This window comes from Carassius gibelio, chromosome B8 (genome assembly GCF_023724105.1).
Source record: "Carassius gibelio isolate Cgi1373 ecotype wild population from Czech Republic chromosome B8, carGib1.2-hapl.c, whole genome shotgun sequence".
NCBI classification, from domain to species: Eukaryota; Metazoa; Chordata; class Actinopteri; order Cypriniformes; family Cyprinidae; genus Carassius; species Carassius gibelio.
The window spans coordinates 23,487,683-23,559,771 of record NC_068403.1 but is presented as its reverse complement, the minus strand read 5'-3'; the positions used below and the strand labels follow the sequence as shown (position 1 = coordinate 23,559,771).

The 72,089-nt window shown below is 36.3% G+C and overlaps 3 protein-coding genes across 4 annotated transcripts in view; 1 reads left to right on the top strand and 2 right to left on the bottom strand.

The window, feature by feature from the left end:
• Positions 1 to 22,475: 22,475 nt before the first annotated feature.
• On the top strand, positions 22,476 to 39,639 carry adgrd2 (adhesion G protein-coupled receptor D2). Its single transcript, XM_052564078.1, has 26 exons — positions 22,476 to 22,719; positions 23,473 to 23,522; positions 23,619 to 23,667; positions 24,232 to 24,477; positions 24,742 to 25,371; positions 26,398 to 26,526; positions 26,949 to 27,034; positions 27,167 to 27,445; positions 28,113 to 28,224; positions 28,310 to 28,435; positions 28,529 to 28,637; positions 28,937 to 29,042; positions 29,546 to 29,598; positions 29,697 to 29,820; positions 30,117 to 30,220; positions 30,334 to 30,436; positions 31,276 to 31,429; positions 31,528 to 31,661; positions 33,546 to 33,661; positions 34,070 to 34,190; positions 37,741 to 37,782; positions 37,906 to 37,959; positions 38,045 to 38,195; positions 38,316 to 38,374; positions 38,520 to 38,550; positions 38,739 to 39,639. Exons 1-26 carry the CDS (start codon positions 22,647 to 22,649, stop codon positions 38,744 to 38,746), a joined length of 3,249 nt encoding a protein of 1,082 aa, XP_052420038.1. The 5' UTR covers positions 22,476 to 22,646; the 3' UTR covers positions 38,747 to 39,639.
• Positions 39,640 to 39,749: 110 nt separating this feature from the next.
• nr5a1a (nuclear receptor subfamily 5, group A, member 1a) lies at positions 39,750 to 51,762 on the bottom strand. Of its 2 annotated transcripts, none has more exons than XM_052564080.1 (8): positions 51,599 to 51,762; positions 50,027 to 50,176; positions 49,204 to 49,345; positions 47,716 to 48,200; positions 46,463 to 46,621; positions 44,031 to 44,150; positions 43,775 to 43,919; positions 39,750 to 40,540 (listed from the first exon to the last, which is right to left on the bottom strand). In XM_052564080.1, exons 2-8 carry the CDS (start codon positions 50,126 to 50,128, stop codon positions 40,284 to 40,286), a joined length of 1,410 nt encoding a protein of 469 aa, XP_052420040.1. In that variant the 5' UTR covers positions 50,129 to 50,176; positions 51,599 to 51,762; the 3' UTR covers positions 39,750 to 40,283. The 2 variants fall into 2 exon arrangements, with proteins under 2 accessions (XP_052420040.1, XP_052420039.1); XM_052564079.1 differs by lacking the exon at positions 51,599 to 51,762 and adding an exon at positions 50,437 to 50,606.
• Positions 51,763 to 68,761: 16,999 nt separating this feature from the next.
• nr6a1a (nuclear receptor subfamily 6, group A, member 1a) overlaps positions 68,762 to 72,089 on the bottom strand; it is a 22,772-nt gene continuing 19,444 nt past the window's right edge. Inside the window, exon 9 of the mRNA XM_052564129.1 lies at positions 68,762 to 72,089. This exon is cut by the window's right edge and continues 743 nt beyond it. The gene's annotated coding sequence lies outside the window, so the exon portion shown is untranslated.

Here is a 72,089-nt window from a genome sequence, read left to right as displayed (position 1 = left end):
CCGTCAATCTCTCTTCACCTTCCTTTTCTCTCATTCCTTCTTCCTTCTCAGTGATCTCCTCACCTCCACAATCTAAAGCTGCATCTCTCACTGCAGCGACCTTTCAATCACACCTGCTCCAAACTAAAATGCAGAAAGACCTTTCAAATGTTTGATTGTTTTGTGTGTGTGTGTGTGTGTGTGTGTGTGTGTGTGTTTGTGTTTGTGTGTTAGTCATTTTTGAAATCGGGTTTCCCCTTCTAAACTCAAGTGCACAGCATTGTGAGATACTACACACATGCAGCTGATTTTGAAATCAGCAGATGATTTTGTAAAACACTTTTTATTGGGTAAAAGTTATACACTACATGCTACCTTTGCTTCAGGCACGCTTCATCCCAGCAGAAAAGAAAGGAGAGTCACTTTCTCAGAGTTTAAATCTGAGCTTATCATTTTGTAAGTCACACTGTTAGTACACAGAGCTGAAGACAAAGGTAAACCTGACACTGAGGATGTGCTGGTGTGGTAGAAAAAAACCTAGCTGCTGAATACTGTTCAGAGGTGTACAGTCCTTGTGAATAATGAGTGCACTTTTAATTGTACTGCACTTGTAGTGTACTTCAAACCTTAAAAGTAGATTTTAAAATATTACTTAAAAGGCTACTTAAGTGTATTGAAGGAGTGGATGCCGAGTTGCCATATCCTTCATACTGATATTATATTATATTATTACATGATTTCTTGTTTGACTATTAATCAAGTTATAGCAAGAGTGAAATGTGTAACCTTATGTCTGCTGTATTTCTTTTCCTCAAGATTAATGTCCACATATTATGTGTGTGTATCCAATCGTAATGATAAGACACTTGCCAGTGCTAGAAAGCCTTGAATTTTAGATAAGTTCTCTGTGTATGTGTGTTAGTATCTGTCTGTACAGGGAGAAGCTCAGACAGTCCCAGGACAAACGATCAACTGCCAGTGTCCAGCGTATCAGATATACGTCTTTGGAGAGTTTTATCTAGGTTTTGGAACCAATCAGAATTTTGTTGTCTCATGTATTGACGCAATTAGTATCCTCTGTCAGGGTATAACTGTGGTTGATTTTGTATTGTACTGGGGGCGGCCTGCGAACTCCTTCGAGAGTGTTGAAGCTGACTTCTGCTGATGAAATTGCAAACTATTTTCTTCAAGTAAAATTATTATTATTAATTGAACTCATCTCTGACTCCTGGTCTTCATTGGGACATATCTGGTCCTTGGGTCTTAACTGTAAATTCCCCTACAGTATTTTAAGTCATACTCTAGAATTTTAATTTTTTAATACATTTATTTCATACTAAGTATAGTTCAAATCTATTAACATATTAACTGACAGGTAACTTATGAATTACTGATATAAAAAAAGCTTAATTTTTATTTTGGAGTACTACTTTTACACAATGCACATTTCTTAAAATTAAGCCTAAAATGTATTTAAATGTTACTATTGATGAGGATTGTATGATCTTTTAATAAAATTGGTGTTTAAATGCAAGATATTTAAAGTGTACATGAAGTATACTTGCAATAGTTCCAAGATTTGCAAGATTTCAATAGCACAATCAAATATACTTCAGCATATCTATATTTGGATCTCAGCACTACTTTTGCACAATTAAAGTGCATTAAGTAAAATTTTTTGAAGGCTTTAAGTATACCAGTTTAGTATATACCAAAAGTACAAATTTGGGGTATTTTTATTAAGCAGAAAAATATGTAAATGTAAAAGAGTTCAGATGCAAAAGCTTTTAAATGTCGTTTGAAATTTATGCTGCTATGTGTACGCCCAGTACGTTCTTTTCTTTGCCATTAAAGTCAAATAACTGAACATAAACATAGGAGCCTGAGAAATTTTAGAAGAAAACTTTATACAGCACTTCCCATAGGAAAAATGTATTGCTCAGTGGTTGCTTTCTCTCATTTTAGTATCACCAGCACTTCAGATGTTTCTCCTAAAATTCCTGAGGAGAAATAGGAGAAGACACAAATGAGACATGAGCAATATGAGAAAACAAAGCGTTAAAACAGAGAATTTTGTGGAGGAAACAAAGAATATCTCTTTATTGTCTCACTGCAATCTCTCTAAACAGCATCTCAGATGTTTCGCCTAAAAATCCTTAGGAGAAATAAAAGTAGACACAACTGAGACATGAGAAAATTCTGAAAGGAATCCAAAATGACAAATGGAGAGAAACGTGTGAGAAACAATGGAGATCTCTTCATTGTCTTGAAGTAATCTCTTTCAAGGCTTCATTATAAAAATGTTTTACTGCTGTTGATTTTTTTATTGCAACGGTTTTATCACCTTTTAAGCTCAGGACAGTAGGAGTAGAGACAGGGAACAATCTCCTGCATCTCAAACTTGTCTCCTGAGACAAAAACTCTAACAATCTCACAATGGTCTCCTTTAAAGCTTTAGAAGAGATCTCAGGTACATCACACACTGTGTTCAGATATTTCTCTTTAGCTAGAGACTCTGGATCTCTCACATTTGTCTCTTTTAAAGCTTTAGAAGAGATCTCAGGTACATCACACACTGTGTTCAGATTTTTCTCCTACACTAAAGACTCGAGAGCTCTCACATTTGTCTCCTCATAACTTCAGAAATGATCTCAATAACTTTACAAAGTGTGCAACAAGTCAAATGTCTCAATAGGAGCGCAAACATTTCTTCCATATAATATGTATTAATAATCAAATTAGACAATTAATAATCAAGAATGAGTCATAATCCATTTATGTGCCTTTCTGTAGATCAGCTTTGATTAAGGCATCCAGTACATTATTATTTCCAGCAACAAATTATGTGTCTATACATAAACACATTGTCCTACAAAAAGTAACATTATCCTTATATCTGCACAATTCTCTATCAGTATAGCCTTTAACTGTGAATTTATGACCCCCCCCCCCCCCCCTTAATTTAGTGCCTTTCAGGTGACTTGATGCAGACTTTGTAAAGTTGTTGAGATCTCTTCTAGCGTTTTACAGGAGACAAATGTGAGACCTCCATTTTATTAAGCTAAAGAGAAATATCTGAGCACAGTGTGTGATGAACCTGAGATCTCTTCTAAAGCTTTACAGGAGACCATTGTGAGATTGTTAGAGTTTTTCTCTCAGGAGACAAGTTTGAGAAGCAGGAGATTAAAGCTAAAATCTCCATTCAATCTTAAAGTAACCTCAAATGTTTTTAGTTCTTTCATCATTTACTCAGTTGTTCGAAACCTGTATGAGTTTCTTTCTTTTGCTGAACACAGGAGAAGATATTTTGAAGAAAACGTATAACTAAATAACTACTTATAATGTTAAGTAGTTATTTAGCTATTGGTTATTCTGAAGTTTGTGCGTCTTTAGAAAGATCAGTGAAAAGGAAAGTATTTTCAGTACGTTTCAAAATTATGAATGCATTTTTTATTTTAAATATCATGTGCACCAATGAATCACTCAAGGAATCGACTGGGAATGTGCATTAGGAAAGTAATCTAGGTGAATTTTTCATGTTGACTTTAAACTTTCTATTTGAAACATGAGATCAATGGACACCTTAGCATTTGGCTTCTTGGAAACGCATTTGGTCACTTCAGATTTGTCTCTTTAAACACACCAAATCAAATGCTCTGTCCAGCACTGACATCAGCACACAGCGAGTGATGGAGCGAGGCTTTGATGCTGTGTGTGTGTGTGTGTGTGTGTTTGAGGTCGGGCAGAGAGCAGGGTAACAGAACACCACTGCAGACAGCACTTAAACGCTCAGTGATAGACACTCTCTCAGCTCCTGTTCCCAGTCACCTGTGTGGATGTGTGCGCTGAGGAGAGCTCTGCAAGTTACTACAGGACCCCCACCAGTGACAGCACAGGGGCCACACTCATCCCGAGTGAACGAGAGAGAGAGACAGTGGTTACCGCTCACTGCTGATTGACTAGAAAAAGAATACAGAAACCTAGAATTTCTGACTGAAGTGCTGTATTTTTTTAAAGTGCATAATATAACAAAATTATAACAAATTACCATGTTTACATTGTTACCACATTCAAAAATGTTATGGAAACAATGTACATTAAAATAATAAACTGACACTTAATTGCATGTTATTTGCACCTAAATAAAATGTTTAAATTGATATCAAAAGCAATTTAAGTAGGACTTAAGTACATCTTTATATGTAATTTAATAATTATATTGTCTTTGAATATACGGAGCCCTGCACATGACACGCAGGATAAAACGTTCCCTCGATTTACTATTGCGTTCCCTCGATATGCTAAATCGTGCGCACAATTTAGCAAATTGAGCGGACGCAATAGTAATCGTGTGCACGTTTTAGTACGTTGAGGGAACGCATAAGTTAATCGTGCGCACAATTTATTTATTTTTTCTTGCATGTCATGTGCGGCGCTCCGTAGAAATATATTGCTGAATATACTGACAATCATTTATTGTAAACTAAAATTAACCTTTATGTATTTTCTATAGAAACTGGAATATATTTACACATTTATAATGAGGATGATAAATGAATTTAGTAAATTTAAATTATATTTACTTTAAATGTAATATCAAATATAACAGTTAAAATTATAAAAACATTTTATCTGTATGTTGAACATACACATCAAAAAAAGATAATGTACAACAAAAGACTACCTGAAACACAGTTATCAAACACAAGAAACATGTAAACTTCAACGTACAAACTGTGAATTTAACATTATCGCAAAGTGCTTTTTTAAAATAAACTTTTTAAGTACACTTAACATGCATTTAATTACAGTGATATCTGCAAGATACAATTGTATTTTTTTAATAACGAAGAATTGTGTCAGAATGAAGTGAAATGATGACATAATTATTATATTTGACGTCACTTTTTCTTGAATGTGCATCCCTGCACCTTCCACTGAATCACTTTTCATTATTACATTGCTTGCCAACCATAAACAAACTATTTAGGCTAATAAACTAGGCTATTATGCAGATCATTGTTTTAAGAAACACTGCTTAATTGTGGCACAATCACTGTAGTTTCCAATATCTTAGTGTACATGTAGCTGTAAAAAATGGTCTGAAAGGTTTTTGCATCAGGACATGGAGTACAGCTGCAAGAGTGTGTAACGTGTTTGGCCGGATAACATAAACACAGGTGGAGAGCTAGACAGCATGAACATGCATGTACACACACACATCTCTGAATGGTCAATGGTTACGTGTCAGTCCTCTGTGACAAGAACATTCCAGAAAAATATCGGCCTCTTACAGTGTTTTTGTCTCCACGCCTCACACTCTCTTTCCCTCTCCTGTGTGTGTGTGTGTGTGTGGGAAGCGGTGAGATATGGGGAAAAGCCTAGCTGTCCATCATACAGTGCTTCAGTCACACTCTGTTTCAAATACACAGAGACAGACTCTGTCAGACGCAGCCTCTCCTCATACTGTTCATTCCAGCTGCATATCTCTGATATATCACTAGGTATTAAATTAACTTCTCACAGTGTTGTTTTCTGTTCAATTGGAATTGCTTTTTTAAGAAGTCATCCATAAAGTCCGACTGGAATGATTGCTATTTTACATTTTCTTGGCTTGAACTTTCCTGATAAACTGGCAGTTGTCTTGTTTCATGTGCTGTTTTATGTAACATAAATCACACAGTAAAAGCTTTGCAGTGCCTAGTACTTTGCATCATCAGCTGCTGTATATTATGTATATAATGTTTGCACATTTCATGTCTATAATGTTGTTTCTTCAAGTTTCTTCTAGTACTTTATGTCCTGAAATTTTTTTTTTTTTAAACTAAGAGATTTTAACTTTTTCTTTTCTTTTTGTTATTTGAGTACCACATTGTATTGGTCATATTTTTATGTGTTTTCATCTTTTCATGTTTTCATTATTATTATTATTTTTTTTTTTACCATTTTTTTTATTTTATGTGCAGTGAAATAATTGTATTTATTTTTTACCCTTTAAAAAAACTAATAAATATAAACATCTGTCTCATATTTAGGCCTACATTTCTACCATAACAAGGAATTTAATCTCTAATAAGGTTTTTTACATCTATTTTTATTTATTTGTAACATTTTATGAAGTATATGAAATGAGAAACATATAAAATGTAAGGTAACTATCACTTTTTATTGTGTATTATTTTAATTTAAGCTGTAATTTTGTTAAATTGTGCAGAAAAATTTAAAATATTATTTGTGTGCAATTAGGACACATGATGCTAAGCATAAAACTACTTTTAGCATCACAAATAACCGTGCCATTGTATCCCGGAAATGTGTAAAATGTTATTTCTCCCACATAATGTTAAAAGTTCCCCTATATTTTAAAATAAAATAATAAAATAAGTCATGAGTCTTATTCTGCTGCATCACATGATACTTCAGAAAATAGTGTCTTCTTGTAAATGCTTTAAATAAATGGTTTTACAAGACTATCAATACGAAGACATATTTCCGTGCAGCTCTACAAATGCAGAGCTATATGAATCATATTGAAAGACGGGTCAAATGCCACTCTCATCTTGTGTGGCACCTTTCTTTTTGTCTTTCTGTTTTTGTACAACCGTCTATCCCTTGACCGTGTTTCATTAAACAAATGCAGCTAGCCTTTGGAAGCAGGGCAGAAATGAGGTCTGGGGTGAGGGGCATCATTACAAGGGTTTGGTTTATCTCCATCTTAACCGAGCAGAACGAGGTATGCTTTCCCAATCTGACCCACGCTGAGCCAAAGAATTCACTCTGAATGGGCAACAGGGAAACAGCATGTCGTTTTGTACAAAAGCACGGTTAGAAACAATTAGTTCCCCAGGCGGAGGTTTGATTTAGGTGGTTAATTGTGGGTGGGAGGTGGAGGCTCAGTCAGAGGTGGCCCGAGAGGCCCAAGCACAGGCGAGAGCTAAGCGATGGAGTCAGGGCTTCACAATGGCGGCCTTTCTTTCACATTCAGGTGCGACAAAGCAGGTATGCTAAAAGACTTAATCCCACATTCAGACCCCTGACAGGACAAGAGAGGCCTTTCACACAGGAAGGTGGTGCGTTTGTGTTTCAGGTATGTCCTCTCCTCCCATTCTCGCTCTGCACCTACACTCCCATCTCACGAGACAACTTGCAAAAGCATTTGCGTTTCCTCAAGGAAACAGCAGTGGATACAAGGCAGCAATATAATGTTGTGAAAGCTTTGGTTCTGTGTAGCGTGAGTTGTCATCACAAAACACGCATATGTCTTGCTTTCTGTCAGTCGAATAAACACATAGGCCCATCCCATATACCAGCTTCAATGTTCATACACTTTAGATGAAGAAACGGGTAAAAGTCAGCACCCCTTTACATGCCCTTTACATGCCTCTCAGGAACAACGTCACGAAACCCCATCATTTCAGCAACAAAGAGAAGATATCTAAGAATTAAGTCACTGGAACATGTGCGATCACAAAACGAACACGATAAATATATAAATTCAAAAGCATCGGTATTATACTATAGATTATAGACTCTATATACACTGATACATTGATCATAATGAATTAATTTATCAGGCTTGAAAATTTGTCACAGAAATAAATGTATTTCTATTTCATTTATTTATTTTTAACGCTGAACGTTATGAAAATAGCCTGCTTATTCAGTCGAGATTTAGAATTAATGATAATTTCTCTATTTTTATAAAAGCTCCGGAACAAAAACCATTATTATATTTTTATGACAGGCTACGTGGAGCTAAAGTCAGCACTCGCTGCTGACTGAAAGTGAGTTTTGAGCTCAAGTTATTTAAAAAAGTTTTTAATGCTGGTGTTATTGCTTTTGTCTTTCTGTGATGAATTGTGGCTATTGTGTCTTGCTCGAGGCACCCATCTGAAGCAGGAGATGCCAAATGAGACAAACAACACTACATAAAAGTTGTTTATTGACATCGATGGCTCTATGAAGAACTTTAACAGTGGAACATTTACACTTCACAAACTGGTTCTTTTACTGTTAAAAATCCTCTTTTCACTTTTAAAATGAACACTGTAAATTATTACAATTAATTTACAAGATGTTACTGTAACATTTCACAGTAAATTAACTTATTATCACTTCAAGGTTTTAACTGTGATATTTCACAATATAATTTGATATTTAGAATGTTATTGTAAAAAATTATGCAGGCAGGGAAGTTACAGGAAATAAATAGTGTAAATTCTGTCTTCTGCATGAGTTATCTTGTCTCCTCTCGGGTCACATCCAACGGATTTAGGGGTAAGTGTTGAAATTATACACCCCAATGAATTGTGTATCATATGCACGCGATAACTTTGAATTATATGCATGCCAAACACTTGCATATCATATGCACAGCAAAGTCAATTCCTGCATATTATTAAAATCATGAAAATCGATGAAAATCGTGTTACTGATACGCATTTTCATGAGACTGAGCTCAACTCAGAATTTTTTTGGAGCCATTATCTTTTAACTTTATATTTTCTTAGTGTTAACAGCCCTCTCTTTCCCTGTTATAGGTTCTCTCCAAAGCGGAGACCATAATAAAGTTGTAAGGTAAACTGTGCCCTTCACGTTATGACCGTCAGAGAAATTATAGTGTCTTGGATTAGGGCAACCGAGCAGGTGGGTTTTTTATTGGCACTGATGGTTCCATGAAGAACCTCTAACATCTATGGAACTTTTCTATTCCACAAAAGGTTCTTTATAGTGGAAGAGAATTCTTCAGATGATTAAAAAGTTCTTCACACTAAAGAAAATGGTTCTGTTAAGAACCGTTCACCGAAAGGTTCTTTGGGGAACCAAAAATGACAAACTGTGAAAATCCCCTTTTGGGACCTTTATTTTTAGGATTTTTGAATCATTATTTTTAAGAGCGTACATTCTTTTGGACTTCACTTTCGTAAATTAACTAAATTTAATCTAACCCTAAATTACAAATTCACTATCTAACAGTAAAAAAAATCAATCATTGGTCTTGTAATTTTCATAAAAAAAATTAAGGTGATACTTAAAAATAGTGTATGTTAATAAATAAAATAAACTATTGAGAACATTTCACATTCATTTTTAAAGGAAACTTTGTTTGAGGAACTGATTAGGCTGGTAAAATTAAAAGAAAGAAGGCTACCTATTTATTTTGAGAGATTTTATTCAATTAAGCAGTTTTATTTTGGCAGTGATTGTTTGTTCCTAGCATCCTTTTCATATGCATGGATATGGAGTAAATAAATATTGCTTTGTTCAGTGAACAGTAGCTTTGTGCAGTAACATGTTTTTCACCCCTTGAGCTGTCTAGCTGCATGTATGTAGTCTTTTACATGTTTGAGATAATTCTAAGTCAAATATAAAGAAGATGTGAGTCTGTGTTGCACAGATCCTGATCTTTTAGCTTTCCCTATAGCAAAAATGCTCCCTCTCTCTCCTCTTCTCTCTTTTCCTCTCTTTTTTTTTTTACTCCAGTCAGGTTTCACATACTAAGTACCCCTTACACTGAAATATCACCTGCTCTCTGCTCCTTTAATCACTTGACTCTGCATTCCTTCATGCAATTTAGGAAAGCCTTTCGTGTCCAGGTAGAAGCAAAGAATTTCCAAAACAAAAAAAGTGAAGCAATCCATGCAAGCCACAACCGACATCAGGTCCTCAGCAGAACCCTCTCTGCACTCAGTCATCATTTTGTCTCTAAACTCAAGTGTGACAACTAGCTTTATTTACGTTAGCCTCTGGAAATAATACTTTTATGACAAAGAATCACGAATCAAAATAAGAACCAAAATAAAAAAAGAGCTGCTTAATTTGGCAAATTAGTTCAGAATTGCACTACTAGTGGCACCAAATGGAACTGCAAACACAATGACTGTTTAAAAAAGCTTTCCAACACATGGGCCAGATTTCCTAAACAGGGCAAATTAGCACCAGATCGCAATTTCAAAATAGAGCAGATGAGTGTGAAAATTTCAGTGGGTGATTTACTGTCAATGCACAAATTAAAGAACCCAGACGCAAAATCTCATTTAAAATATTGACCAATGCAATATATAATCGCAGTGTAAATTCAGTGTAGTCACAAATAATGCTCATTAGGTGTGGATGATCTACTTATGACACCGACACAAAATAATTAGTTTGGGCGTTACATAATACCAGTAATTTGACAAACGCAAATGTTAGTAAATCGCATTGTGTGATTCATTTTAATACTCTCCTCCCATAGATTTTCCCTATACAGTATGCAAAAAAACTAACAAATGGATGCAGGAGGAACTGAATGTCCGAATTCATAGTATTCATAAAACAGGAGGTAAAGGTATCTGGATGAGCTACTACTTCCACCATGATTTTGAAGTGTGCAATCAGAGCCGATCCTCCATATGATCTCAAAGATGATTGACTGTTAGTTTGGGTTTTTGAATTTGGCCAGATTTGAGACGGAGGGAAACAAGGACAAATGTGTTTCATTCATTCGTTCATAACCACTCATACACCCATAACCCCCAGGGCCCCCAGAAGTCTAGGATCGGCTCTGTGTCCAATCAATGGATTTGTCAATGGCAGTGAAGCGACACAGTTGATGATGGTAGATCACATGACAGTGACAACATGATGGATGTAGTACGTCCAGATTACAGTCAGAATCCATGACTTAGGCTAGTTATTTTGTTGAAAATAAAAAATAAAATCTGTTACTGTTTTCTACTGTAATAAAATGTTAAAGGTTATTTATACATTCGGGGACAGTTTTAATAACAGCTAGCACCAGCGCAAACCGTCTTTTGGCATTAAAATAGTACTATAAGATTTTACTAAAGAAGTAAAACCTGACAGTACTGAAAAGGCATGGACCATTATTTTTGTGCCTGACCTTATTGAATATGCATATTGAATATGAGTTTCCTTTTCAGACGCAAAATTTACAGGAGGAGAGTATTCAAATGAATCACGCAGCGCGTTTTTTGTGCTCGTCAAATTACTGGCATTTGTGCCATTATTTTACGCCCAAAAAGGAGGCTGGGAGGAGGGTTTTTCCACATGTATTAATTTATTTTGAATGCTAGAAGAACACATTATCTGAACATATCATTTGCCAAGCCAAGTTATTTTTAATTTGCTTTAGGAAATAAAAGATGACTTGGAATACATCTGTCAAAACCTCTAGCAAACTTACATTTTTGGCCTCCGGTTCTTTTTTAATGTACTGTTGCTTTTTTTTATTTCTTATTCTTTATTTGCGACTACGCTAATTTGTGCTGTGCTTGGTATATTGCATTGGTCGATATGTAAATTAGATGTTACTTCTGTGTTCTCTCATTTTTGCTCTGTTAGTAAATCACCCACAGAAATGTCCACAACCATCGGTTCTTTTTTGGTATTTGGCTCTCACGCTAATTTACCCTGTTTAGTAAAACTAGCCCAAGTTTGGCTACATTTTTTATTTATTCCACATTTTGCCAAGACATTGGCATGCATTTTAAAACAGTTCCTATACAGTATATAACATGTTCAGTGCCTTGTTTTCAGGTTTCAGGGCTCTCTCAGGCCTTCTCAGATTGGGACCCCTGGAAGGCAGTGGCCCCAGGACACCGGCCCCACTCTTGGCGCTTGCGTCAGCCAACTGAGACTTCAGTATAGGTCCAAACATCAAATGTCCTGTGACATTAATGAAGTATTTCTCCTGTGATAAGTGATGGCGTCATCAGTCATCAAAAGTTCTTAAAATGCTCATTGATCAGTGTAATAGCGTAATAACCCCATTAACATTTCTCACTGTTGATTCATGCTTTCACGGCTTATCCATCTCTCCACATCAAGCCGTGCAGCTCACCAGCTCCTATTGTGTGCACAGTCTCACGTCTGTGTTGTGGCTTCCAGTTACAAAGCGTGTGTTGGGGATGGGAGAGAGGTGTTTTCTCGGCCCTGGAATGCACCATTCGGCAGAGCCGCCCCCCAAGCCCCAGTCCACGTCGGGTCGCCGGCTGGCAGTCTGTCCGAGGACACTGAACTGTGGGTGACACCGGAGCAGGAGAAACTCTCTGGAGGTGGGCAGGGGGGTGCAGATACATGCTTGTTTTATTGCCTGAACAGAGCGGGGGGAAGAACACAAATGGCACTGAGGTGAAGAGGTCGGGAACATAATTCTGAAATGCACAGATAAATCAGCGTGTGCAAGCACAGACAGAGCTGCTTCAAACACCTGATGTTTCCTTTACAAACAGATCAGCCTGCTGCCCCCCACTAGACCTGGCACCTACCTCCAGTCTTCTCCTTTAATGCACGAAAACTCGCCTCATGTAACCCCAAAACACAGAGACGGTCAGAAAATGCACACATTCCAAAAACAGCAAACTGGCCGTTGTTACGCATCGCATGAGTCAGGGCAACACGGGGACATTCACACCTTGTTAAGTTTTACTACTCGTGCATTTGTTTGGCCCAGTTCTCTATTGCCCCCTTTGATGTAAACTGAAGCTGCTGTAGCCACAGAATATATACTGTATATATATATGTGTGTGTGTGTGTGTGTATGGAGTTCACATATTGTGTAGAGTTTAGAGTTATACATATGTATATAACTGTACACTTTTATTCAGCAGGGACACATTAAACTAATCAAAAGTGACAGTAAAGACTTCTGTTTTTAATTTCTACTTCTTTCTATTTCTTTCCAATCCTGTTTTTAATAAATGGGTTTATTTATTTGTTTTCAATGTTGATATCTGTAATAAATGTTTCTTTAAAAGGCAAATCAGCATATTAAAATGATTTCTAAATAATCATGACACTGAGGACTGTAATGATATTTCACAGTATTACTGCTTTACTATATTTTTGATCAAATAAATCCATAAAAAATATTGAAAAAACATTATTTATTCCCAGTAGCATAATCAGACCAGTAGTTTAAATTTATTACAATAAAAACCTTGTAGTTGTGACTTTTTTCTTCTCACAATTACTTATTAGTTTTTTGTATATTTGCAATTTACTTTCTTGTTGTTTCTTGTTATTTGGATAATAATGACATGGAATTATGCATAAGGGAAATATGGATTAAAGGGTTCATTCACCCCCAAAACCCCAAATTCTGTCATCATTTATTAACCCCCTGACTTTATTTATTGTGGAACACAAAAGAAAATCTTCTCTCCAACAACACAATGGAAGTTGTTGGAATCCAACGTTGTTTTGTTCTTCAAAATATCATGTCCCGAAGATAAAATATGTAAATTATCAATAATTTAATTTTAGATAACAAACTGTAGACCCTGATTACATATGTTTCAGCACTTGACATTTGCAATTATGAAATAAAATCTCAAATATTTTAAGTTGAGTTAGCAGTTACTAGATACAAAGAGAAAGAGGGGGCCTCCAAAGAAGCGGTTGACTTTTAAGGCCAAAATTCATCTTTGGCAGGCACATGAATTCAGAATGATTTAAAGTAACTAATCAAAATGTTATCTATATGGAAGCAGTTAAAAATGTTCTGTCCAGTAAGTGACACTCAGGTCCATGTGATGGCCGAGAGCCATCCTTTCCGAGGGTCTTTGAGCTTCCCAAAGACTAGTCCCACTGAGCCCCAAATTACCTCAGAGTGACAGCACACCCCATGTGCACACGCGGACCCCTGCAGAGAGTGTAAACACGCTCACCTGGATCACACTCAGCACACATCAAAAGAGAGGTGCCGTCTGTCTCAATACGAGAAAACTAAATGAGTAAAACAACTGTAAGGCTGATGATACACTGGGCAACGTTTAAAGCAATTTTGCCGGGAAACATTTTTTGAGCAATGTTGCCCATTGAGAATGAGAAATAATTTTCTAGCTGGATACTTTAGATCGGTCGTGGGCCTTCTGTCTCACTTGGTTGCCCAAAGTTGCCCAGCAACACTGCTCAAAAGTTGCCCTATATATCATTAACCTAAAACTCTTAAGCCATCAGTCATTTTTGAACTGACTTTAAACCCTGTAGTATATATATATATATATATATATGTATATATTGGGGGAGGTGTTCCTGTAACTCATTTTACATACTGATTACAAAATTTGTGTAATTTTTAAACAGGCTTTTATTTAATGAAAAACTAGACTTCTTAAATGAACTAATATTTATAATCTTTTTTTCTTCATGTGCCTGAAATTGAGGAATTTTGGGTAATATTTTGCTTCATGTGTTTTTGTGCTGGTAGTGCTGCTGCCACAGTGGCTGGTTTTGCCCGTCATGGATAAATAATGATGACAATCAAAAGCACCAGTAGGTGACAGCAAGTCCATGTTTTAATAAACGATTTATTGAATCATTAAAAAAAAATCAAACAATTCAAACAAAATGAAACAAGTGAGTACATCTGAATGGACTGTTGAATCACTGGTTCACTCGATTCTTTCAATATCTGATTCATTCAAGGAACGAAGCACTGTGTTGCTATGCATTGTTGTATAAAATATAGCACAATGGGTATTTTTTGCTTTCATTGCTTGAATTATAAAGGCATTCTAACTATTCTAACAGGCTTCATCGTGCAGTAAATGTTTTTGGACTCGAGACGTGTTTGGTTTTTGCAACGTCGGTGACTCGATAATGTCAGCTCTACTATCGTCTCAATCCATCACACATACAGCACAATAACATCATGTCGAGGAATGTCTTTAGTTTATAATCAAGGAAAAATCATAGCTTTTCTGTTATCCTCTTTTTTAAAAACTTCAAAAGTTCCGCTTGAACCATTTTGCGCTCAAAAATGAAAAATTGCTTCAGCTTGTGCGCAACTTGTCACAATACAGAGTTCTGATTGGCCAATTGGCGCTATTTAGTTATATGTATAGACGTATATACACACACACACACACACACATGCACACACATCACAGACTTGAGAAATGTCACAAGTTACAAAATATACTAATAGTTTTCTATGGTGCCCGTAAGATGACTTGTTTGGTTTACTTAGTTTTGTCGTGGCCAAGAAATAATAACTTGTGGGAACGTGATAATATGTCGTGGCCACAAGATCATTTTGTCGAGGTTACGACATCCTTATGTCGTGGCCTCGAGATGCTATGTTGAGGTAATGACATGTTTTTCTCGTGGACACGAGTTTAATGCGTAAGCAAACCTGCATGACCATAGCAACCCGGGATAATCAGAGATGGATTCATTCATATTTTATTTAGAATTAAGTAATTATTATATTACCATACGCGTTGGCTACCAGGCTGTATTTCATGCGATCGTCAGCATTCACATGAAGTTTAACATAAATAAATATTACATAAAGTGCATAATAAAATATAAAAGCTTTTTTTTATCCTACAGTCTTTCAAGTCCATTAACTGATTGTCTTTCCCCCGTAATATGTGTACATTATTATTATTATTAACCTATTATCATTATTGGTTTTATTTTTTTATTTCGTTCATATTCTTTTTTTTTTTTTGCTTCAATTTCGATCTCTTAACATTCTGAATACTTTTGTAAATAATAGAGTACTGTAAATGCTCGAAATTAACATAAAATGAAATAAATGCATAAAATGTAAATGCATAAATTTTATATGTGTAAATAATATAATAATTTCTTAATTCTAAATAAAATATGAATGAATCCATCTCTGATTATCCCGGGTTGCTATGGTCACGCAGGTTTGTTTACGCATGACAGTAACTCATAAGTGTAGTCTAACAATACCAGGTGGTATTTTGTAGAAATGTAGAAAGACTTCAGTATAATTTCACTTTGAACATAAGTTGCACATTGTTACTTTCGACCCCATCGGTTGGGACGAAAATAACACACAGGTGGGTCAAAAGTAACACAACAATATAAGCTGGATTTTTTTCTGTTAGTCTTATTTTTCTTAAGTATACCTGATTGTGACCTTGTTAATAAGTAACTGCAAACATATTTTGTCCTTTATCTTTGCAAAAAAATTATTAAATTACATTTTCATATTTTCATTTTAAATTTAAGTTTAAGTTTCATCAGATGTCAGAATGCACAATATAAAAATTTACTTTTGTCCCGACAGGAACTCCTGACATTTAAACTCGATTTAATTTTATATTAAAAAATTGAAAATGCAAACTTTAGGATGTGTTAAAGCACTAAATAACCTGTAGATTGATCATTACTGTGACACATGAAACAAGAAAAACAACACAACTAATAAAAAATAATTACCGCTTCAACAAATTACTTTTTGTGCTCGAAAACAGTTTTACGGACCTAACTTCCGGAAACGATGAGGAAATCACATGATATTTCTCAGCTCCGTCAAGGATTGCATGCTGAATATGCTGTCATAGCTGGGAATGCAAATACAGAAAGAGGCTCGGAGAAAATCGCTTTGTTACTTTCGTCCCACGTTACTTTCGACCCCGCTCTCCCCTATGACATTCCCACAAATTAATATCTCGTGACCATGACATATTATCACGTTCCCACGAGTTATTATTTCGTGGCCACGACAAAATTAAGTAAACCGAACAAGTCACTTCACGGGCACCGTAGTTTTCATCTATAATATGCGATTTATTAAATGGTACAGCACAACTAAGTAATAGCTAGGAATTTGCTCATGTCTTTGATAATGCAGCGCTTTAGAACAATGGCAGAGAGTAATTACAATGACATTAATAAAACTCTCTGTTTTAGAGCTCAGACTAATTGCATTCATCTGTGGCTGTAAATAAAACAAAGGTCATAATGAGGTTTCGTTTCTGTCTCGTGTCAACCAAGTGACAAGCAGCATGTCAGATGGTAAAGAGAGCAGTTGTTCAGTAACGGCCTCTTGTGGACAGAGCATGCATTGCAACCTAAAAGATGATCAAAACTGCTCCAGGACCAGGGCTACTGTAGTAACAGGATTTTATCACAAAATCAAGTGCAAGTCTTTTCTACATTCTTCAGGCTCGTGCTGTAGGCTATTATATTATATATTATTATATATGCCTTTATTTATTATAGGCTTACTTACACTCTGTTCAACCATACCTTATAGCCAATTTGCACTGGCTACTTCTTGTTAAGTCGGTAAAACTATGTGCATTACAAACCAGTGTTTACGATTGTGATAATAACAGATTTTTTTATTTTTTGTACTTGCCTTTTTGTTTGATGCTTTATTGATTCATATATTTTAAATAAATAATATTAGGTCAGTATATTTCACTGAAGGCAAGATACATACGTGGTGTTGCACTGCACTGAGTGACCACAAGGTGTCAGTGTGTGTCAAAAGCGTGCTGTGGCCTAGCTTCCAGACGAAAATGCAAGGTGATCTTTATACACGTCTTAAAAAATAAATGATATTTATACAGTACAGACCAAAAGTTTGGACACACCTTCTCATTCAAAGAGTTTTCTTTATTTTCATGATTCACACTGAAGGCATCAAAACTATGAATTAACACATGTGGTATTATATATGGAATTATATACATAACAAAAAAGTGTGAAACAACTGAAAATATGTCATATTCTAGGTTCTTCAAACCTTTTGCTTTGATTACTGCTTTGCACACTCTTGGCATTCTCTTGATGAGCTTCAAGAGGTAGTCTCCTGAAATGGTCTTCCAACAGTCTTTAAGGAGTTCCCCGAGAGATGCTTAGCACTTGTTGGCCCTTTTGCCTTCTGTCCGTGGTCCAGCTCACCCCTAAACCATCTCGATTGGGTTCAGGTCCGGTGACTGTGGAGGCCAGGTCATCTGGCACAGCACCCCATCACTCTCCTTCTTGCTCAAATAGCCCTTGATGCCTTCAGTGATGCCTTGAAATAGGTTTTATATATATATATATATATATATATATATATATATATATATATATATATATATATATATATATAAAACCTGTGTCAATAAAAAAAATTCAGATAACATATTCTGATTATTCTCTATACTGAACATTAGAATACAGGAGATGCACACCGAAGCTGTTCCAGCTCATCTCATCAGACGTGTATCCTCCCACTGGTTAATGATGGTCTAAAACCTGGGGTCAGTTAGGACAAATTGGTCATGTGACCTTCCAAACCCCGCACACCTTACACCATTCACCATTACACCATTTTCTGATTGGTCAAGGTCCATGTTTTTTTCTCCCACACCTCTTTGTTTTGCCACTGACACCCTCAGCATTTATGGCAGATCTTCTAAAAGAGCGTCTCTATGGTGATTTGTTGGCCGACAGAGGGTCGAGAGGGAGGACGGTCATAAAGCGTGTCTGCTGTGGTCAGATAGGCTTCGACAAACATGCTGCACACAAAGTGTCTGATAGGAATGTTTGCACACGAGAGAACATTCCATTATTTTATATTCAAAAAAATTTACACATCAGCTTTATCAAATAATACAGTGCTGTTTTCGGTCAGAGTTTTTCTAAAAGTGAGGATGGTTTGTGTTCCTGAGCAGTTTTGTGACACCAGAGGATCTTAGCAGTGAATGAAGGTTTTAATTGCTTCTTCACTGTAAAATAACACTCCTAGTGGCTAGTTGTTTCAGCATGTACACACAGGGCTAGGATTTTAACTTGTTCAGTGAAACTACAGCTAATGTGCTTAAATGTTGACTGATATCATCCTTTTTATACAATATGTAGAAAGTGTTGCACTACTGGTGCACATGGCAAAGAAAAAACAAAACAAAATGTTTTTCTATTTATTAAATTAAAGACTTATTATTAAATAGAAATATCTAAATAAACAAATGTTCTTCATTATATCAAATGAACTATGCACGACATTATTAATTTTCGCCACTTGTCCACCCATAAAATAAAATAAAATAAAATTAACTAAAATTAAATAAAATTAACTACAATAAAATAAAATAAAATAAAATTAAATTAAATAAAAATCCAATCAAATAAAATTAAATTAAAAAAGATAAAAAAAAAAGATATTTAAATAAATAAATAATATTGCACAACTTGTACGCTTAGAATAAATAAATAAATAATACACTTTAAAATATAAATATTAATATCTAAGTTATATTAATAATTAAATGTTGTTAATAAGGCTTAATAAACTATGGCATTATTATTTGTAGGTTGTAACCCTTGTCTGGATGGATGGATGCATGGATAGGGCCAATCTAGAAAAATCATCTTGCTGCTCCCTAAAATGTCACAAAAAAAAATAAAAAAAAAAAAAATATATATATATATATATATATATATATATATACAAGAATATGACACACAGTTTACCCACTGACACATCTACGCTTTAGTCCCCTTTCATTTATTAGCTTTCATCAATCCTTTCCACAGCCGAGAAGTCAAACTAAACGGGTTAAGAATGCATTTAACAATTAGAAAGACAAAGAAGGAAATGTTTCCACAAGCTTCTGTTCAGATCAAGACTCTCATGCTGCACGTCTGTCTTTCCATAAGTTTAAAAGCTTGTTTCATTCATCACAGATCACATGGCAGGGGTGAGAAACCAAAAAACGTGTTCTAAACTCAATCCTGTGGATTCCGGTGGGGGGAGATCTGCCTCCTCTCTACATGTAGGTCATGGTTTCTTTGTCTCTCCTGTTCTCGGCCGGGATACTATTTGACGTTGTCATGCCATTGATAGAAAGCTATTGTTGCCATGGAAATGTGCAACAAGTGATGGCAGTGGTGGGCTACAGTGGATGTGAAGAGAAGAGAAAGGGGCTTGTCAGTGAATTTAAGTGTAATGTTGAGGGAGGAAAGATAAATGCCTGTATGCTTTTGTTCGCTCTGGATACATGATGGGTCAAGGCTGATTGAAAGAAGCAGCTGGCTGCATTCGGCGTGTAGATGGAGCCGAACCGAAAAAGAGGGAGGGCCTTACTGGAAGATGAGACGTGATTTGTTGTTCAGTTGTTTTAGGTCCCACTCAAACCTCTTGATGTAAGGCATATATAAAGGGTTTTTCTGCTAAATGCAAATATGTATGGAAATGTAAATATAAACCACTCTCAGTGCATGTTAATACATGCTCACAGATGTTTAGCTTTTTTTTTTTTTTTAGTTTTATTGCTACGTGTTGTTTATAAAGTTAATAAATCTGCTTTCTCAGTGTTTAAACTTCCAAATTCTTAATTTGAAGTCATTTTAGAAAAGCTAATCAAACAGAAAAAGCAATGAACTTTCCATTAATTTATTTTTAATTAAATATTTTTCCAGTATTTTTCTTTGCAGTTTCCCTTCAGATTCAAGAAAGCATGTTCTTCTAATTATAAAAATATTAATATTAATATTAATATTATTATTTTTCCAGTATTTGATTTTCCATTTTTTTCCTTCACATTTAGGTGGGCTTTTTTTCCTCACAATACACACACACACACACACACACACACAAACATTAACAAGTTTCAAGTTTTTTTTCCGATTTATAAAATACTCTTACATGAGAGTAAAAATAGACTTACATGAAGATGATTTGTGATTTGTTTTTCTGTTGTTTTAAGTTCTGCTCAGTCCTCTTGATGATAAATATGTACAGCTTAGGAAATATCAAGGGTTTGTTGGCTAAAAATCAAGGGTTTGTCTCCTGCGTATGTAAATGAAAATATGCAGTAAATTTTTAAAACAATACTGAGAGCTGTTTTATGTAAATAAAATAATATATATACATTTTTTTATATGTACAGGAAATTAGACCATTTCCCCCTGCTTTTAACATTCCCAATGGCTCATTCGAACCTCTTTAGCTCGCATGGCTCTGGTCTTTTTGTCATTTTGGAAAAGCCCTAATCAGCTGTTTAACGAGTGATGGAGCATCTGCCGTGACAAAGCGACTGTTTAAAAGGTACTTCTCCACTTTTATTCACACTGCGGTTGTCTGTTGCTCTGGGTTTCCTCTGGAAAATGCCTGAACTTCTCCTCCTCCTTCTAAGACAGTAATGCTCATTTAAGCCCAAAACAGTGCTGTGTTTTATGACCCAGGATTCATTGCTGTAACTTAAGTTACTCTATCCAGTATGGCTGCCATCTGTAGGTGTTACAGGAGGGTCCTCGTAAAGGTCAGCCGAATGGTGGAACAATAACGACAACACAACTCAGCTGAGTTTTCTCTAGTAAATAGCATTTGTATTGTTGTAGATGACCCTGACTGCATTAGTAACTAGTCCTTCTGTTTTTTCTCTGGTGCCCCAGCCCCCTGTTCGGCAAATCAGTCAAACTGCTGTGTGGGAGCCAATATGGCCAACCCACATTCAGAGGACAAGTGTGTGGTCACTGCGGTCTGGGGGCTTTTGTTGAGGCCCAGGGGAATCAGGTATTATGTGGAGAGGGGAATTCTGCTGGACTTCTCAACGCCTGTCCCAAGAGATCCTGAAGCTGTTTTACAGGAAACAACTTCAAATCAAAATGATTAAATAAACGGAAATACTCATCATTTTGAAAAGGAGGGTCAAACGGTAAAAAAAAGTGAAATATAGATTAAAAAAATAAAATAAAAAGCAATAAACGTAGTTATCACACTCTATAACAATGAAGATTTCATCCATTTCATTTTCACTATATATTTTCAATATGACTTTTCTGTATTATTTTGCATTTAGGAGAGCATTGTATTTTTGTAAACAGAAATATACACATTTTACAACATTTTTAAACATTACACTTTTTTAACTTTAACTGTAAAACCATTAATGCATTATATTTTATGAGAGAATTTCACTCTGTCTACTTCTAAAAATATTACTTGCCATTTCTGTGTAATTATTTGAATTTCCTTGCAATTTCTGAGCAAAATTTTATCTACACCACATTTATTTTCAGTTGGGTCTGGAATACATATTTTTTTAAATCTCAAATAAAACACAAGTATTTTGCCCCACACATTTTGAATTGTTAGACATTTTTTTAATCTTGATTTTTGCCTGGATCTGGTTTGAAATGCATTGGCTGTGATCTCAGAGCTCTTGCTGGTGTTGATGCTGCACTCAATACTGTTGCGTGAGCTCCTGCCTACAGTGCATACTAATACCAGGTTTTCTTTGGCCCGCTGGTGTGCACTGTGCATTAGTGATGTCACTGCTTTTGTTGTCCTGCAGGACACTAAAGCTTTAGCCTACACAAAACAAACCAGCTTTATAGAGACGCTTTCAATGCAACAAGCAAAAAAAAGGTTGAACAAACATCATGGTGGAAATGACTTTCACTCGTTCCAGTTTGTGCATGCAGCTTACAGTGTGTGATCATCTCATCTGAAGTGTTGTAACAGTTAACAGAGTGTGTGTGTGTGTGTGTGTGTGTGTGTGTGTGAAGTTTGTCCACTAATGGACATAAATAAATGGCATTCTGCATTGGTAGGTGTCCCGCAGCTCTTGATGAACTTTCACACTGCTTGCGCAAGAAGTCGGCTTTAATAAATGACATCCATTAGCATTACAAAGCGCTGTACTAAAATGACGGCTGAGGCTGAGCTGGTGGGCTGGACATCTACGAGGGGGTCTGCGCTCACCTCCTTCCTAGAGCCACACACACACACACACACACACACACACACACCGGGATCAAGGAGGAGGACAGTTTGGATCAGATGGATTTTGAAATGGATATCACACTTGCAAGCTGAAGGATGAAGACCATGTAAAGTGCATATAGATAAGAGGAGAAAGATATTCAGATGCAATTCCAAGCACAGCCCAAACAAGTGTATGGATGCTAGGACTCCAACTGAGGAAGATCATCACAAGACAAGCAGCACAAGGCAGAGCTACAAATACATCTGTAAGTCACATCTCTTATATCCAATACAAAGTCCGATACCACTACTGAAACCCTTTTTTGGGTTCTTTTCTAATATCTAATGTGTTCTGATATGATTAATCAAATTTCATTACAAGTAGCTTTTCCACAAACTGAGGCAAATGGTAATTTCTAGAAGGTCATTCACACAAGCACAAAACACCATCATGTGGAAAACACACATGACACACATAAAAAAAAAAAAAACGCAATAAACATAAATTAAACAACATATGCTGTAACGTAAACCTTTATCTACATAACTAAGAAAAAAAAAATCACAATTAAACTAAATGCCATTAATTATGAAGCATCACATCAGAAAAAGTACACATCAAACTGTACAAAACAAAATTAATTGTGGTATATTGTGGTCTTTAACAGTTAAAATTACAATCATTTAAAGTGTAAATTTAATATGAATGTATTTTATAAAATCTTAGAATGTTGTTTATTTTGTTATTAATTATTTAAAATCTATACATTTATATATATATTTTTTAAATTGTGGTCTCTTACTTTTGACTCGCTCTTCTTCAGTTATATCTGCCGTTGTGTTTCATACGGCTGATGTACATGTTTTACAAAAGAACAAGGAAGTCACATTTGAGGAACACAAGTGATTTATTTACACGGCATACGGAAGTTTCCCTGATATTTCAGATATCTTTTTTGGGTTTGCATTCTTCATGTTGTTATTTATTATGTATTTTTATTTATTTGATTTGTGTCCAGATGTGAAGATGTCCCCGGTGCTCTTTGGAGTGATTTTGGCTAATGCAGTGGTAATGTTGGAATCACATTTCTCTACCTCATTTGTGAAATTCTTCAAGTATGATCTCATTTTGGCATCTTTTTTCTTTATGTGTTTAACAATGAAGTTTAAAGGTATGTGTGAACCAACTCAATCATGGTCAGTCGGGCTTTTGGGTGAGTAAACTCTGCATTTGTGCCACTTAGACATTAATTAATTCTATAAAGATTATGTACATGAATTTTGTCATCGGATTAATAAAAGGCTTTTTAGTTGTAAAAATGTCCACTTTCAGGTTGTGGTTAATGTGACTGTTTGCTGTGAAATCTTTACTGATTTTCATAAAGTAAATGAAAGAATAACTATTGTTATATATTGTTAACATATTAAGATGACCAGTTACTGAAGTAACTGATTATACACCATAGATCATTTTTTTAATCATGTTTATTAAATAGAATCTATTAGGCTGTTAAGGAATATTAATTTTAATGTGTTGTATTGGATTATATGTTTGAAACATCAACAAAACAAATTATTTAAACATCATATCTTAGGACTGATTGGGAGATATAGTGTGACAACTGACCATTTACAGTACATGCTATTTTATGCAATATATGGCCATTATTAACAACATCTACACCAAACTGCATAATTTCGCTCCGTTTGTGCCTGTGAATAAAATTGATGCGCACAATGTACAAAATCCTGATTCAGTAGATCTCAACCTGTTGCAGATGTGCCAGACTCTAACCTTCTGATCCAGAAGGATGCAGTGTACCATCTTGTGAACACATCGTTCACTTTCGAGCAAGCTCTGCGTTACTGCCGTGGTCAGTCCAGCGGCCTCACAACCTCAGGGGTCCGAGAGGACGAGGAGGGGGCCCGGAAGTTACTCTCTCAATCCAGCACGCAGGGCCCAGTCTGGTTCCAAACCAACAAAAAACAGAACCCGACAACTCATCTGGTGCTTCCCAAACAAAGTAAGTCTGCTTATGATGTTGGTTACAGTATAATGTCAAAAGGTGACCCTGGACACAAAAACAAGCCATTAAGTAGGCCCCTATATCAAAACTTATTTTTTTATTAGTAATACTAAAAACTTCATTTGGACAACCTCAAAGATGAATTTCTCAATATTTTGACTTTTTTTTTTCAGTTTTCAAATGATGCTTAAATCTCAATTTTAAATGTACTCTTGTTACAAGTTTTGTGGTGCAAGGTCACATATCTCTGTAACTCCACAGAAACGATCTTCAGAGGATTATCTTTCACGTCTAAGGACGGCTATGCGCGTGTGAACGCGTCTTTCCCGCCGCTGTCGGGGGTGAGCGTTTGCTTGCGCGTGCAGTGGGACCCGCGGCAAAATGACGTGTCCACGGTGTTCTCGTACGCAGCGCGCGCTTTCGTCAATGAGTTCCAGTTGCGCGGAAAGACAGACGACAGAAGAGTCCGCCTAGCGCTTCTCATTCAAGGACAGCATCATCGGCACAAAGCCGAGCTGCCCGTTGATGGAGAGTGGCACCATGTTTGCGTCACGTGGCGCTCGAGCGATGGATTTTGGGCCATTTACGTGGACGGGGAAACGGGAGATTCAGATAGAGGGACAGCTCGGGGAAATGCAAGGGATATCCACAGAGACGGGATATTTATATTGGGCCAAGACCAGGATACTTTTGGTGGGAATTTCACGGAGCCGTTTTTTGGGAACTTGACTGATCTGAGCGTCTGGGGTGAAGCTCTGGAGTTAGAACAGGTGACGGCGCTGCACACCTGCTCGCAGCTGACCAATCACAGAGCTTTATTCAGATGGCAGGACTGGAGCCTCACTGTCCATCAGTCTGTCCAGAATGTGTCTGCGTCACTCACCTGTCCAGGTCAGCTTCATTTACCCACCCAGAATATCCTACAAATAACAACTCTTATTATTGTTGTTGTAATAAAATATGCTTTAACAAATAACTTTTAGCACTTTTTAATATTTAATATTTGTATAATATGTATAATTTTTACATTTAATATTTTGATTTAATATTTTTGTGGAAAATCGGTGGATCTTTAGTCTTAGATAGACAGATAGATAGATAGATAGATAGACATTAGATTTAATTTAATATTTTAAACATCCTATTAAATGTAATATTACTATCATATTTTCTATTTAATTTAGTTCTAAGTATTCAAAAAATTTAGCTTGTATTTTTATTATTAAAAGTTTTATTATAACATACTTCAGATTTTCACTATTTATTTTTTTATGTATGAAATATATACAAAAAAGTATATGTCAATAATAATAATAATAATAATAATTGTATTATTATTATTATTATTACCTTATAGATTGAATTTGTTGGATCTTCTGATATTTAACAAAATTATCTTATTAAAGTTATCTTATTAAATATATAAATAATATTATACGAATACATTTAAAGCTACAATTAAGAACATATCCTTGCCAGTTGATAAATATTCAAAAATGTTTATTATATATATATATATATATATATATATATATATATATATATATATATATATGCAATATTAAAAATAAATTAAGTGTATGTTTATAATAATGATAATAATGTCGATGATGATTGTTATTGTTATTATTATTTGTTTACAGATCCTACTTGGATCTTCTGATATGATTACTTCAGTATTCATTTCAATTTTTAAAACAAGCGTATTTTTGTTAAATATTTTGACTAAAATTAAAGTACCTATTTAATGCGTTTCTAAGTGTTGTTTGGTGTTACATTTAATATTATATATTTAGTGTTATAATAAGTGTTTTGTTGTTTCAGCTGAAATGTGATGATAATAGGCTACTACTACTAATAATAATGCATTCATTTTAATTTCCAGTTAACTTGTGGTGGATATGCCTGTTTTTGCAGGGTCCCTGAAGTCAACACAGAAACAGGAAGAGCAATGTGTGGTTTTTAATGGCTGGTCTGACCGTCAGCCTCAGTACAGCACTGCCCCCTGCACACACACGCTCCCCTTCATCTGCAGAGTCAGCAAAGGTGTGTGTGAGAGCAGGCACAGTCAAACCAAAAACTGTTCAGGCACCAGATATCATTTTTTATATTTTTTTTACTATTGGATGCATGACCCTATAGTTAATTTATGTAAGTGAGGATAGCAAAATACTTCATACAGTGGACTACTGGTCAAATTTGGGACCAAAAATTATTCAGACCCTTTGCTTATTCAGACCATGTTTTGCTTGAGTGTTTTTTTCTTTAATTGCTAATCAACCTTTTTACACCACAGACTGAACAAAATGAAGCATTGCTTGGTAACTGGTCGAAATTGGTATATAATTGTGTACTTAAATTTATCAGCTGACAGCTATTCAGCTATTGAGTGAAATAAAGTGTGAATGTATTGAAGAATGTGAGCTGTGAGTGTGTACAGAGTGACAGTGCAGCTCTCTGATCCACAGACCATTATCTGAAGATGAAGAATGTGAAAGAATCTCTGACGTCCAACCCAAGCTCCTTCATGCAAAGTCTCATGCAGTATGGCGTGGTACAGTCGATTTCTAAAAAGTGCTTTCTCAGCACGACTATTCTGCACACAGTATTATTAGCACACTATCATTGTTAATAATCAAAGTTTAAAAGAAACCATCTGACTTGTATTTTGTCCCATGTCTGTCAGACCGCAGACGATGTGCTCTCTGATGCCGTAGATGGGCAGAGCTGGACCTCAGTGTCCCGTCTGTTGAACGCATCAGAGCAGGCTGTTAAGAAGGAGCAGAAGCAGCTGGAGGACAGGGACATGGTCTCTCTGATGCATGTTCTCTCTCGGGCCGCTGACCTGCCCAGCATTGCCAACCACAGCCGGCGTGATGCAGAGAGGCTCGGCCACAGCTTCATCACCATTGCAGATTCACTCATCAGCCAAGACAATGTCAGCAAATGGAACAGCATCAAAGAGGTGATCTATGCGTTAACTACTGATTATTTAAAGGGATATATGAAGATAGTCTGCCACACTTCTTGAGAACATTTTTGCAAATGTCTTTTATGAATTATAGATTATTTTCTTATATTGTTATCATATATATCTATATATTTTTGCAGTAGATTTGAATTCTACTGTCTTATATTACAGTTTTCTAAACCATCAACTTGCCACATTCCAATTGTTTTTATTTATTCATTTAATTATTTTATAATTCTGTAATAACTACTGCTTAAAAGTTTGTGATCAGTATTTTTTTAATTGTTCAAGTTGTTCAAAAGCGAAAGTAAAGGCATTGTTTTCATTCGGTTTTACTGTTCTTGCTGTATTTTGATCTAATAAATGCAGCCTTTGGTTAGTAAAGTTTTTTTTTTTTTTTTTAAATCTTACTGACCACAAACCTTTGAACTGTATTGTAACTCTTTATATGATACTTGATAATTCTGTAATTAATGATCATTCAAAGAGCAGTTCCACCTAATATCATCACTACAGCACAGCTGGCGTATGATATTTTGTTTATCCAACCATTAAATAAGTTCATTTATGAAGTTAACATTCGCTTACATTTTACATACAGAGTGACTAGTTTGTTTATTCATATATTGGGTTTGCATCAAAAATAATCTGTGCTTTGTAGGTAGTGAAGGGCCCAATGGCAGTCGTGCAGACTGTAGACCGTATGGTGAGCAACCTTAACTCTCTGCTGACAGACGACACAGACACTGTGCAGATACACAGCGACAATATCAGTGAGTTACACAGACATACAGAGCAACAAGACTGACATGCACTGAAATCAAAACCCTAGTGAAAAACTGTGGTCCTGTGTTGCAGAGCTGCAGGTCCAGCAGAAGCTGCTGTCTGAAGGTTCTCACGGTTCTGCGTTTTGTGGGATGGATGTGGGAAATCGTGACTGCATCTCTGTCCCAGCAGCAAACATGAAGGACCTACAGAACAATGGTTTGAATATTTAAAACCAGGAGATGAAGTCTTTTTGATTGATGCGCTTTTTTTTATTCCTTTCCTTATTTTTTATATCTTGTGCTTGTTCAGGCTTCAAAAAGGTGACGTTACTGAATACATGGTACAGCACTGTGAAATGTCTCTCAGAGAGAGAGGAGAACATTACCCTTTTCCCTATAGTCAGTGATGGATCTCATAGGTAAGATATGAATACAGTATGCAGATTCATTGAATTAATTCAGATCATCTGTGTCTGCGCTACATGAACACACTCTTAAAAACAAAGCTGCCATAATGGGTTTTCACAGCCATGCCAAGATGTTCTAAAGAACTTTTTGTGGAATGCAAAGATTCCATTGATGTTAACGGTTCTTCATGGAACCATAGATGCCAATAATGTGTGTGATACAAATCCCTTATTACAGAATTAGCATATTTCAGTGTAATTACAACATGAATGTGTTGTCATATTGCTGATGGTGTGACTGTGTGAATCAGGCATGTGCGAACAGTCTTGGGCTCGTCGGTCATCTCCAGTACAGTGCTGGCAGATGGACAGCCGATCAGCATGGCCATAAACTTCACACTCCAGCACAAGATTCAGGTACAGGAAATAGAATGTATCATTTTTATTGTGGAAGCATGTTTTCTAAATCCATGGACTCATTTCTGAAATTAGCTTTGGCTAAAGTCAGAGTAGTGGATGCCAGTAAAACCATTTAAAAAAAGTTATCGGAATCATTCAACCACATGTGAGTTCCTTACAAATCTAGATGACTTCCTTTTTTCCATGGATCAGTTGATTTTGCTGAATTTCAAAGCTGATCTTTTGCATACAGTTTAGTCACAAGAGGCATTCAAGCTCCAAAAGCACAAAAAGCAGCTTCAAGTACCTTAACACTAGTCAGTATATGCATGTTATATTTCAAGTCTCCTGAAGACGTAGATTGATTTTTAAATGTAGACTGCTGTTCAAACATCATTTTCACTAGATTTTATCATTTTAGGAGAACTGATTAAATGAGAACTGATCAGGGTTGAATGTACTGTGTTGATGGACAGTTACGCCTGACTTCATCTACATTGCTTCTCTTTTTCACTCTCTAGAACGCCTCACTGAATTTGACACCTATCTGTTCTTTCTGGGATTTCGACCTGATGTAAGCCATTTTCGTGTACTTATTTAATGAATTCTCATATGCTCTCATAAATGTTTTGTATAACTGTATAAAAATCTTGTTTTGCCTTGACGCCTCAGGCCAGAGGGGGGAGGGTGGTCAACAAAGGGTTGCACCTCTATTTCCACTAACAGAAACTCCACTTCCTGTTCCTGTAACCACACTACCAACTTTGCCTTGCTGTTACAGATCTCTGAAGTTCAGGTAAAGAGGCTTTTAATAAGAAGTACCTGCAACAGATGGAAAATCATAGTACAAAGAATAGATACTGATCTTACTTTTATATTTATATATTTATTTGATTTCACATTTATTTCAATTGCCAAAAAAAAAAAAAAAAAAATCAGTTACAGTAATGACCCTGGTTGCAGATAAACATGAGGAAACAAAGTCTGACCACTATAGGAAATAAACAGTTCAATTAAAAAAAAAGAGTAAAATTAAAAAGTAGTACGACAAATCAAATCCTACTACTTAAATTGTTTGTGTGTGTATATTAGCCAGATCCGGATCATCAGACAGCCCTGCAGATCTTCAGTTTGATTGGCTCTGGCGTGTCTCTGTGTGGTCTCATCTTCACATTTATTCTCTTTGTGGCTGTCGGGTGAGTTTCCCTGTGTTTGTAGATGGGAATATATAAAAAAGAATAATAATAATAATAAAAATAGTGCTGATCCACTGTTACTGCATTATGAGTCGCTCTCTGTTTTCCTCTAGCGTTCCAAAGTCAGATCGGACGACAGTTCACAAAAACCTGATCGTGGCGCTGGCTGTAGCTCAGCTTCTTCTTATTTTCAGCGACTGGGCTGAGGGAAACCAGGTGTGACGTCTATATCTGTCAACATATTCTTTTTTTATTCAGCAGTGTCATTTTATGCATCAGTGTGTCACAACACCTAATACTTGATAAGAAAAGACTGGAGAACTACAAAAATAATAATTTGTTTACCAAAAAGTTAATGGTCATCACTGCCAGATGCAAAAATAATATATGCCATTATGTCCATTATTTATTATGCAAATTAACAAATAATTAATTGAGACAATAGGATGATTTTAAATAGTTTTTTTGCTCCATCTCATTAAATTGTTGCCACCATTTTATAGTGTTGAAAAACGAATCATATTTTGAACATCACACTTGTTAAAGTGCCATTGTGTGTGTGTTTAATAATGCTGCTAGATACTAATATAACCTGCTTAAATTAAGGGAAATTATCTGAAATACAGTCCCAAATGATTTTTCTTTTACGTTTTTCTTTCTTTAAAAAAAAAATATATATATACTTAGTCTAAAATAATATATGAACAAAACATGAAATAAATGGTGAAATGTGAAAAGAGGATATTAAGACTTTGATATTGGCTGTTTTTATAAATTTCTTCATAAATATCAGATGGTATTGATAAAAAACAATAGAGAAACAGCTGTGAGATTGCCACATAGTAGTGTTTTCTTTAGAGATAAATCACTAAAGAACACTTGTATCTATCTATTTCTATTTCTATTTCTATGTAACAATCAAATAATATACTGTATATTTATTTAAATGATATTTTTGTATTCTAGTAAACATCTCTAATGTACTACTGCTAGCTGGTATGGGCCTGTTATTTGTCAGCTTTTGAATGAAGCATGTGTATATTGTTGTGGAGCAGGAAGTCTGCTGGCTGGTGACGGCGCTCCTGCATCTCTTTTTCCTGTCGTCTTTCTGCTGGATGCTGGTGGAGGGCTTGCTGCTCTGGAGTAAAGTGGTCTCTGTGAACATCAGCGAGGAGAGGCGCATGAAGCTGTACTATGTGCTGGGCTGGGGTGAGAACCGTGTGTGTGTGTGTGTAAATCATTATGATTCATGTTCTGTTTGATTAACCTTCCTCTCACACATTGTGTCTGTATTTGCTTTGTCTTAGGGCTGCCGGTTGTTATAGTCGCTGTAACCTTGGCAGCCACTTTGGATCAGTACAAAGCACAGCAGTACTGCTGGCTGAACCTGCAGTCGCACGTTATTTGGGCTTTTGCGGGGCCTGTGCTCTTTGTTTTGGCCGTAAGTATGTCACAAGTGCGCAGTTCCTCGAGTAAGTGTGTGTGTGTTTGCATCAGAATAATTGTCACAGTGGGCTCTTATTTGCTTTTGAGTGTATGAGTATATATGATATACTGTTCTGGGCCGGGTTTCCCGATAACGATTGATCTTAGAGCTTAAGAGCATTTTCTACGAGTAATTTTGCGATCGTTCGTTATTGTTTCACGTGTGTTTCCCAACAAAACTTTATATATTTATATATTATGTTAGGTAAAAAATGTTAGCCTGAATGCGCTGTAAGTTCCTTTGGATTAAAGCGTCTGTTAAATGCATAAAATTATTTCAATTAATTGAGAGAGAGAGTGAGACATTATTTCAGATCAAATACATAGCTGGTTTTCGTGCACTTCAGCAAGTCATTGACATATTTTTTTTTTCCCCCGGTCTTTGAAATTAATTATAAATTAATGAAACAAAAATAAGAAAACGAGTTATAAAGTGTACAATAAAGCACAATCAAATGCTTATATTATAATCACATTGCTCTTGAATCAAGTTAAATGTTTAATCTTCTGTTTGTCCTGCAGGTGACAGAATAAATCTGTTTTCTTACGATGCACTTAGGGCTTCACGATGACTCCAGAGCACTCGTAGATCTACGATGATTTTCAAGTGCTACTTAAGTTACGATGATTTTGGGAAACAGACCGTGATATTAAGATCAGTCGTACGATCGTTTTCACGAACTTCTTAGGCTTACGAAGCTTTTGGGAAACCTGGCTCTGATGATATTAAAGTCAACATGAAATCTATTTCCTAAATGGCTTTTATAGATCTTTTTGTGAAAGATTCATCATATGTTTGCTTTTTAAAAAAAAAAATGTTTTAGCCTTGTAATGTTTAATCAAAATGTCATAACTGGATCTTCTCTCTAGTGATTTCTCTCCAATCATTTAGTCAGTCTTTCTCCATCCAATCAACAACATCTGGATAGAATCAAGTTTTTTTTGTAAATTTTGTTAAATATATTGCACTCAGATACATTAACCTTTCTTCTTCTGATTCATCACAGCTTTAAAGCAGTCTGGACCGGAAAGGACACTTTTAATTAAAATGTCAGCTAAATGCATAATGTATGAATGCAATGTGGATATTAAATGCTAATGATCAGATTTTTTTTTAATGTAATTCAAATTCAAATTTAAGGTTGTTAGCACATCAAATAAACTTAAGGGATCGTATCATCAGGAAGCATATATTCTGCAAACATAAAATACATATTGTACATTTCTGTATATTATAGACTCCAGATTTTCTCCATATAGTGACTGTTATTTGTAGTATAGTGTTGTGGTGAACACAGACTTTTGTATGCCAAACATTTTTTGTTTTGTACATCATGATAATCTTCACAAATATGATTTATTTTAAAGCCTTGATACAGTAGCCAGATGTAAATAGCTAAACATGTGCTATAAATCAACTGCACGTGACTTCATCGTTAAGCTTTTAACTCTTTCAGACTTTATAAAAAAAAAAAGAGGTTTGGGATATTATAATTTACATAAATGTGATTATTTCAAGGCTGTAAAAAGTCGTGTTTTCAGGGCAACAAAAAGCTAAAAAGAAAAAGTAAAACATACAAATGTATGTTCATCGCAGATGACATTTTAGACAAATATACAAAAACCATTTCATAATTTACTTAAGGGTTATGGAGCTAAAATGCTAGCTCATTTCTGATCCTACAAAGATACATCATCCCTGCTGTGAACATGACAGAGTCGTTTATTAAAGGCACAGCATAAAAAAAGAACAAGAAAAAAGATTGAGGCCACAAACCTTCACAGCGATAAGTTCACCTGTTAAAGTGAGGTAATGGGAGATGTGCTTCTCTGTTCTTAGGTCAACGCTGTGGTGCTTTTTCGGGTGGTAACGGTCACAGTGGCCAGTGCACGTCGCAGAGCCAAAATGCTGACGCCCAGTTCTGACTCCAAACTTCACACGCTGGATCTTACCTGGTGAACGCTGTCTCCCTTTCAAACTTCCTTTGAAATAAAAACAGGCCAGAGCGAAGAGATAGCGAGCAGTTTCAGCCAGTCGTTTCTCATTATTGTACACATTTCTAGTTCTTCTCTTATCTTGTTGAACAGAGGAAGCAGCGAGAAAGCACCTGTTTGCCAGTAACTCATTTATTCCTATCAGCCACCTGGACTTGAGAAGATACCATACAAACAGCCACAGAGACTCGTTTGTCCTGTTATATAGATACTTCCTACAATGAATGAGCAGAAATGAATCAGAAGTGTCTGTATAATTAGCTAGTGTCCTTGAAGAAGAGTTTCAGTCATACTGAAGTAAAACTGAGCAGCCTAGCCACTGCATTCAGTAATCTGAAGGAGTGATATTGTGTTTGTGTGCACACGCAGGGCAGCGACGAGGCCAGTACTGATCCTGTTACCAGTGTTAGGTCTGACCTGGCTGTGTGGGGTGCTGGTGCATTTATCTGTCGTCGTGGCCTATCTGTTCATCACACTCAATGCTTTTCAGGTAACACTCCACACATTTATTTTCAATTAAGATTTATCTTGCAGTGATTATGAAATCAAAATTCTGTTGGCACATGGACATTGTTTTGTCTTGTATTACAAACTCTCTCCGTTACAGTGGTGCATTGTTATAAATATGTGTGTTACCTGCAATAAAATAAACTTTAACTGAAAAAATATATATATAAATAAAATAAAACTTAGTTGCCAAAGCAACAGTTCTTATTTTAATTGAGTTAAATTTAAAGTACATAATTAATCTAAAACGTTAAATCTATATAGACATATATTTATAAAACAAAAACTACTAAAGTGACAAAAATTGCTATAAAATGAAAAAAGAAATCGATTCAAAATATTAATTAAAATTACAATATTATCCCAATGATGCTAAAATAACACTGCAATGATGTGCTTCCACAGTATTTATTCATTTTGATGTTATTTATTTTTATTTTGTTTTAATGTGTATGTGTGTGTGTGTGTGTGTGTGTGTGTATTAGCTGTAATTTATGGCTCAACTGCTATGAACTTTAGAGAATAAAACTTAGATTTTTGAGATTTGAGGTAAACCTCCCTTTACTTCTATACAGTATTGTTCAAAATAATAGCAGTACAATGTGACTAACCAGAATAATCAAGGTTTTTCGTATATTTTTTTATTGCTACGTGACAAACAAGTTACCAGTAGGTTCAGTAGATTCTCAGAAAACAAATGAGACCCAGCATTCATGATATGCACGCTCTTAAGGCTGTGCAATTGGGCAATTAGTTGAATTAGTTGAAAGGGATGTGTTCAAAAAAATAGCAGTGTGGCATTCAATCACTGAGGTCATCAATTTTGTGAAGAAACAGGTGTGAATCAGGTGGCCCCTATTTAAGGATGAAGCCAACACTTGTTGAACATGCATTTGAAAGCTGAGGAAAATGGGTCATTCAAGACATTGTTCAGAAGAACAGCGTACTTTGATTAAAAAGTTGATTAGAGAGGGGAAAACCTATAAAGAGGTGCAAAAAATGATAGGCTGTTCAGCTAAAATGATCTCCAATGCCTTAAAATGGAGAGCAAAACCAGAGAGACGTGGAAGAAAACGGAAGACAACCATCAAAATGGATAGAAGAATAACCAGAATGGCAAAGGCTCAGCCAATGATCACCTCTAGGATGATCAAAGACAGTCTGGAGTTACCTGTAAGTACTGTGACAGTTAGAAGACGTCTGTGTGAAGCTAATCTATTTTCAAGAATCCCCCGCAAAGTCCCTCTGTTAAAAAAAAGGCATGTGCAGAAGAGGTTACAATTTGCCAAAGAACACATCAACTGGCCTAAAGAGAAATGGAGGAACATTTTGTGGACTGATGAGAGTAAAATTGTTCTTTTTGGGTCCAAGGGCCACAGGCAGTTTGTGAGACGACCCCCAAACTCTGAATTCAAGCCACAGTACACAGTGAAGACAGTGAAGCATGGAGGTGCAAGCATCATGATATGGGCATGTTTCTCCTACTATGGTGTTGGGCCTATTTATCGCATACCAGGGATCATGGATCAGTTTGCATATGTTAAAATACTTGAAGAGGTCATGTTGCCCTATGCTGAAGAGGACATGCCCTTGAAATGGTTGTTTCAACAAGACAATGACCCAAAACACACTAGTAAACGGGCAAAGTCTTGGTTCCAAACCAACAAAATTAATGTTATGGAGTGGCCAGCCCAATCTCCAGACCTTAATCCAATTGAGAACTTGTGGGGTGATATCAAAAATGCTGTTTCTGAAGCAAAACCAAGAAATGTGAATGAATTGTGGAATGTTGTTAAAGAATCATGGAGTGGAATAACAGCTGAGAGGTGCCACAAGTTGGTTGACTCCATGCCACACAGATGTCAAGCAGTTTTAAAAAACTGTGGTCATACAACTAAATATTAGTTTAGTGATTCAGAGGATTGCTAAATCCCAGAAAAAAAAATGTTTGTACAAAATAGTTTTGAGTTTGTACAGTCAAAGGTAGACACTGCTATTTTTTTGAACACACCCCTTTCAACTAATTGCCCAATTGCACAGCCTTAAGAGCGTGCATATCATGAATGCTGGGTCTTGTTTGTTTTCTGACAATCTACTGAACCTACTGGTAACTTGTTTGCCACGTAGCAATAAAAAATATACTAAAAACCTTGATTATTCTGGTTAGTCACATTGTACTGCTATTATTTTGAACAATACTGTAAGTAATCATTTTAAATAACTGTGACCTCGGTATGGACAAAAATAGTTGTTTTTTGTCATCTTTGACCAAATCGGCCAGCTCTGACTTTCCACGCACCTTTTGCCTTCTTCTCATTCAGATTCCAGTCTGTCAACACATTTGAAATGAACTTCCTCTCTCTGTTTTCAGCTTCACGTAGCTCTCTCGGACTGTGTCTCTTTCTTCCTCCCATGTCTATAATGAATGAGAGCTGAATTCCCTCCCAGAGCTTGTTAATGTAGATTTACTGTGTGCGTCTGGGAAAAAGATAAAAGAAGCAGAAGACAGATGGAGAAAATGGAGGAGAGGAGGAGACACATGAGCAGAGTCCGTCACTGGAAGGAAACTCTTCTCATATAATTAGCCAGTGCAGATCTGTCTCGAATGTTTTATGATGCAGGAAGAATATGGACCGTAGCTGTAATATATGGCTGATTCAATGCTAACTGATAACAAGAGCGGAGAATAAAACTGAAGTTTTGAGCTAAATGTCCCAAAACAAAAAAGTTTCTCCTGGTTATTTTTAGTAATAGATTTTAAATAATAATATATTATAATCATATATTTTTATAATAACTGTTTCTTAAACCACAGATGCTGAATCTTCAGACAGATCATCGAAATGTAGATCTTACTACATTTATATTTTAAATCTAAGAATTATATTCATAAATAAATAGAGTAAACATCATCTTAAGCAATTCTGAGATATTTTTTAATTTAATGTTAATTATACTATGATTTTCATTTAAATTCTTTCTTTACCTCTCTATTGCTTAATTTTAAAACACAGCCATTGATTGAAACACACAAAACCTTATATATCCTGTCATTTTATACCCCAAAATCGAAAATAAATTATTTTGCATATAGCATTATGAATATTCATTATATTTTAGATCTCGCAATTCACCTCCTTTTTAACTTTTTTCAACACTTTTCCACCTCCTCAAATTCTATTATTATTATTATTATTACTATTTGTATGGTATAGTAATTGTTGAATTTAATTTCACATTTTATTTTAATTGCATTTTAATAACTTCATGTCTGGATAATAACTAATGACCCATAAATAAGCTTCATTTTGTTTATGCAGACTGACACAAGATTGAGATTGACACAATCAGTTATTTACATCTTATTTTTATTCATGTATTATTGCAAAAGGTAAAGTAGAATGACCCATACACACTATTATATAAACCTATTTTAGTGCTGTTTTAGTGCTTTGCTCAGTGTTGTTAACATTATAATCACTCGCATGAGTGAGGGGAAATGTTATTTTATTAACGCTCTCCTCTCATTCTAGGGCCTGTATATTTTTCTGGTCTATGCGGTTTACAACAGTGAGGTATGACTTCTACAGTACAATATTTATCAGTTGGTATTTCTTATATTTCAGGAGTATGAGGAATTGATTTTCATTTCTAAATTACAACGCAATGCTGTTTCTGAATGTTTCACGGTAATGTAGGTGCGAAACGCTATAAGAAGAATTCAAGACAAGCGAAAAGCTTTGTCCTTTACAGTAAGACCGTATTTTTGCTCATTTGAACAGTTTCAATCTGTTTCTCTGTTACCGTGCTCACTTGTGATGTCATTTCCTCTTGCAGAACTGCTCGCAGCCTATCAGCTTCTTGCCCTCCCAGAAGTCTCCCAGTGCTTCATGGGTACACAGCCTGCCGACTCGTTCCAGCCCGGAGAGCAGCGAGAGCTCGACTCCCATCACCACATCCACAGCCGACTCGCTCGTCTTTAAGAACGGTACGTCAGACTCATGCGAATCCACCGTCTTCAGCTCAGTTTACTGTTGCTTACAGTCAATATGAGTTTTAGAAAAACTTGATTTGCTTACATGTAGCATCTCTGTCCTTTATATCTAAGAACGGTTTAAAGAGGACCATATTGTGAATTTCCCATTGAAACCAGCCAACAGAAGTCAGGTACGCTGCAAGCCACACATGGTTGGCACTGATATTATATACGCAGCACTTAACCGTGCCAATAATACACATAATCAAATAGGAATTAGGCTTGTCACAATAACCAGTTGTTATCAGATTGACCTGGCTTGATCTTGTGTTTCAGGTGGTTCAGCTGACAGCGTTTAAGCCCTCAGGTAAAGAAGCGTTTCACATGAACATGCTGCTGTAAGATAATGTGTCCACACTGAATCTCTAGGGGGCGCACTAGTTCTTCACTAACACAGGACTCATGCACTTTTCAAACAAATGACACTGAAACCATAACATCTGAGTTTGAGATTTGTCAGAATAGAATCTGAATACGTTTTTTGCTTCTCCGCAGGCTGTTGAGACTACACTACAGATCTGCATGGACCCGCGACTTATCCTGGGATGAAGTTGTAGCTCATTCTGTGGAGGAGCGAACACTGCCTCCTCCGCAATCCTGCAGGCCGTCTCATTCCCAGAGCTCAGTCTGTGTTGAGCGAGTTAAGGTTTTCTGATAAACATGGTACGACTGTTTCAGCAAATGTTCAATGAGACTGCGCTCATCGTTTTATAATGTACAGACGCTGTCAGAGTAAAGAGGCTCACAGTAGTAAAAATGGACAACCTGAGCATCATCGCACTATTAATCGTGACCAGACAACAGAATGAGTTGTTAGTGATTTTCAACTTCTATCAATGGAGATTCACATTCAGTTCTTTTGCAGAATAAGAAAACTGGACAATGAAACCTATCAGCTGTGCAAAGTATCTATATATCATTTCAATAACACATTATTGATGTTTTATATAAAGTCTAGTGCTCAAAATAGCAAGCATGTGAAGTTTATCTTATCATGACAGCATTATTTTTAATGGTTTGTTTTTGATTTCTTCATGCTGTAATTCTACTACCCAGTTGAAATAACGCAAAAGTATTTTACTGTAATAGGCATTCCCTGTTTTTATACAATGCATATAAAATGCATCATGTATTACTTTTTTTACTCCCACTATTAAAACTAATTTGTTTGTTTTGATGTGGAAAGTGTGGATCTCTAGTCTGTAGTCATTCATGAATCCTGATTTTATTTGATTTTTTTTTTTTCAAACGATACACTTGATTAAAATAAAAATGAATAGAAAAATAATTGGTTCGATCGGATTTCAAAAGAAGCTCTCTCTCTCTATACACTCACAAAGGTAGCAACATGTGTGAATGTTTTCTGACCTTCCCATAACCTCTTTTTATTGGCACACTGAAGAGACACTCAGAGTAGAGCAGCGTGTCTGTCTTTAGAAACAAGTCCTTTCAAAGTAAGATTGCTTTTGAGGCCGCCACACACACAGTCTTCAAACAACTGCAACGTCTCGTTTATATTATTTTATTGCAACCCATTCTTTTTTTTTCAGTTAAAAGGAAAGACAAATAAATGTGTAATCTATGTAAAAATGTGCTTTAAATAGTTTAATTGATACTGTTGATTACATTATTTCAATAAATATCTTTTTGTCTCATTCGATTCGTTTTCGGACAGGTCCTTTTGGAATGTTTTTTAAATACCAACTTAATAAATGTATTCGAATAAATCAAAGAAATTACAATACTCATCATCCATTCAAAAGCACAGGAGCATTAAGATAAAATAACAGAGATGCATAAGCATTCAAAATGAAACATCTGCAGAGATCACGCTTAGCCGAGAGAAAAACGTCACAAAGACGAAAGCGCTATAAAAACACCTCCGCGTCCACAAATGATTGTCATGCTCAGATGATTTTAAGAGAATACAAATGAAAAAACTCTGTACATTCGTCACATAAGGTAAAAAGAATTGCCTTTGGAAAACTGTTCACCATCTATTTTGCGCGTATGGCTTAAACTCTCAAAGCAGTGTCACCTTCACACGGCGGTGGACCTCTTGGCGTGAAGCATTTCTATGAGCAGATTGTTGCACGGCACTTCTCCGCACAGGTGCTTGTAGCACAGGAAGTCCTCGGCCTGCACGCTGAGTGACCGGACCTCAGCCAGCCGCAGTATGAGCTGACTGAAGCGGTCCAGACACTGAGGGTAAGAGTAGAGCGTGTACTCGAGCAGAGCGCTGTTCACCTGCTCCTGAAGGCTCTCCACATACTGCTGGTTCTCCAGGAGCTTCACATCTGCAGACGAGAGACGAATCATTACAGATCTCATAGGCTACATTCACCATCCAAATCTTGGTGCTCAATTCTGATTTATTGCTCAGATATATATATATATTTTTTTTTTTTGTATGGCTGTTCCCATTATTGTTTTAAATGAGATTTGAATGCAATTAAGAGTTGTGTGCAAGGCATGGCATGCAGGAAGCTGTCATACAGACATACACTGATGTGGCGCAGAGGCCTGCAAATTTGTGCACAGGTGATGAGGATGAAGACAAGTTTGGAGAAAAGGACTAGTTTTTCTAGTTTGCTCTCAACTTTTGCATTTAAGCTATCACCTACTGATGGGAGAAATTAACCTTTTTGAAGCTTTAAATGAATTCAAACATTTTCTTGACAAAATGATTCACTGTTTTGAAGCGCTCGAAACACTTCACACTGTTGATGCCTGCTGGTATGGAAGCTCGTTTCTATCACTGAATAAACAAAACAGGTAACTGCTACTTTTTATCTCACAATTTCATCTTTGCATCTCATTTTTCTCTCAGAATTGCCTGATACAAAGTCGCAATTCTGACTTGCGTGATATACACTCGCACTTGCAAGTTATAAAGTAAGAATTGCGAGATCTACACTAGCAATTGTCTTTTTTCCTCCTCAGAACTGGACTTTAAAACTCGCAATTGTGAGTGTATAAAGTTTCTATCTCACAATTATGAAAAAAATCAAATAAACTCGCAATTCCGAGAGAGAGAAAAGTCAGAATTGCAAGTTTATAGAACAATTATGAGAAAAAAAAAGTTAGAATTACAGGTTTATATCTCACAGTTGTGAGAAAAAAGTCAGAATTGCGAGCTTATATAATGCAATTGCGCGAAAAAAAGAATTAGGCCACCTTTTATTTTTTATTCAGAGATGGAAACAGGCCTACATAAACTGTGAATGCATAAAAACAGTTTTTAAAACCATTTTTGTTGTTTTATTCAAAGAATAATCTAACAAATGCAATAACTAATTATCTAATGTTCTTATTTTATTTTTATTTTTTGTTCAATGGAAGGCTTGGCTAAACAGAACAATAAATGACTATTAACTACTACTCTTCCTTTTAAATGACCCTTCACAAAAAACCTCCCCCCAGTTACTGTTGCTACGTCAGACAAGCCATAGCGCTCTCACGCCAGACATCATGTTCTCACAAAGTGAAAAGAACGAAAAAACAGTGTGATGCAAAGAGGAAACCAACAACTTGCCGACAGACAAGAAAAAGCAGGTTACTTTTGGTATGAAACAGGTAAGTCTCAGTTTTCAAATTTTGTCAACTTTTTAAGAAATTCAAACAATAAATCCCATATAGCTCTTTAACGTTTTGTGACAGATCGCTGTAGCACCTCAGTTCAAGCAGTCAAAAAACACCACTTTTCAAGTTCAAGTCCACCAACATTAATGTACTTCTGGTTTGTTTGTCTGACAAAATTCCTGTCAGAATTGTGATTAACATTGATGGAGTAAAAGTTGCATGAATGACCGTTCAGAATGAGCTCGCATTTGCAAAACATCTGACCAGCATCTGATTTTGTATCACATATAAGTGGCGTAAAACCAGAATAAAAAAAAAATCAGATTTCAAGTCAGTCGTGCTGTTATGAAAACACAAATCAGAGTCACATGTAAGAGAATAAATCTGATTTGGGCATTCTGAACATAGCTATATAATCTAAATAGAGATGTGTGTGTGTTTTTCGCTGTAGTCTATCTCTGCGCGTTTGTGTTTGGGGCGACAATAGCTGCGCCCATTAATGGAGCACTTTAAAGCATTAGCAGAGCTCATCAGAAGAGCCATTCACACAGTAATTAACATGTTGAATAATCTTTTCAATACATCTGAAGGACACAAATTACTCAAAGCTGCTTCCATTTAGGCAAAGAATGAAAAAAATCAATGTGGCAGAGTGAGAGGAGATGACAAATTCTTTCGCTTTCAAATGCAGTTTCTTCCTTTCAGCTGTTTGTGTATTGTGCCAAATGAGATTGAAATTGAACATTTCTAGGAAAAAAGTTTGTTGCTAGGTACAAGAAATAAGAGGTGCTGTGTTTATTTCATTTGGTGTCCACTACATTTAATAAACTGTATTGTATTCACGATATAATGATTATAATTAGTGCTTCCAAAATCTAAATATGTTGAAAATATTGCTTAAATGATAAAGGGCTAGTTTTCATGTGAGATCTCTGTAACTAGATGGTCAAATTAAACAAATGTTTAAACACCTACATCTAGTTTGAACACACACACACACACAGACACACACATGCACTGGCATATGATTAAGAAAAAGTCACTAAATAATGTAGGCCAAAAGCCTTTTTTTTTTTTTTAGGAATGTCAGGATGTAACATTTGTATCAGAGCAATACAACATTTTGTCACGCGTTTACATATTGTAATTTTATACAATGTATTACTTTTTTTGTCCAGTCCACGGTTTGACATTTTGTGTTGTCTTTGACATTTCTCGCTGTTTCAGTAGTTGTTTTGTTTAATAACTATTAAACTGTTCACTTTTTTGCTTAATCTCTACTAGACTGTTTCATGGCAATCTCCACTGTGCCAATTTACCGCATCTAGCCTTAAGATTAGAACATATTATCACATAAAAGCATCATATATTTAATCTTCTTTTTTTATTTTAAGGCAGTGGTTCTTATCTTTTTTTGACTTCAAGGCTCACTATTCTCCACAAAAAGCCCCATGACTTTGTGATCTTTTATTAATTTTCATTACATTATTATTTTAATATATTTTATTTTATTATATTTTGTTAATTAATCATTTTATTGATTTCTACATGATATAACATTTTGGAGCTTGTCATAACTAAAAAATATAAATATTCACAAAATGTATAAGAATGCTCATGATGTACTAAGACTTGATTAATTTGCATGACTGTTGCATTAAAGAGATGTCTTGTTTTTTTTGTTGTTTTTTTTTGGCACTTTGGTTTGTTTTAATCCTGTTTTTATTTTCAACAATTTGAACTCGTCATGAAGTTTGCTGAGACCCACCGGTTGAGAACTGCTTCAAGGTCTATGATCATACAAAATCAATCAATAAAACTTAACTTTACAACTTCCTAGAGGAATTGAAAATTGGTCTCTTTCAGTTTTGCATAATGTTTCTTGTCCCTCTGTAGACTGTCACTGTGGCCCTGTGATGCCACATGCATGCAGATGCAGTCGTACTCACTGGGGTTGAAGAGGATGAGGAACTTCAGACAGGCCATCTCTCTTCTGTCCACCTGCAGCAGCTGCAGTCTCCTGGCCAGCTCCTGTCCTCTCTGCACCATACTGACCAGAGGAGGTCCCGCGTCAGACACCGCCGACAGATCCACCTGCAGCACACAGCACCTTCACCACACTCGCTCTACTAACATCTTCTGCTTCTCTGCAAACAATGAAGCTTTTATTATTGTGCTATAATGCTGAGGGCCGGAAACACCCACCTCCTGTCCTGTAATGAGTAGCAGACTGTTGTCTCTCCCATGATGCACCTGTCTGCAGATATGATCGAGTAGCAGCAGCTCACTCCAGCAGTTATGCAGCAGTCGCATCTGATCTCCTACCTAAATCAGGAGAAAATAATGTAGAGTTATTAAATGCTTACAGCATCAGGCCATGCTACTGATTTATTCTTTTGCATAGTAGGAGATAATTCATTCATTTATTCACCATCATGTCATCCAAAACCCACATGACTTTCTTTTACCTGTGGAATACAAAAGCTTGTCTTTTTGTCCACACAATGAATTTTAATGGGGTCAGTGTTAATAAATTATGTTCTAAAACTATTATTATTATTTTTTTTTTGGTAATTGAAAAAAAGATTAAAAAACAAATATTAGATGAAAACCCTTAAGGTAAAAATCTAGATCAGAGTCTTGTGGGAAATAGTATGCGAGTCACAAAGGTGGACTATAACTAAAATGTTAATAAAAGATAAATATAAATATAAACCATGTAACACAATAAGTGAAACTAACTAAATTACTCAAGTAAAAATGAATTATAATATGATTTTACTTTAATAAATACAATAATAGCATAGAAATAGTCCTAAAATAATTCTGAATAGGGTCCAACTGACTTCCAGTGTATGGACAGGAGCGTTTGAACACAAATGAAGATATTCCTGAATACATTTGAAAAAGTGTTTCTGTCCATACAGTAAGATTAATGGGTCCAAACCTTCACCGGAGACCTTTGACTTTCCCAGTTTGGACAAAAAAAAACACAGAGATATGTTCTTTTGAGCTCCACACAACAAAGAAAGTGAGGTTCGGAACGAAACGAGGCTTGTAAATAGAGTCGAGTGAATGGTTTGGTTTGAGATCTCAGAGCTTGCCTATAACTGAGTGTGTGCGATAAAAGCTTCAGAAACTGTACGCAGACTATATAAAATAACTGCAAACAGCAAACTGACTACTTTTTGTGAAAATCGAAAAATATTACAAATACGATAACAAAAAATATATATATAGTGACCAATATTTGAAAGCCTTGCCAACAATTCTCCTCTCAATGAAAGCCTAAACAACAATAAATGTGTAGGCGGTTTTACTCAAATCATAGTACACTGCACAAGCCCGAGCATGTCATCTCTCAGTTTAAAACCCAAAGAAATACAACCCTTGTACACAGATGAACAGCTAGATCATAAAACGAGGGAATGGGAGTCCTTGGGACGAGCAGCCGTCAAGCACACATCGAATGCGCTGTATTTATGAGCGCCAAATGATGACCTCTGGCACCTTCTCACCTCTCGTCCTTCATCGGCCTCTCGTCTTCCTCCCCCACTAATGCTCTGTCCGCATACAGTACACAGTGATTTGAAGGCCGCGTTGTGTCAGTATTACGCACAGTGAGCGGCAGTAAAGCCCTAATAGAAGCATAGCGCTACATATATCAACCGCAGCCCAGACAAAATTACTCAAACCATATATCCACATCTAATCCACATCCTCGAGCCCCGGAAACTTGACCTCTCTCGCGGTTGTGGATACAAACCCTCCCTAGTATGTACACAAACATGCCTTAAATTGAGTTTATCAAAGCGCTTTTCAATCCAGATGCACATTTCCCACATCGCATGATACCTTTCAGCAGTCTGGAACAATTGCTGAGCTATTGCTGGACGCAATGTAATTCAGTGTTTCTGAAAGCGGTGTGCCTGCAGGAGTCAGTCGCTGGCATGCGTTCTCAAACTCGGACACATTTTATGCTAGCAATCGCAGAACACTAGTTGCCATGGCTGCAGAATGGAATGAAATGGAATGAAAAATATGCGACGGTCATGCAGGTGTGAATGTGCAAAAACAAAGTTTGACATTGTACATTATTTGCTTGAATGCATTGGGACATGCAGAGTCGAGACCGATGATTAAGACACTTATAAGAGGTGAGAGCTTTGAGAGGGCAAATTCTGTGTGTGTCAACACTGTATCTATAATCACAGCAACAACAAATCTATTGTGATTTGCAACACCCCCTGATGCGAATATAGCAACTGAGTGTCTGAATTCGAGATTCCAAACTCACATCTGATGCCTTTTTGCCAAAATTCCAAATCTACCAAAAAACTTTTTTGGAAACTGAGCAAGAATCTGGACTTCGACACATATAAGTGATACCACTACGATCTAAACGTTAAATGTAATCCTACTCTTAAAACTGCTTGGCAAACATGCTGCAACAAAGCATTCACAACATCTGATTGTCTTGGTGTGCCTAAATGTTATCTTTCGGTGAGATACATGGTTTGGCGACAAAATAGTATTAGACAAAACACTGCAGAGAATCATTTGGATGATCAGAGGGGTGTCCACATAAACACACACACACACACACACATGCACTTTGTCTTATCTCAGAGCTGTACCTTTAGTTCCTTGAAGAAGACACAGCTTCTTGCCCACTCGACTATTGAGAACAATGTCTGGTCTGCCATGACACACAACAGGCTGGACGGCCGTGGTTTGTCCAGCTTCCCCTTGCCGCTTTGCTCCTGGTGCAGGTATGCACAGATCTTTCCTCTCACCTGGAAACATGAAGCAGAACACAGAGCAGCGAAGTCAAATTGAGAAGTCAGTGTATAAGAATTTTGTGTGATATTAAATACCTTTGCTCTGTTTTGAACTTAAATACTGCAGAATTGAAAAATCGAAAATCTTTCATTTAATATTGTAATACGTGTCACATAATTAAGTGGCAAATGTTGTTCAGTTCCCTCGAAATACAAAATACTAAAGAAAAAGTGGTAACACTTTACAATATGGTTCTATTAGCTAAAGGCACTAACGATGACCAATAAGTGTTTATGAATTTTTGGTAATCTTAGTTAATAATAATACATTGCTCATTGCAAATTCATGTTCGCTCAGGTCCATTAAATATTCTTGACAGATACAACTTTAGATTTTTTTGTAATGGATTATGTACTGTTAACTAAGATTAATAAATGCAATGTATTTTTTACTGTTAGTTCATGTTACCTAAACGAACAGTAGGTAACTAATGTTAACAAATGGCATCTTAAGAGATACCAAAAAATATTATATTATTAAACTAAAATATAGAACATCCAATTCATAAAAACACTGATAGTAATAATAGTTAAATAAATAAAAATACAAATGTTACACTTGTCTTTGGTCTGTTTTGACCGTCTAAGTGAGAAATGCCAAAGGTTTGAATTGAACAGTGCACCCTTCGAAATCCCAGAATTCTCCTCCCTTTAAAGGGACAGTTCAATCAAAAATAAAAACTCAACAATCCTGTGTTATTCCAAACCTAGATGAGAAAATTAAGTGGCTAAAGTCTTGTTTTTTTCTTTAATGTTTAAAATCTTCTTTTGCATTCAGAACAGGTTTGTAAAAACTGTAAAGACAGCTTTTGAATTATTGTTCAATCCGTGCTAGATTTTTTTTTTTTTCAAGATTAGTAAAAGTTATTTTTCGGGTAAACAAAATTGTGCTTAGTTTAGTACATCTAAGTTAACTGATTTTTTTCATTTAATCTGACTAAATTAACCTGAAAAAAAATGTAAAGTCATTTTTATAGGCTAAATAAAATAGATTTCTTTATTTAGTCTTTTTAGTGAAGTGATTAATCTTCAGATGATTTAACTCATACCTGCTCTTCATCTGGATCACAGCTGACCAGCTCGAGCACCAGCGGGGGCAAGCCAGGGTTCATGGGGCTGGTGTGCGGGGACGCAGGCATGCAGCCGTCAGGGTACGGGTACCCCAGCGAGGAGTCTGGTGAGCTGGAGTACGCGTCTGGATATTCAGCTTTAATCGATCTGCTGGGTAAGGAGGGAGCAGTGTAGTGGTACTGAGCCGGGAATGAACCATAGCTCTGCAGCGCTACACCCAGGGCCGGGGGGCAGAGAGGAGGGCAGTCGTACTCCAGAGAGGACAGAGAAGTGGGATGGAGTCCTGAGAGCGATCCGGGAAGCTGGTATTCTGTCTGAGAGCTGGACAGGAGAGACGGGTTGGCCTCTATTTTAAAACCGCTGGCTCGAATTAAAGCTCTCTTCTGCTGTTTCAGGGCACGGTCCCGCTTGTACATGGGACCGAACTTGTTCCTTCCTCCTCTCATTCGATCTGTACGGACAGCTGGGAGGAAAGAGGTTGAAAGTGTTATAGGATGCATATCAAATATTATTTACATTTTGCAGACATGCTGTTTGTCTGATACAATTGGAAGTGTAAGCCTATTTTAAGAGCACAGTGGATAAAAGGCCAAATAAAGCAAGGAATGCTGGGCACGGTTTCGCTTAAGTAAGGCAGGGCAAAAGCAAATGGATATTTCTCTTCATATGGACATTTTCCGGGCTGGTTTTTGTGAACTCTCAACATGAATCCGCGAGTCTTATCAGCGCGTGAGGAATGTGTCACAGGCGCGCGCGGAAACAGGTGCTTCTCTGCACTCGGCCTGGGAATCGCGCGCACAGAGAGCAAAATAAGATACTGGACAAGGATATTTTCCATCTGTGAAAATTTCTAATAAAATAAATAAGTTATTTAATAATAATTGAAATTAATTTGGAAGAAAATAAGCTTGGGTCACTTGATCATAAATGGCTATGAAATATTAAAAAAATTATATTTTGAACAAGATGTTAACTAACTGGTATATATTCACATTTTGCCCAATGTGTCAAAACACATGTTTTTTATTACTTTAAGTAAGGCTTTTATATATATACATATATATATATATATATATATATATATATATATATATATATATATATATATATATATATTTAAATCTTTCATCTTCTGAGTTTAAACTCCATAATAAGTGTTATTAAATATTCAATCATGATAATGAAATTTTGCATTAAAGGCTTTCCCCTTTCTCTAAATATATTGATATTTTACTAAAATGTCATTAATGACTAGCGATGCTTGTCGAAATACCATAAACACATATAATACATGATTTAATGTCAAATAATAAGCATTATATTCTCTCAGGACCAGCTGTTCAACACAACAGTATTAGAATCAGGACAATAAGGTTGGCTTTTTAAATGATAAGATATCTTATACATTCTTTACAGCAAAACCTTTTCTGTTTTCTCCACATTTAACGAGAAGCCGCACGGCTCACCCTCGAGTCTCATGCCGACGCTGAGGCACTTCTGGAAGCGACAGAAGGGGCATCTCTTCCTCTGGGTTTTGTCGATGCCACAGTCCTGGTTCTGTGTGCACGTGTATCTCTTGTTATTCTGAACCGTCCTCTTGAAAAAACCCTGTCAAGATGATGCACACAATAAGGATTATATTCTGTCAAGCTCTGTTTAAAAACAACAGCAATATAGCATATAATCATATTGGATTGTTCTAAATGAACATATCATCTAAAAATGAGTCTGGGCTTTCTCACAGGAATATGGATGTAAATGTGAACAGACTGTCTGTTGACAGTCAATGCATTTGCATACACAATGAAGCCAAAAATAAATACATTAATAAAGATTGGGTTAGATCTTATTTTAAGGTGTCCTTGTTACAGGGAAATTATACATTTAAGTACTAAGTAATATTAACAACACGTGCTTAGGGTTATTTGCATGCATGCATTTTTTCATAATATAGCCTATAGGCTACTGATATTACTACGTACATGCAACATGCATAACAATGACAGTAATAAAGGAAAATAAGGCATTACAAAAGGCTATTATTACTTTAAAACTACTAAATAATAATGCATATATTATGACTAAATAAATGCCATTAACATTAACAAAGAGTGTTACGTCGTAATGATTTTCACAGCACTGGGCTAGCTACATCATGTAATCCTCCACCGTTCATGAACTTTTTGATTAATAATTATTAAGCGTTTCCTAAATATTTAAGTTTTTTTTTTTTTTTAAGCGAAACACGCACACGAGTTTAAATGGGAAAATGAGTTTAAATAAGATTACCTTACAGCTTTCGCAGGTAAGAAGGCCGTAATGATATCCGGACACTTTATCTCCACACACCGGACACAGCTCCTGCAGCTCCTCGTCTGCTGTGAAGTCCATCTCCCTCACAGATGCGTCGGGACACAGCGCGTGCTTCTCTTACAGATGCTATGAGCGTTCGAAAAGAATCAAAAATAAAAAAAACATTTCCTTCATAAAACTCTATTTTATTTTATTTTTATTTTTATTATTATTGTTACTAGTTACATAGAAATAGCCTCCAATATTATTCTCTTTTCAAGGCCGTTTATTTGTGCACGTGCATTCTGACCACTATAATGTTATAATGATCTAAACATCACATCAATTCCACAAGACAAGTTTAGCACATCAAATAAAGCACGTACTATGAAATGCCCATCAAATACCTTAGCGTAGGCTATCCCTGAGTGATCAAATAAAACGAAGGCTGTTTAAAAGTATCAAGTCAAAAATATGGTAATGGTAAAAAAATAATAATGCTGGAGAGAGCTCTCGGTGCATCTGTCTGGTCGTGTATCTGGACACGCAGAGGAAAAGATGGATTTGATCTTATTATTGACTCTTGCCATGCCTCCTATATGGACGTGACCACCCACCCACCGAACGACTCCCACGCCCACTTCACGACACAAACACACACACACACACACACACAAGCTAAATGCGATGCTTAGTTCACCCTTTCGTACTAAAATAACTGAGTTAGCAATTATCAAATGCAACTGGAATTCAAATAGCAAAAATTATTTGATTATAGCCTACTTTCACTATAGGCCTACTTTCATTATTAATTATTATTTACTGACAAATGAATGAATATTTACGATGAATACCAACGATTCTCATATGGAAATTATATCTGCAGAACAAATGTAAGTGTTGAAATATGAATGTTTCGGAATAACTAACGATAAAATGTCCTTGCTGCTTTGTGTTTGTATATATTTAATATAAGAAAAAAGGCCTATATCAGTATTAAACTGATGCAAAATAAAGTTTGACGGAAATAAATGCTTGATTGAAAAAAGATTTCACAGATCTTAATGGATGGCATAAATGGAAGATTTTCCTTTTCAGTGTCGGACCTGTTAAACCACAATTTAACTATATTAACGTAGCTATATGCATTAATTGAAAAATAGATATCCCATGTTTAACTATGCTACATTTAGGCTAAATAAAAAATGAATATCAAATAAAAAAACAGGATATTTCCCATGCTGAAAATTCAACGGCAGAAAAAAAAAAAAAACACATTTCAATAACGATTTTTAATTTGATAGGCCTATTCATTTTTTAGAGAGACGATGTATCTGCATCTGCGCAGTTTAAAAACATTTTTTTTCACCTATTATAGACGAGACCCTTATAGATGATCAGTAGGCTATTAATCTGTCTGTTTTTCGATGTTTTGTAGCTCTCCCAAAATCGGTTCCATTTCACTGCGTTAGAACTCAAACGTAAAATGCGACGAGGATGACTGAGGCAAAGCGAAGCGCATTTCTGAATTCGAACTTTTCTGAATTTTCCAAACCTGTAGAGACTTACCATTAATCTGCGCGTCTAGCATGCGCGAGCCGCTTCACGAGCGTCTTTCTCATTCAGCTCCAGTGATAGCTATAACGTCCAGACCTCCAGAAACTTCAGGAGCGAATCTAACAGGTCTGAGGTCTTCCTCGGTGTCTGAACGTCTTCCTCTGCACTGGAGCTGAGTGTGGAGAGGTCTTCATTGGATAACGCGCTCATGTGACAGTTCTCCAGAAGATGATGCGCGCCAGTCCTTACAACCGCGGTATTTTATTATCAGACCAGAACACACACAAAATAAAAAATAATTATTTTTATTATTTATTTTACATTTTAAAAGTAAAAAAGAAACCGGTTTGGCCTTCCATACTTACTGATTGGTATACATTCCAGTATTTACATTTTGTTATTTTACGCATAGTTGTTTTCATTGTTTAATTCTCTCTCTCTTCGTTGTTTTAAAATAAGTTTATTATTATCCAGTGATATGATTACCTTACTTATTAGTTGATATAATAATATTGGCATCTCGCATACAAGCCTACTCTTGAAGATGCACCGAGACTCAAAACAGTTATTGCCTCCTTTCTCTGAGATTTACAAAACGAAATGTAGGGATCAGTGACGTTGCAAAGTCTACATTTTTATAAAGACATTCAAAAATACATTAAAATTCGTTGTTGTTGTTTTTTTCCCCGTCCGGATGTATTCACAAAAAGGAAATCAAATGTTAGCTAGCCTACTAATATATTGTTAAGAAAACCATAAATCAGGGGTTCATTATTGACCCTGTTTGATATCATCAGGCTAGATTTATTAATGTAGATATTCATTGTGAAAAGGGACGCTTTGTCTAAATGAAACAAACTTTAAAAACTTAATGTGACTCAAAAAAAAGTATGACTTAGCTTACATTGAGAAAGTCTTAAAAAAATGACTTGTGTGAAAATGAAAGGAACATAGCCTATTTCAGCTATTTTTCCTCCTGTGGTTCCACCACGTGACATTTCGGAATCATTAAATCCAATTTTTGCATTAAATAGAATCAATACGTTTCACAAACCAACTGATTACAAAGATTACACTTCTACGAAATCCCGTGTGTTTTGAAAAGGATTTGTAAAATATTACTCCATTTAACATCTCAACGTCCTTTTTATGTCACAGAGCAACAGTGGACAAAATGGGCTGCTCTCAGGAGAATATGAGGGAACTAATGTAGATATTATTGGTCTGTCACGATTCAATTCTACAAAAGCATGCATATTATTTTATATTACATGCTTATTCAAAATGCATAATACAATAAAGTTTACATTGATTTATATCCTATTTAACATAAAGGCTGACTGTCTGGAGTCAGATCTCTAGTCTAAATAGTGTAAGTTGTGTGTGAAGTGGCCGTCGCTTCGTGCAGTTAAACTGTGTCGCGGTGAGAGACGTGATAGTGTATCAGTTAGCACTGTCAAGGTTAGCGGTGTTATGCTGGGCTGCTGTGGCTGCACTGCTCGGGTTTGGCGTTCTGTTCCTGATATGAAGCGCTTCACCGCGATGCTTTGACTCCGGGGAGACTATTTTTGCTTGGCGAGCATTCCTCCGTCTTCTGCTAAAACATCAATGTCTGATAGTGAATGAGTACAATGAGGACGAGGAGCCACATCTCGTGCTTTGCATGGAAAGAAATGCTGATTTGGCGAGCGGTAGATTTGTTCAGAGAAGAGGGATACTGGAAAAACTAGTGAATAAAAAGTGCGCGTAATTGCATTGAATGTGCACTTGTAGTGTCTATATATATATATATATATAATTTTGATTAAATAAAATGAAACTTAAGTGTAGCCTACTTAAAGAGAACACGGTTTAAATGACATGTCATTCCACATACAAGTGCAAAAAAAAAAAAAAAAAAAACTTTTGTTGCGCTTTGAAGTAAACTTATTTTAATGTGTTTACTGTAATGTGTTTATTATAATGTGTTTACTAAATGTGTTTACTATAATGTGTTTATTATAATGTGTTTACTAAATGTGTCTACTAAATTCACAAAAAAAGAAAATCCAAATCCAGTTTCTTTCTTCTGCTGAACACAAAATAAGATATTTTGAACCGAACCTCTATAGTAACTATCCCTTTAAGGAGTAAAGAAGGTACTCTGAAGTTCAATTAATTGCATTTGTTATAGGCCTATTGTGCATTTTCATTTATCTGAAAATATAAATAATCACATTTATGAAGATATCACATTAAGCAGCATCTGCAAACAAACATCTAGAACTTTACTTTCCTTAGCCGTTTTCCCAATGACTTTTAACCAATTGATCCCAAGGAGGTTTTATTAGATGTCAGTTCTGCTCAAGGTCACACAGGTGTCCTGTCAGAGAAACCACAGGTGTAGTTCATCACAAAATCATAATGTCACAATACCGTTGTCTTTGTTTAAAAGAGTACATTCAGCATTTGAGACCTAACAAAATGACAAGAACTGCCATTTATACTGACATTTTGTTGAAAACAAAATTACAAAATTACATTACATACATTCTTAAATGTGGCTTGAGTGTCCAAATATATCTTTTGGGGTAATATTTTATATAGTTTATACATATCTATATATCTATCTATCTATCTATCTATCTATATATATATATATATATATATATATATATATATATATATATATATATATATATATATATATATATATATATATATATAGGGATTTTTCTCAAGCGTTTTTGAAGAGATCCTCATCCAGACTCTAAGTCAATCCTTAATCTCCCAATCTAATTGCTTAATTTTCTTATACAAATAACGCATAGTATTAATAACTATTATGTAACAAGTTTCCTCAAGGACTGGTTTTAGCAGGTGGATGGCATGAATGCATGAATGTTTAGAACTATTTTATAAAAGCAAGAAGGCAAGCCAAGTCTTGCCAAACTGTAGCACAGTCACTCACACCTTGAAAAATAATACACACTTTTTTTTTGCATTACAATATACACAATTATTATTCATATTATTATGAAGAATGTGCGGTTTCAAACTTCCTCCGTCCAGCTGTCACATCTTCCATCTTAAATGCTACACACGTCACCCTTTGTCCTTTGCAGGGGTAAAAGCACAAAAAATGGCCTCAACAATAGTTCACAACAGACTGAGATGTTCTGGAAAGGGGTTGGGGTATTCTTGAGAAATTTCTTGCCCTTGAAGGGTTTCTAAAACGAAGACGTGCTCTTTTCCCGTTGGTGCCCGTTTGAGAGATTTACTTTGTCCATAAACAACAATGTCGTGTGCACGTTTTGACAGTCACAAGGCCAATTGCAAAGGCAGCCTTGGACACATACGGTATAAATATATTTACCCAAGTAGTAAGGCAGTGACAGGATGTTCATTTCAACAGGAGACACTGAGTGTGTCTCAATATAGAAACAATCCTCGTCATACATACTGTAATGCTGCTTTAGGAGCAATATAAGATTCCGGTAACAATGTTCTGATATCTGACAATGTTCTGCCTATAAAACAGTTTCATTGTTGGCACTATTAATGTAATACATAGGCCAAACACGCTTTTGTCCTCAGAAGGAGCTTATAAGTCCATGCCTGCCAACCTTTGGATATGAATAGTATCTTAAACAGATGAATCAAAATTTTTAGCAAAACTAAGTCCCCCTTTGGCCGTCTGCGGACCATCTCTACACATGAGATTTCTGGGCTCCCGCAGCTGGTAAGATCCAGTGCCAGAAAAGCCTCCTCATCCCCCACGTTCTCAAGGCTGCAGCGAGCCTGTAGGTACACTACACACTCAGGCAAACACATTCACTCTCTGCTTCTCATTCATCTCAATGAGTGACCTGACATGCCACATAAGAGAAACCCTTTAGAAACTCACACTCATGGCCAAATTAGTGCAGCCAGAATAAACATATTTCTTAGTGTTGGTGGTGGTTGCATTAAGTAGTTTACAATGCTGTTTCTCTATAATTTCTGTTCAGTCCAAAACTTCATGTGATTGACTGGATGTTACATGTGACACTGAAGGCTGGAGTAATGATGCTGAAAATTCAGCTTTGCATCACAGGAATAATTTTTTTTTTTAAAGTATATTCAAATAGAAAACTATTATTTTAAGTTGTAATAATATTTCGTAATATAACAGTTTTTTCTGTATTTTTGATCAAATAAATGCAGGCTTGATGAGCAGAAGAAACTTCTTTCAAAAACATAAAAAATAGTAATATATCTATATCTATCTCTCTCTCTCTCTCTCTCTCTCTCTCTCTCTCTCTCTCTATATATATATATATATATATATATATATATATATATATGGCTAGTCGACGGTTAAATTTTAGGTGAAGAAACAATTTCTAATGAAATTGACCGTCTGCTATCGGCCTAACTTCACAGAAATCCATTAATTCTCAGCACATAGAGACTCTTTCACTTAGATATTACACTATAGAGACTGTGTCTGTTCCCCAGTTAGAAAATAAAAAAGGGGGGGTGAAATGCTATTTCATGCATACTGAGTTTTTTACATTGTTAAAGAGTTGGATTCCCATGCTAAACATGGACAAAGTTTAAAAATTAAGTTGTACGTTTCAAGGAGTATTTTTGTTCCCAAAATACTCCTTCCGGTTTGTCACAAGTTTCGGAAAGTTTTTTTCGAGTATGGCTCTGTGTGACGTTAGATGGAGCGGAATTTCCTTATATGGGTGCTAAGGGCGCGTCTGCCAGAAGAGCGCGCGCTCCCGTATAGCAGAGCACTGAGAGCACAACAGACATTCACTGATCAGAGCGAGAGCGTCGCGAAATGTCACAAAAGGAGTGTGTTTTTGGTTGCCAGGGCAAGACAACCCTGCACAGATTACCAAAAAAAAAAAAAAAACAGCATTAAGGGACCAGTGGATGGAGTTTGTTTTTACAGAGCATCAACGGAGTTGTGCAAGTGTTTTTGTTTGTTCCCTGCATTTCGAAGATGCTTGTTTCACAAACAAGGCCCAGTTTGACGACGGATTTGCATATCGTTTATTTCTTAAGGATGATGCAATCCCAACGAAAAAGGGTCACGATCGTGTGTTGGAACCACAGGCGGTGAGTAAAACTGCTTAAAATATCTCTGCCTCCTTGTTAGTGCGTCCGCCTCCCGTTTCAGTTTCAGCCTCCGGATCTGATTCTGGATCATAAATAAACGGCTGAATCTGACTGTAAGCCATGGTTTGTTTTGGATGATGGTTTTTCCCTCACGGTAATGTCACAGCTTCCACATGCTCTCAACGCAAAAGCCTACTGGCGCTCGTGATTCTTTAGCTCCGCCCACACGTCACGCCTCCAGGCGCTCGTGTTTTTCCGGGAAAAATCGGTACAGACTATCTTTCTCTTATAAAGTGAAAACTGTTATAAAGTGAAAGTCGTGACATTTGCCAAGTATGGTAACCCATACTTGGAATTGGTGCTCTGCATTTAACCCATCCAAGTGTACACACACAGCAGTCAGAAGTGAACACACACCCGGAGCAGTGGGCAGCTATATATCCAGCGCCCGGGGAGCAACTGGGAGTTCAGTGCCTTGCACAAGGGCACTTGAGACATGGGTATTGAGGGTGGATGAGAGAGCTGTTCATTCACCCCCCTCCCACCAGCACAGAGACTCGACCTTCTGTTAACTAGTCCACAACTGCCCTTTCATGAGCCACTGTGTCACAATGGGGTGAAAGAAGGACTGGAAACAATAGCAAGTTAACAGGTTTAATGAAAATAAACAAACAAACAAACAAACAAGAAGAGACAATGATGCTGGGAAGACGACAATCCAAGATGGTGGTGAGGTGGTGAGGAATCTGGATCATGGTGACAAAGAATCGGGTTTGAAATTCTTGGAACCCGGGCGGTACGATAAAGTAAATTCAAAGCGACCGAAAAAAAAGCCTGCCTGGACCGAGCCTGCCTGGAATTGAGTCTTTTGGCAGTTCTAAATGTACTCTAAATTCTTATGATCGGTCAAAACAATGAAAGGTACCCCTGAGCCTTCCAGCCAGTGACGCCACTCCTCCAATGCTAATTTGACGGCCAACAACTCTCTATTGCCAATGTCATAATTACGTTCGGCAGGAGATAAACGATGAGAAGAGAACACGCAAGGATGTACCTTATCATCCAAAACAGCATGTTGGGACAACACTGCTCCTACCCCCACCTCTGACATGTCAACTTCCACCACGAACTGCCGTGTGGGATCAGGGGCCACCAGGATGGGAGCCAAAACGAAGCAGCTCTTGAGGTTAGTGAATGCAGCCTCAGCTGCGTCCGACCACCTGAACGGAGTACTGGGAGAGGTCAAGGCTGTCAGAGGTGAGGCTAGTTGGCTGAAATTCCCACGCCGGAAGTCGTGGCTCTGGGTGGAAGTGATCCAAGGGGGTCTCCCGGGGAACGGGCGGTGCAGGCGGTGCGATGGGCGCAGTGGGAGAGGTGAGCTGAGATCGTTCTGTGATGGTGGGGTGAAGGAAGGACTGGAAACAATAGCGAGTTAACAGGTTTAATGAAAATAAACAAACAAACAAACAAACAAACGAGAAGAGACAATGATGCCGGGAAGATGACAATCCAAGAAGGTGGTGAGGTGGTGAGGAATCCGGATAATGGCGGTGAGAAGGCAGCAGGAGAGGATGGCATAGGAACTGCGGGGAATAGAGCTGAAGGTAAGTGTTTGTGGCTGAGTGGAAGTGCGTAGAGTGGATGAGGTTCCGGGAAAACACGAACATCCAACACAGAAGCCGACAAACAGGGTTAACGACATGAAACAACGATCTCACAAACACAAGACGTAAGACAAGCCATTATAGAGAGAGAGAGAGTAATGAGTGACAGCTGTTGCTGATGACAATTAACGGAGACGCCCACAAACTAATCAGTGCAGACGCGAAACACACAGATTTCACCACAATGTACAAAACCCAGAGATCACGGTTTACCAACCGTGACAGCCACGTCCAAAAGGTTAAAGAGGAGGTGTTGTTTCAATTTATAACAACATTTTCAGTATTTCTCAGAGGGCGGGCTTCAAGTATAACTCGTATGAAGTAATGGTGCTTCATATAACATTATCCAAAGAAACAAGTTTCAATGATAAATCCCCTGTGATGTTTGTACTGGCTACTGTATACAGGCCACCAGGGCACCATACAGACTTTATTAAAGAATTTGCTGATTTTCTATCTGAGTTAGTGCTGACTGCAGATAAAGTCTTATTTGTTGCTGATTTAATATCCATGTTGATAATGATAAAAATACATTGGGATCAGCATTTATAGACATTCTGAGCTCTATTGGGACTAGAAAACACTTGTCAGGTCCTACTCATTGTCAAAATCATACTCTAGATTTAATACTGTCATATGGAATTGATATTAAAAGTGTTGAAATTCTGCAGCAAAGTGATGACATCTCAGATCATTATCTAGTCTGGTGTAAACTACAGATAGCTAAAATTCTACCAATTAAATTCTACTCCTTATTACAAGTATGGTAGAACCATCACTTTTACCACAAAAGACTGCTTTGTAAGCAATCTTCCTGATTTATCTTAATTCCTCAGATTATCTAATAGCTCAGAAAAACTTTATGATTTAACAGAAACTATGGACTCTCTATTTTCTAGCATTTTAGACACAGTTGCTCCTTTACGCTTAAAGGGTTAGTTCACCCAAAATGAAATGAAAATGAAAATGAAGCCATAAATTACTCACCTTGAAGTCTTCCTAGGTGTATATGACCTTCTTCTTTCATACGAATGCAGTCAGAGTTATACAAAAACATTTCTTTGATCTTTCATGCTGTTTGATGCCACTTAGCAGATATTGCACTGCATCAGTTAACGAGAAGTTGGATAAAAAGCGCATACCATTTAAAAGTGTCTCACACATCTCTGGGGAGTGAACAAAGGCCCTAAAGAGAGCAGACTGGAAAATGGAGCGCTGCTGGAGGAAAACAAAACTAGAAGTATTTTGTATTGCATGCCGGGAAAATACTCTATCCTACAAAAAAGAAAAGAAAATGGCTAGATCTAATTATTTTTTGTCTCTTTTAGAAGAAAACAAACATAACCGCAGGTATTTATTCAATACAGTGGCTGAATTAACAAAAAAATAAATCACCAACAAAAAACTAATTTTATAAACTTATAAACCTAAAATAGGTGCTTCCAAAAATCATAGATCCTCTACTGACTATTATTAATTTGTCAATGTCATTAGGATCTGTCCCCGAAACCTTTAAATTTGCTGTTATTAAGCCTCTCATTTAAAAACCACAACTTGATCCCAAAGATCTAGTTAATTACAGACCGATCTCCCTTTTCTGTCAAAGATACTAGAAAAGGTAGTATCCCCACAATTATATTACTTCTTCGAAAAAAATGTTATCTGTGAGGATTTCAAGTCAGGATTTAGACCGTATCATAGTACTGAGACTGCTCTCATTACAGTTACAAATGAGCTGCTCTTATCATCTAATCATGTTTGTATCTCTCTATTAGTGGTATTGAATCTTAGTGTTGCATTGGACACTGTCGATCACAGCATTCTTTTGAATAGACTAGAAAACATTGTTGGCATTAATGGGAGTGCATTAGTGCATTAGAATGGTTCAAATCATACTCATCTGACCACCATCAATTCATAGCAGTGAATGAAAAGGTATCATATTGATCACAAGTGCAGTATGGAGTACCTCAAGGCTCAGTACCGGTACCATTACTTTACACACTTTATATGTTATCCTTAGGAGATATCATCAGGAAACACAGTGCTAGCTTTCACTTTTATGCTGATGAAGCTCTATATTTCTTCATGGACTGGTGAAAAATACCAATTTTAAAAAATGGAGTGCATTGTCGATATAAAAAATGGATGGCGAGTAATTTCTTCTGGCCAGAGGAGAACTGTACCCCCCATCCTAGCTTTGACACAATCTGTATTGTTAAAAGCGCTATATAAATAAAGGTTACTGATGACTAATTGTTGTTATTAATATTAATTATTATTACCAATGATCCTGAATTCTTTCTATACAACTTCTGAAATCAACAGACTTCAATAATATACAGCATAACCCTACTCATTTCCACCAGGGATGAGTTTAATCAAAACCAAAAAAAGATTAATCCTTTTTGGCCTGTGGTTTTCTGGCATCTAACAGGCCTCTCACAGGCGTCTGCTGTGTCCTTAAAGACACGCTCATGGAGTGCGCCGGCTACAGGTGTGGTCCTCTCCTCCTCTATATCTCTTATTTTTCCCCTCTCATCTAATTTCCTTCAACCCTGACACACGCAGAACGCCTGCCATTTTACGTGCCACACACACCGTTCACACACAGGCATGCTTGAAGAAAAGCCGCACACACGCATGTCCTTACCCCTCGACCCTGACACACGCCAAACTGCCGAACTGATAGCAGCCAGCCTCACCATTCCCCACATAATATATCCACCACACCAACACACACACACACACACTTCATCAAGCTGACATGCATTCCGACAGATGCAACCTTGTACACAAACATTCCTCTGACATCTCCTCCATGCCTCACTATTGCTCCTAGCATTGCATAAATGTCATAAAACTCCTTTACCTGAATTTTCATACAAAAAGTATTTAAACAGACAATGGTTTAAATTTCATTGCATTAGATACAAAAATATCGAAGAAATTATGCCAGAGCTTTTCTCAGAACTACATTCTTCTAGGCCATTTTGTTGCAGTGATTTGATTGGTTGTGTGAAGTCAGATGACACAAACATGAGACACTAATGGTTTCACAGATCTAAATACTTTTTGTGAAATATTCTTTTTGTGATTTTTTTTTTTCATTAAAAGTGAATTTCTTTAAAATAATGACTTGGTTTAATACCTTCAAATTGTATAAGTGCAGCTGAAGTGTAAACTGTCATTGGGTCAGTAATGTGGCATTCCTTAAGTTACATATAAAAAATTTATTTCATGCGTACAATGGTTTGGATAACCTCTTTGAAAGAAGTATTTTGACTCAGTCTTTATTGTTTCTTTAAAAAATAACCAATATAAAAATATTTTGCCCTCCAGAATTTAGTGTGTAACTAACATGCAGGAGTTGTTATGTGAAAATTATACATAGAAAAGAAAATGTTATCACCCTTACACCTACAAGGTCATTACCCTCTGTTGGTTTTGTTTCTCTTTAAAATGAATATATATTTAACCTTGAAAAGGAATGCTTTGTTCAAGTTAAATGCACTGTACAGTCAGATTTATTAAATGAAATTCATTTAAATGAGGTCACTGCACTCAAACATTAGTAAAAGTTAATTGCACTTAATAAAAAAGTTATGTGAACTCAGAAACTGATTGTAGTTAACAGAATTCAGACTGCTTTGTTTTGTTGTGGTAGCATATGGTAACTTTGAGTGTCAGTGCGATTAAAAGATTTTTTTTTTAATTTAGCTTTAATTAACAGTTAAGTTTAATCAACGAAATAATTTGATTGTATTTTAAGCAATATACTTTTAGTAAACTTAAATGAAATACATTTACAATAAAAAAGCCATAAAAATAAGGTACAATGTACAGTATTGTATTTTGAATTTTGCATTGTATTTTAATTTCAGAAAATTACCAGTACTTTGTGTGTATGTGTGTGTGTGTGTGTTGGAAATTTCGTAATAAATGGTTAGTGAATGATTTATCACTCTTGACCAATTGGTGGCGCTGTTACCAAAATGATGTGGTAACATTGTAATGATGTCGGTGTGAGGTGACAATGGCACATACAAAGTTTGGTGTAAATATGTCAAAGCTTTGCTGAGACAGCCTCAGGTGCAGTTTAGCATCTTTCCAGCTATTTTTTTAATGCACTAAACGCAAACTGTTTCGTATATTGTCACGAAACCCATAATTTTTGGCCAGATGATCTGAGTCAAATTTGGTGAAAATCTGACTTACAGGATTAGTTCGAAAAAGTAGGTTTTCAACATGAATCAAAATGGTGGACAGTAAGTTCATCCAGTTGTGAAAAAATTGGTATTGATGTTCTCAGAATAATCCTAGGAATCTATCCAAATCAGTTTCATTACAATAGGCTAGTGTAAAAAAAAAAAAAAAAGCATTTATAGAAATTTCATTATTACTTTTGCCCCCAAACTTTTTGAGTACCATCAGGGCATGCACACCAACTTTCATAACAATTATAAGGAAAAAATATGAATTTTTCGCCTGACCACTAGGTGGCACAGTGCCTGAACACAGCAGGTAGTCTCATGTTATTCTTATTATAACACACACCAAGTTTGGTCTCAATACACCAAACTGTTGCAGAGATACGTTATGCAAGCATGGTTTGATTAATCAACTTGAATTCCATAACTTTTTGCCAGCATGGTCTGAAGATGATCTGAGCCAATTTTGGTGAGAATCAGACAAACCGTCGAGGACGAGTTCGAAAAAGTAGTTTTTTTGAACAAATAAAAATAGCACAAAAAAAAATAAACCTAGCGATTTTTGCATTTTGGTCTTCCTTCGACTCGGTCTGAAAATAATTTTCCTTCTGTGCCTTATAGTTTAAAAGTTATTAGCAAAAACATGAGGGAAAATTTTGACAAGTGTTGGCACTAGAGAGTTTCAGTTAGAGACTTAAATTTGCTATGGTGACTGTTCTGACTGTCCTTTATCAGTGTGCCAAATTAGGCTGCCATAGACTCAAGAGCAGAAGAAGAAGAAGAAGAAGAAGAAGAAGAAGAAGAAGAAGAAGCAGAAGAAGAGTAGCTTTTGCTGTATGTTTTGAGTCATCATCCATTTGTACTATGAAACGCCGCCCAATCAGCTTTGTTACATTTGGCTGAATCTGGGCAGAGAGTATATCCCTGAACACTTCAGAATTTCTCCAACTGCGTCTGTCCTCTGTCAGGTCACTAAACACAAACCAGTGCCACTTGAAGCCATGCATGCTTCTCCTTGTTTCACAGATGATGTTGTATACTTTGGATCTTTAGCTGTTCCAAACCTTCTTCATACTTCTTTTCTTCCCATCATTCTGGTACAGGTTGACCTTAATTTCAGCGGTCCAAAGAATGCTTGAAGCTCAGAGTCTGCACTTTAAGCATAATCATTAGATAAATGTACCTTGAATATGTTTTGGTCAGCAGCTAAAATAATAAAAATTGTGCCTGTGTCCAAATATATATGGACCTAACTACATATTATGGTTTCCACCAAAATATTATGACAATACTAACAAATGCACCAAATCCACACATCAGAATGATCATTTGACACTGAAGACTAGAGTAATGATGTCGAAAATTCAGCTTTGAATCACAGGAATAAATTGCATTTGAAAATATATTAACATAGAAAACAAATATTTTAAGTGATTATATTAAATTATTATTTAAACATTTTAAAACACAGCCTTGGTGAGCATAAAAGATTTCTTACCCCAACCCTCAATCCTTCAATTATATTCAAATATACAATAAATAAATACATTTAACTAGATTTCAGAGGGGAAAAAAACATGACATAATATCTTAAATTTGTTTTACTTCAAAAGACTTCACGATTTTCTGCTCTGAAGCATAAGCACTGGCGCTTTGAAATTGTGCAGATACTTAAATCAAAGCAAAGGCCGCTTCTTTTTTATATAATAATTTTGTGTTATGACAGATAAGGACCAGTGGAGGAACAGCTGTGGCTGAGACCCCTGCGACCTGCAGCTCCCACCACAAGCTGAACCCACTAAACCTGTTTAAACTGGGTTTCAAGAGCGTTTCATCTGCTTTAGGAGCACACACTATATACATAAATATATAATTCAAATGATCTGGTAAGTACTTTAAGTTTTGCATAGCGTGATCTTGAGCACGAAAACAAAAGACAAAATACAAAAGCACTTAATTAAAGTCTATAGCCTATTTAGCCACTCTCTTCCACACAGTTTACACAATACACGATTAAACCTGCACGTGCTCCATTACACACACTTGACAGTACAGTAATACATTATATGTATAACAAATACTATGCGCTGCATAGGAGCTGGAATTGGGAGCTGAGAGCCTCAGCCTTGAGGAAGGGTGTAGTTGTGAAGGTCAGATATGAGAAAGGCTCATCTACAAAGCAGAGGAGGAGGGAGATGAGGAAGAGGGATGACATTTGGCCGTAGCTTGTCGATTGGCCTTGAGAAACAAGTTACATGCCCTGCACCCCCGACCACAGACACAACCGTGATGCAAATGCTGACAACCAAGAATTAGTCCCATGATAACCCAAACAGGACGTGGTCAGAGAGGTCAGAAGAGAAAAACTCTCTTCTATTCCTGCTCTTACTGTCCTTGTCAAAGTTAGAAGATGCAGAGATTGATGCTCTTAACACTCTAAAAGACTGACAGGCATATATAAAAAATCGTTCAACCAATTCATTAAAAAAAAATCTCTGTTTGTCCACATGCAGTAGAAAGAAAGCCATATAGGTTTGGGACGACGAGCGAGTAAATGACCAACCTTTAATTTCCAGGTGAACTCTTGCTTTAACTAGCCAATGAGTTCAGCAGGCAGGACAGAAGGGGTTTTATGTAGTCCGCATGAATGAAGATATGTAGGGACATTAAGACTGTTTTGTCTTTAGGGCAGGATGACTGTTGTGTCATGTCTCTACTCAAATGATAAGATGCATTAGAAAAACACTCATATCAAAACTCAGTGCTCTGTATGATTCATAAACATACTCACACTGAACGGAGCGTGTTGTCTTCAGAAAAGAAAACAGCATCATGCACCTTTCTGATCCAAACACCCTTCTGAGCATTTACTGGATTTGCTTAAAATGTAAAAAAAAAAAAAAAAAAAACATTATGGGACTTTGAACACCTGCTTTGGAAAAGTCTTTTGCTATGGAGACACGTCAGAAATCCAATAACAAATCTCCCCTATATTTTCTCTCTACTATTTACAACAAAAACTGTCCTTCAGAGCTGAAACGCAATGGATGAACTTCTTACTGAATATTAAATATCCCCAAAATCCTGATGCACCCACACCAGGGGTGGTAATTAATGGGGACCTGAGGTAAAAATAACTCCAAACTGATCCAGTAAAAGCCCTCCCCCACCCCAAATTAAAGACAAGTGGGCAAAAAAACTAAACAAAAGCCCATGCACAGTTAAATTAAATCTATTACATTTGCAGCAGATGAAGATTCAAATCCATAAAAAGCATTGGGCTACATCATAAACGCTTCTTAGCTTGTTTTGTCTGTGTAGCCAGAATCTGACATGTTGTTTCCCTAGACACAAAAAACACTTTCTATCACTGTATTCTATTAATCAACAGTAATAATCATTTTTACAAGAGCAATAACAGTCTGGATAATTGAAGTAATTATTGAAGCTAAATTAGTATTTGACAAAGAAACCTTTAATAAGGTAATTATAATAATTTCCAGGGGTCAAATATTGATTGTCATATAATATAATATAATATAATTTGTCAGCCAAACCCATCTCAAATCTTACAAATTATTTACATGGAGTAGCACTGATTTTATTTTTAGTTTTCCTCTCGCTAGTTTTTCTTCACATGTGCATGTTCAAAGTTATCGGACGTTGGTTAATGATCATGCTGGAAAGAAAGTAATATTTTTGGTAAATATTGTGTGTTGTATTTTGAATGGTTTTTTTTTTATGATTTCATTACTAGCTTTTCTTCAATCACACTGCCAGTGCCGGCAGTTCCCTCGCGAATCTCAGTTTGGCAACCACTGCTCTGGAATATCAGTATATTTCTGCGAGATGGGTATTATTTGCAACCTTAAAAAGCAGCCAGTGGGGCAGTGAGGCCGGTTAGTCGTCTCTCTCTGTCAAAAGTGTGTTTACACGACCTGGACGAGCCTGAGCTCAGTGAGGCGGCACTATCAGTGCATAAATATTGTTCATTCTGCAATGATGGACTCTCTGTGCAACACATACAGGGTTTAGTTTGTGCTGGATTGATGAGAACCCTTCGTGGAGGTGCCATTGGTCTGTTTGTGTTTAAATGATGAAACTGGGGAAGCCGCTGACTAGATGGGGTCAAGCTCAACTCTATTAGTGAGGAACAGAATTTGCTGACTTGTAAGGACAGGTCAAAATGATATCAGTTGAAGGGAGGTGATTAGAAAAATACAGAACAATCACATTATTTATGAAAATAATGCTTTGTTTTTATAGTGGGCACAGTACATGAATAGTGTACAAAATAAGGCCTAATATTTTTTTAAAGAATATTAATAAAGAGCTTCACAAATTAGAGAGTGGCTATAAGAAAAGAGCTAGAGCAGTTAAAATTCCCATTTTCAACACAGGGCAATAATTAATTATTTCCAATCAACAGAAAATGTTATGAATCTGCCTGGAAGAGGACGTGTGTCTATATCGTCCTAATGTGCGGTGAGGATGAGAGTTTGAGTAGCTAAAGACTCTCCAAGGGTCACAGCTGGAGAACTGCAGAAAATAGTTGAGTCTCGGGCTCAGAAAAAATAAAATAATAATAATAATAATAATTCAAACAAAACCTACATCACAGGAGTTTGGGAGGGTTTCAAGACCAAAAAAAAAAAAAAAAACCATTTCAAGAAAAGAAAATTCTCTCATCAAAAACAAATTCCCTGCATATTCTGTTATCAGACACGACTGGAACTTTAAATGAGACCATATTCTATAGTCATTTTTAACTAAAAAATTTGCTTTTTACGAGCAAACACTCAAGATGGGTTTGGTGAACACAAGGATAAAAGAGTGCCACTTGTGTACAATGAAATATACAGCTGTATTTTTGATGTTGTGGGCCTATATTTCTGCTGGAGGTCCTGGACATCTTGTTTAGATACATGGCATCTTTGATTCTATAAACAGATAAAAAAATCAGTAAGTGACTGACTCTGTTAGAAGTCTTTTAATTGACCATGTTTAGATCTTGCAACCGGACAATAATCCATAAACAAATCTCAAAAACAACACAGAAATAGGTCACTGAGCACAAAACCAAGCTTCTGCTATGTTCATTCCAGTCCTCTGACCTGAACCCTGCAGAAAATGAGTGTGGTGAACTGAAGAGGAGAAGCTGGGACTCTGAAGGGTCTGGAGTGATTCTGGATGAAGGAACGGTCTCTGTTCTCTCGTCAGGTGTTCTCGAACCTCATCAAGCATTATAGGAGAAAACTCAGAGCTGTTGTTATGCCAAATGGAGGTTTAAAAACATAATGCAATAAAAGGGTACTTTTAATTGTGTCCAATTAGAGAAAAACAAATATTTCATAATGATATTTCCCTCAATTTTTAATTCTTATTCTCCAGGCGAAATCATGCAGTAACAGGGTTAAACAAAATTTGTGATACTAAATTTAATTATCAAATTAAAAATAACTAGCAAAATTAGTTAATAAAATTAGTTATCTGCATACATTGTACTAGTTTTTTCTTCTATTTCCCTCATTTTATTCCATATTCATTTTCTATTTTACTTGCACATTTCTCATACTTTATTGTATTTATTTTACACTATATTATATTTTATTATTAGTATTATTACATCCATAATTCATGATCCCTTATTGGTTCTGTTACATTTTGGAAATAATAACATCCCTAAATAAACCTTTTTTTGGCCGTATAATTCATATTACTTCAACATATAATGCCATTGTTGTCACATTTAATTTACATTTAATCATTTAGCAGATGCTTTTATCAAAACTGACTCACAAATTATGAGAACAATAGAACCAATCAAACCAACAGTGACACATCTTAGTTAGTATAGCACAGTACAAGGACAAGGTTGTTGTTGTTTTTCAGTTGATTTAGAAAAAAAAAAAAAAATAGAATAAGCAAGTGCTAGTATTAACACCTTACTTACATGTATTAGTTTTATTAGAAACCATTAAGATGAAAACCTGTGCGTTGGGGTTGGTTAAGACGCCACCAATGTGATGAGCTATTTTTCAAGTAATTTTATGTCAGATACTAGTTTTTCAAATATTTAACAAACATTCCTCACATTTTTTGCAGTTTGTTAATTAAGTGGCCATCATGCATATTTATGATACATGTAGTCCTTTATGGTTCATGCTGCAAAGCTCAACAACAAAATGTGTAGAAATGACAAGACACTGTTTCACAGTTGCATAAGATTCACATTTATTTGGTTTCAAGTCCTAAAACATTCTAAACATGCTTCATAACACATATCGATCACATTCTTCACAGGTAGTAAAAGTCAGAGGAGCAGAAGAAGAGGTTTGTGACACGGGTTAGGAAAAACACCTCAGACAACACTCCCGAAAACAACATGCCAGATGCCAATACAAAGACAAATACAAACAGACAGGAGTTCATTTAACGTGTAATAGAGTTGTTTCGAGGTTTTCAGGAGCGTGTCTATTCCCTGAGATATCACCCATGTTTCAAAACCTCTCATTCTGGCTCTGTATGGTTTGCTTAAGCCCCAACATTCACCAATGTTTCTTCTAATAAGATTTCCACTGGATCAAGAAGAATCCCAAAGAGACTGAAATAAGTTCCCTGGCCATGTAAAACTGACAGCACTTTGATAGTCTTTCAATAGCCAATCAGCATACCCGTAACAATCAAGAAAGAAATCTGATTGGCTGAAAAGTGTCAAAGCATTAACATGATTACAGTTGAGAAATAAAAACAAAAATGATATAGGCAAAAAATACATTCTTCATGAAAACAATTCACAAACAGTGTTTACAGCTAGGAATATAATACTGTTCATTTCACACGTTATAATTGCACTGAGAAATGGTCTTCATTGAAGAGTGAGGTAAATACGCAACATCTAATGTCTATCAGGCATGATTCGAGCACATATTTTAAGACAATGATGGAATAAGAATGATGAAAACTATTAACTCGGAAGTTTCCAGAATGGTTTATGAAACGGACAAAGAAACAGGGTCACTGGTGCTTTGAAACCAATAAATAACGATTAATACTTTTCCTTAATGAAAGCACGCTACATGATGACACACAAAAGAGGTAGTTTCAATGAAAAATGCATTTTAAAAAAATCAAACGAGGACACACTGTAAAATATGAAGGAACGACAGAAAACAAAAAGACCTAGATGAGGAGTGTGGCTCTTTTAAAGAAATCAAAAAGCTTGCCTCGAATGCCAGATTAACAAAACTGTTCAAAATAGAGGGATATTCCTGAGTTTCTTCCAGAGATGCTGGTCTGAGAAACTCAATTCAGAAGGGCTGTTGTTCATAGCAGCTTGGTTTGTGATAGATCTCCACCTTCAAGTTTATTCTGATGTGGCAATATCGCAGGCTAAAGCCTCGTTCACACCAAGAACGATAACTATAAAGACAACGATATTAGCGTCCACACCAGCGAACGATATCGTCTGTTTATTCTGAGCGCACGTGCGTCTGCCGCTTTAAATCCTCGAGCTCGTTATAGCAGGATGGATTCTGATTGGATGTCAATGTTTTTATCATTCATCAGAAAAAGAAAATCGTTCTGAAAGTGATTCCAACGATATCGTTTCTCTTTGCCTTTATCGTTATAGTTGTGGTGTGGACTCTGCTATTCTTTAATATTGAGAACGATTTTTAGAACTACATCTTTATCGTTATCTTTATAGTTATCCTGTTTGGTGTGAACGGGCCTTAAGACCTACACCATATCAAGAGTTTAGTGAGACATTTAGCTAGCTTACACTCCAAAACAAGCCCTCGCGAGAAAAGAAAAGTCACAATATCTACCACAATAATCGTAGTACAAAATGAAACAACGAGAAATGAAGGGACACAAATGAATGTGGTGTGGGATGGATAAAATGTTTAAGATTAAGTGGCGTACAGACAGATGTGAAGTGTCCACCAAACAACACAACGCCAAATGTTGCCACCGAGGTTTAGCTGCACTTGAGATGGGCCGTCACCAGGCTGAACACGCGCCTTTGGTACGGACCTCTTTGTCATTGTCTGGTGCAAATATGTAAACATTACGACACATATCGAACGTGTTTGGAATGTCTGAAATGATGAAAGTTACAGCGAGCACATCCACTGATGCCTGGGTAAAAACCAACCGAGGAAATTAATCGTAACCAAAACCTCAAAGGCGTCGGATGACTCGTTATAACTGGACTAGCTAGCATCTCAGTCATGTTTTTTTTCTCTAATAGGGTTTACAGTAATACTCAAAACCAAATAGTCTTCAAAACAACACTTCCCCCTACCCAGACTCATAAAAACAAAACATAAAAAAACGTCTAAAAGGACCTACAATGTCCAGAATACTACAAACTACTAAACCTACAAGTACATCAGCACTGCGATATCTGAGAGAAAGATGCGAGTGAATTATAAAAACAGTAACTTTACCCTGTTTAAAACGTGAGGGAAGGAACCAGGGGCAGACCAGTGGAAACTAGACTGTGTGGAAATCCACTTTTCTCCATCTGAACTCAAATAAATGCCCTTTATTTTAGTTTGAGAGCATTTGGCGGGATTAATTAAACAACATTGCTACCAAATCTGATGCTAATGCTAATCATTCATGGTTGAAAAAGCTGACTGAATGCTGATAAATACTTCAAACTCTACATCCTTCAACGAGTGCTCCAAATTAAGGAACCGATTGTTTATCCAAAATAAGAAAGCTGATACACCACATTTCATTGCTGGACTGAGGCTATGTTTACACAGCAACGTTGTAGTCAAAAACGAAAAAGTTTTCCCATTTTTAAAGTTTCACATATACATGACAACGTTTTCAAAATGATTCGCGTTTACACATATCTACGAAAATGTAAAAAAAACCCGCTGTATTATGTATGCCAGTCCATTAGTTGGTGCTGTCACCTTGTTAGTAAACAGTACCTGTAAACAGTACCTGTAGGGAAGTGACGATTATATGTTGTATATGATGCATCTCCAATAAGTAAATCCGCACTTTGCTGAAGTGTTAGCAAACGCTTGAGCAGCAACAACAGTACCGTGTACTCCGCCATTGTTGTTTATGTTTGTTCGTGCTTGCTTTTATAATCAACATTTACTGCATGTTTAAATACCTAACACATATTACGCACGTGCATGACATCACCGTTTTCGAAAGATTCCCCTTTGGGGTGTTTACACAGAAACGATAAGTTCTCAAAAATTAGCACTTTGAAACCCGTTTTCAAAAATATACATTTCCAGTCTCCAAAACGCCCTTGCTGTTTAAACGAACAGGCAAAATGCATAAAAACTTTCCCGTTTTTGGCTGAAAATGTTGTCGTGTAAACAGCCTCTGAGTGTAAAACGTGTGTAACTTAATGATGGACATTGCTGTTCTCCCCAGGAGTCTCTCGTATTTTCAACAAGGGCTTACTTCCCTCCAAATTTGCATAACACTTTTGTAAAAAAAAAGAATTCGACTATATTAACACACATATTGAGCTTTCGTTTCGTCCCCAGCCTATGA

Excerpts from the sequence above, each read along its gene's own strand:
- nr5a1a (XM_052564080.1), bottom strand. The coding sequence starts at position 50,128 with ATGGACTTCACAGCAGACGAGGAGCTGCAGGAGCTGTGTCCGGTGTGT. Across the intron at positions 44,151-46,462 it reads TCTTCTTCAAGGAACTAAAG|GTAGGAGATCAGATGCGACT; the intron begins GTACAGCTCTGA and ends CTCCTGATTTAG. Across the intron at positions 40,541-43,774 it reads CCTCATCCTCTTCAACCCCA|ATGTGAAGCTCCTGGAGAAC; the intron begins GTGAGTACGACT and ends TCTCGTCTGCAG.
- adgrd2 (XM_052564078.1), top strand. The coding sequence starts at position 22,647 with ATGGATGCTAGGACTCCAACTGAGGAAGATCATCACAAGACAAGCAGC. Across the intron at positions 23,668-24,231 it reads ATGGTCAGTCGGGCTTTTGG|ATGTGCCAGACTCTAACCTT; the intron begins GTGAGTAAACTC and ends AACCTGTTGCAG. Across the intron at positions 34,191-37,740 it reads TCACACTCAATGCTTTTCAG|GGCCTGTATATTTTTCTGGT; the intron begins GTAACACTCCAC and ends CTCTCATTCTAG.